Here is a 72089-nt window from a genome sequence, read left to right as displayed (position 1 = left end):
TTTACTTTTTCGAGTTACCGCTTGTCGTGGCAATTTTACTTTGCCGTCATAGAAACTAAAACTTAATTTTAGTGGCAATTTTAAAAAGCCATCGCAAAATATTCTCTTTCAGCGATGATTACTTCACCTATCATCGCAAAAAGTCAATCTTTTTGTTATGGCTTTTAATTTTTGAATCTACAGTAAAGACCAACCCCTTAAACTTAATCAACAAGATCTTGATATGCTTATGAATTTATCAAACCAAATGAGGCTCAAACACAGACTCAAATTCACATTACTCCAAATAGCATTTGAATGGTTTATTACCATACAAAAAAGAAAAAAAACCATTGCCAGTTTATAAATCAAGAACTCTTAGTGAGGAACTCAGAGACAGACCTTCACCACAGCCGAGCTTGACGCTCTTGAATGGAGTCTGAGAACGCAAAAACTGAAGCAGAGTGGTTGACGGGTCAACGCTTGAGAGCTCAAATCTCTCTCCATTCACTGCAAATGCCAAACTCTCTGCTCTTCTTCCTCCGGTCATCTCCTTCATTTCTCAGATATATGATGAACCCAGCAAAAGCTCAAAGATGAACAATAGTCTTCTGCAGAAGATCTTACTAACTTACTTATCCCTATATGAATATGTTTGTTTGTCCTTGTCTCACTCTCTCTCGTTTTTTTTTTTTTTTTTTTTTTTTTTGCTTTTTGGGCCAACGCTCCCTCTCTTTTGTTAGAACACGAAACCTAATAATAGATATGAGACTTGCTGGCACGCATATCATGATATCGCTTTAGAAATTATTTAATATTAAAAAATAATCAAGAAATTCTAAAATATCACGAATTCACAATCATGGAGTTGATTTAAAAATAGTTTTAGATGAAAAAAAAACGATAATATTCTTGCTCATTTTTTTAGTTGACAAATTATCATTAATTACTTAATAAATACTCAATTACATTTAACAATAAATTATTTATTAACAGACAACTTCAAAAATTTGAAAACGCTTATTTATAAGAATAGACACAAGTGTAGATTATAAACAAGTAATCATTTATTGATTAATAATTATACATTCCTTAATTAACAAGTTTATAAAATAAAAAAATAGAAATATGTTAATTTTTTATCTAAAATTATTTTTAATTTAATCTTTTGATCTTATAGCAATTCAATCTTTTTATCTTATAGTAATATTTCAAAAGTTTTTCTTCTTATTTGAAATTAAATTGCCTTTATTGCACCCTCTTTATGTATGTACATGTGTCTTAATCTCTATCGACATATCGCATCTCTATAGTACGCGTGTCCTTATCCCCATCTACATCCGGTACATGTGCGTGATGTGTCCTCATTTCTATATATAGATCGAGGCCTGCCCGCACATGCATATTTGCTTTTTTTAGAATTTTTTATTGGCATAGGTGTTTTTGGGTTAGAGGATAATTTTTTTTATTTAAGACAAATACTAAATATGAATCTCTCTTTTAATAAAAATTTAAATATTTGTTCATTATGTTATCAAACATTGACTCTTTTTATTAGACTCAATACTTATGAATGTTCATCTTATAAAAATAATGCAATGAAGCAATATTAACCAAAACATATGATAAATTTTACTCATATTGACATGTTTAATTATAAGTTTATGTATTAACGATTGAATGTATTAAATAATCATTAATCAAAAAATAATAATAAAATTTTCAATAAAATCAACATTTCCTTCAATAATTGTATATTATATGAAAAATATAATACCTCTCCTATCCTTATTATAAACTAGTAAGGTGCCTTTAACTACTTCGTTGAAACCAATGAGATTGTTTAGTTATTAATTTTATTTAAAAATAAAATAAATTTTTAATTTTATTCCTATTTAAATAATTTTTTTAAATTTACATTACATCCTCTTCATAGTTAATAAATTTAAATAGAGATAATGTTTTAAAAATATAATTAATATTTCATCAAGTATCCTATATTAAGTACTAAAAAATCTTTGAAAAAAATCAAATCCCTTGTCAAGATTTTTATCATTAAGAGATCTCATAAAATATATAAAAGACTTTTAAAGATCAAGTTGTCATTTTCTTTTATTAAGTTATCATTATATGTGATTTGAGACTTCACAACAATTTATATATTTTATGAGAATTTAAAATAATTAAAACTTTTATGTGAGATTTCTCAGTAATTTTTTCAAAATCTTTTTCAAATTACCCTGTAATAATAAGGAGCGTAGGGAGTATATATATTTAAATTTAAACTTATCCTATTATTTTTTTAAAATGACAATTATTATATCAGCAAATTCCAAGGCAGGCCATATATCAAGAGGCACAAGATAAGTCCACTCCTCATTAAAGAGCTACCCACAAAATACGGTAAATTATATTGCTTGTATATTGCCAAAATATTCATGCCCATCAAATTAAGCCTTAGTTTTCACACCTAAAAAAAAAAAACAAGAAGAAGAAGAAGAAAAGAAAAGAAAAATCACTAGATAAGAAAAAATAGCACGGAACGCTGCTACATTCCTGAACCTTCTATTATTTTAAACTGTTGCTATCAATTTTTTTTTTTATTTGAGATTCTCCCCAAAAATGGAAAGAATGAAGGAAAGCTGCTTCCTAAAATGGAAGGAAAATATCAAGCCACGTACGTAACTTCCGATGCAAGGTTGTTAAACTCATTTGACTTTTGTTTTTTGGGGGAGGGGGGAAGGACATTTGCTTTGAATTGTCTGAATCTATTATCTAATACTTTTTTTATTTAAAAATATAAAATATTTTTAAAAAAAATTAAATGTTAAAAAATATAAAATAAATCTTTTGAGGTATAATTTTTTTAAAATATCCTAATTAATAAGGACTCTATATTTATTGTAGGGTATTTAATAGATGTAAATATAAAAATATAGGGTTAATTGAAAAGTATGTAACTATTTTATTGAAGGTGAGATTCAGTTAAAAATGCCTTATATTTTTAAATGAAGAAAATATATATCTACCACTCTTTTCAGATTTTATTATAATACTATCTCACCAAAATAAAAAAATAGTTAAATTATTAACTTTATTTAATAATAAAATAAATTTTTAATTTCAGTTGTAATTAAATTTTTAAATTTACATTATATTCTTTTATAGTTATTCACCAGTTTAAATATAAATAATATCATATTAAATGTTTTATATTAAAAATAAAAAAATCTTTTTAAAAAGCATTCCACAATAAAAACATGTGGAAATATCTACTATGAGTCCATTTAGATTTTAATTGAGTATAATTAATTAATATTCTTAATTTTAATTATAATTGATTATGTTATAACGCAATCTGTTTGAATTTTTTTAAATTAATTTTAATACAATTGAAGATATTTAAAAAATTTAGTCATAATTAATTTTAGCTCTGCAAATTAGTATAAAAGATATTGCTTTTCAAAATTAAGTTATTAATAAAATTGTATCTAATATTATTAAATTTGATAAACTTTATTTAATAAGTAAAATATATTATTTAACTTATATATCTGATTAATTATAGAAATTTAAATTATATTAATATTAACATTTTAATTTACATAAATAAATAACTCAATATATCTAAGTTCAAATAAATTTAATAAAAGAAAAATATATAATTCTTAAATACCAAACATCAATTTTATAATAATTAATGAAAATGATAATATATAAGTGATCTCTAATGACATCACAAATATGAGTTATATTTGATGATAATGTTATGGATAATGATAAGTTAGATAAGCCAGGTAACGAGGGTGAGAGATGAGAAAATTATATGTATAATAACAAGGGGTAATATTCACAGGTAAGAGATTTTAACAAATAATTAATACTTTAATGATAAAATTAAATTTATAAGTAATCTTTTAAAGTTTATTTTAAAACATGATTATGGCTTCAATAATTAATTACCAACATTTTTATTGAAATTGATTATTTGCCCAAATAATCGGTTACTTATTCAATCCAGGCTGTATATCTAAATTATTGATGCCTCTTGCATGGGCTTTAAATGGTTTGGTGAAAAGTGATAATAGCAATAGCTGTTCTCAGCTGGCAAGCAATAGCTGTTACAAATCAAAATTTCACTATATTAATTTTTGCCAATTGTTTGGAAATATTTTCATTTATTTTAAATATTTTTTTTATAGAGAAATAGTATCATTATTCTTTATCACTATTATTTCCCCCATCTTATTTTGTCATTATTTGCCTTTTGAACCAATTTATATATTACATGCCATTAATTATATATGTATATGTATATGTGTGTGTGTATATGCAAACTCACACTCTCATCAATAATTTTCTTGTACAAAAGTTATGAGAGGTCTACTCTTTGCTCTTTCTATTTTTTGAAGGAGACAATTAGCGGAGCCAACTTCTTGTGGGCAAACAAAAAAAAAGAATATCATAATAATTGCTTTTCTCTATTAACTCCTTATTTATAACAGTTGTTGTAATTTTTCAGGTATAATAAATGAAAAATTTACCATTGCCATTCATACAAATCTACTTGTACCTCAACACATTGACTTGTACGATTAAATTTCCTTTTCATATTCTAATGGAACACATATATAATAGTTCTAAAACTTTAATCTATTAAACTCAATTTCTATCATTTTGATTTAGTTGAAATTAATCTTTCAACTTTAACTCAGTACAATTTCTATAATTTTAATTATTTAAAACATTACTCACTTATCTTCAAGAAATTACTTTGGTTTTCATAATTTTATTTTAAAAATGCAAAGTTTACCATTTTAAATCATTAAAATTATAAAAATTGAATTACATCAAATCAAAATTTAAAAACTAAACTTTAATGAATCAAAATTATATAAACTAAGTCGTATCGAAGTATAGGCAGAGTTTTAAGTAAGGAATCAAAATTGTCGAGAGCAAATGATTATTTTGCCCAACAATTTTTTACCAAGAAAGATATTAGTCAAATAATGACCCCTTTTATTTAAATATTCACACGCATTCAATTTGAATGATTACTAGTCAATAGTCCGTATTTCTGGCCAAAACAAAAGAAGTCAACATCTACGCGCGCACATATATATATATATATATATATACCACATGTTCCATCCATCCGATTAAAAATATAAAATATTTTTAAAGGGATAAATGTTAAAAATATAAAGTATTTTTAATCTTTTAAAATATAATTATTATCTTTTTTTAAAAGTATCCTCATTAATAATGACTTTATATTTATTGTAGAGTATTTAATAGGGTTAAATATGAAAAGATAGAGTTAGTTTGAAAGTAGATAATTACTTTATCGGGAGTGAGATTTTTTTAAAAATGTTTTATATTTTTAAACAAAAGAAATATATAAGATTTGATTTATTTTTTTAACCAGCATATACGATCTGAATTTGATATTACTCAAATAATGTCATTTTGGTATTAGTTAAATAACAATAAGATATTAATCAAATAATCAGATCTGAATCCGCACACAAAAACCCAAGATTGGCCATGTTTTTCAGCGTCATCTCTTATACTTTAAAGTTATAAATTATTCCATATGATCACCTTCTTGTTTTTTTTTTTTTTTTGGTAAAGGGTACAATTAGACAAATTGATGGAATTTAAAAGACATAAATGAATGACAAAGCTAACATAATAGCATAGAACTGGAGAAAACTCCTCTAAAACTTCTAAACAATATGGACGCTTTCTTCACATCCTGAAAAATAATATTAGAGGAAATAGGGAGAAAACGAAACATTTTAAACTGTGCTTGAGAAATCGTGATGGCAGTTAGGTCTTCCTTGCATGTTGAAAGGACATCTGAACAATTTAGCCACCAGAGAATATCCCTGAAACACGATAATAAGGCCTCTCTCTTGCTGTCAGTATATTTTTTATTGAATTGTTTGATGAAGCAACTCTTGTACAGGATGCAGATACACAAATGTTTCCGATCACTTCTTGATTCTAATTTATACTGCCACGGGATTTGCCATCCTTGTTTTAACACTTCAGTAATGTCCTGGCGTACACAAATGTGAAACCACTCGAGTTTGTACCCTTCCACCATGCGTCGCTTCATTAAGCACATCCCATATAAGAGAGGAAATGATTAGAACATGTTCAATACTCTTCTGATCCTATCTATAAAACACTTTCAATATATTTCACCATAATTAAGGAAAACCTTAAAAAAGTATTAACTCTGTTTGAAAATTTAATAATTTTTTAATTTTACTTTTATTAAATATACATTCTTTAGCAATGCATTTTCTCTCTTCAAGATTCAATAGAGATCAAATAGAAAAATTTTCAATGAAAATTTAATTAATGAGGTGACTTATAAATATGATAAAAAAAAATTTTCTCCCTTTACCCTATAAATAGGATCAAAGGAGTAGATTCCACTTGAGACACCTCCTTGATGTTAGTTTTAGACAGCAACTGTTTAAGCCGAGTGTTAAAAGGGATGGAGATATCATCAGTTTTAATAGCTAGAAGCCCAAAGAACCAAACCTTCCTAGACCAATGGCAATGTAGGAAGAGGTGATCCATAGTTTCTTCATTATTATTGCCAAAAAAGCAATGAAAGATACAAGGGATATGATGATCAGTAAGAAATTTTCTTCTTGGAATGGTGAGATTGACAATTTCCATATTCTTAGTGAGATCCTATAAGGTAAATCAATCTTCCATAAGACTTTCCAAATGTGTAGCGGTTTATCAAATCATCCTTATTAGCAGCTAATTGGTAATTCTTATTGAATGTGATCTTATTTAAACAAGAGGAGAGTATTTGATCAATTCAACCAGTTAAATTGGCTGAAATGATAAAAATGGTTAAAAAGTACACCAGCTTAAACTGACATAAGGTAAAAACGTGCTTATGATTTTTCGTTTTTTTTAATGTTGTTGTTTGACATTAAAAAATAAGTAATTTTTGAATGTTTTAGATATACAAAGAAATTTATTACATATATATATACACACACACACATTTATAAGTATTTATAAATAACAGGCATTATTTTTTGTTGGTTATAATAATACAAAAATAATTATTTATTAATTATTTTTAATTTCATGACATCTTTCTTGAATTCTGTTTTATAAAAATAATTGATTATTTGATTATTTTAAAATTTACTGATATCTTTCTGTATCCAACATTTTTAAAGCATTATTCTCCCTCATACATCAAATCAAATTAATTTTCAAATGCTCCTTAAAATAGCTTGTTAAAATAATAAAGAATATATTTTTTTCAAATTATGATTATTTTAAAATTTTAAATAAATATTATAAAAATTTTCAAATATATTTTCTTAAAAATAATAATAATTTTTTCATAAAATAGTGAAACAAACGATGCCTTGTCTCTATTTCAATTGGCAAAGACCCAAATAGGCACATTCAGGCGCGCTATGAATATAATATGTCTGTTTGTACAGGCGGCGACAAAACGGCCTTCCATTTTATCTGCACCGCACAAATACTCGCACGCCTTCTTTATTTTATATATATTCTCTTCGTCTAAAAATATAAAATATTTTTAATTAAATTTTATTTTTTATAAAATAATTAATTATTTTTTTAAGATTTTATCTTTTCATATTTATCTCTATTAAATATTTTATAATAAATATAAAATTATTATTAATAGGAATACATTTAAAAAAAATAATTATTACATCTTAAAAAATTAAAAATATTTTATATTTTTTAACATTCAATTCTTTAAAAAGTAGCTCATATTTTGAATGGAGGGAGTGTATATATATATATTAAAATATAAAAAAATTTCTGTTCATCGAAAAGTGAAATGAATACTACTATTGGCCCACCATTTCATTTTTCTTTGAAAAAAATTCAATTATTTTTTTCAATATTTTTTTGTTATGCTTATTTTTTTATTTTGTTAAAAAATAAAAACATGTTTGACTGTACTACTAATATTTAAAAATTTTTTATATTATATTTTTAAGATATAATATCAATATATTTTATAAATTATCTGTTAATATTTTTTATAAGTAATAAGTTTAGAAATAAAAGAAGGTGTCTATGCTTTTAGTATGCACAAAAGTAAGAACAATATTTTAAAAATAATAATTTTTTAATTATTCATGCATAAGTATTTTTATTGAGGTAGTTCTATTTAAAATACAATTAAATATTAATATAGACATTTTTTTAATTGAAATTTAAATATTAATTTACCACATTGTTGACGAGTTAACCCTTTCTACTATACCCAGTTCACATTTATTAAAAAAATTAAAAAATATTATATGTTTATCGTATAGAGAATAAATTTTACTAGTGGCCTTTTTTAAGATCTAATATTTTTTCACATTTTTGTATATTCATGATCTTTTACACTTTGTTTAAAAAAAAATTAAAGCACACCTAATGGTAACTATTAACATTTGATAATTTTTTATATTACATTTTTATAATATCATGTTAATATATTTTTATAAGATCTATTCTATTATTTTTATTCAATTGTTATAATCATATTTTATACAATCTAAGATGCGTGAAATTCACTAAAGAAGAAAGTTAAACAATTATAATATGTTTTGACCTACTAAAAATATACAATACATTAAATACACTATTAGATTCATATTTTATCAAATTAAAACTTTACATAAAGATACATATTCATATGAAATAATTTCCAGAAATAAATTAAAAAAATAAGTAAATTTCTCCCTAATCCCATGTATCGCACAGGCCATTTCTAGCTTATTTTTGCAAAATTTGAATTTTTACTTGTGTTCATGATTCCCACTGAGCTCAAGAGAGTTTGCATTGAAGTGATGGTACTTTGGGTTATATAATTAATACTTCAAGTGTATTCTGTTTGTAGCTTTAAATACACACGTACTAATTTTTATCAGAAAATTAAATATGACTGATAACTTAAAAAATGCAAAAAAAATATTTTAAATCTTATGAAAATGTTTTAACTTTGAAATTTTAAATTAATTATTGTTTAAGATAATTTCTTTGATGTTATTTTTTATTTAATGTTAAGTAAATAAATAAAAAGAATACGTGCATAAGCATTTACAAAAATGTTAGAGTTCAATATTTTGTCCAAATTAGGTTGTGTTGATGCATGGGGCCTATAACTTGTGTAAAGAGATAAAATTGCGGATAAGGGTATGAGTATTTAAAAATGTTATAATCTCTTAATTAAAAAAAAAAATAGTTAGAATCTGATACTGATGCCAACTTTCTAAAACCAAAAGATATTTCTTCTCTATCAACGACGATGGGTCTGATAGAAAAAATTAATCTTTTATAATGTGATAAAATAAGATTTAATTTTTTTTATTTACATTTAATACTTGATCATATCTCAATTAAAATTGTCTCTAATAAGAAAATATTTGTTAGTAATGAGAAATATTTTTTTATTTTTTATCTAGATTAAAGTGTTAACGTGTGAGATCTCATTTTTTTTTGTGTTCAAATTTCATTACTGATATAATAATTTTAATGGAGGACAGCTTGTAAGTATTTTTTAACGATTTTTTGAATCCAAATTGCATCCGTTTTCGTGTGTATCATTTTATCAATTGAGCAGCAATGACATTCTAATTTTTATATGCAAATTTAATTAAATATTAATTAAACACATATATATTTAACTTAATATATTTTATAAATTAAAATTATCAAAATTTTTAAAATTATATTTAAAAAAAATTATGAGTGATGAGTCCCAAAGTCCCAGCTATATTCAATTCTTTATTAGATAGTTTTTTTTTTCTTGGAAAATTCTCAAACCACAAAAAAAGGCCGCACATGTCTTTATTTTAAATTTAGATTAGATGCCTTTTAAATATTTTCTTAATACTTTAATTTTAGTGACTTTATCTTTGTAATTTTTATTTACTGATTTATATTTTATATATTGAGTTTTTTTTAAAAAAGAAAGCACTTGAGTAAGCATTGATTAGGACATGAGATACGAATCAAATTTGCATCATTCACTTGTTGGTTTGGTATTAATAAATTAACGATGACCTGTTTTTCCTTCTTCTTCTTCTTTTTTAAATTTTATCCTTTTCAAATATTTTAAAAAAAAAATCAGATACTCATACTTCCAAATTTGAGGGTAAAGTGTGATTGATTGAGGCTTGGCATGGTGTCGGCAATTGGCAAAAGTGTGGTTGAAACTCGAGATTTTACCCACCGTAACAGCATTTTTTGACCGAAATAATTTGGTTTTAATTTTTGGGTTACCAACCATTCTAAACTTAAATTATTGTGTTAATAACATCATGAATCTTAAATTTTTAAAATATACAAAAACTTTTCTTAACTTTTAAATTTTAAATGTTTAAAACCCTACCACTAAATTAAAAAAAGACAGTTATTTATGTTGTTATGGAACTCGATTAACATTGATGCAACACTTATCTTAACTGTTCAGTCAGCACTAATATTTGATATTGGGGACACACCATCATTATAAACAGCATTGGAATGATAGCTCAAAAGTAATCTTTGCGAGAAAAATTTCTTTATGATGTAGTCAGCCTCAATCAAGTGGATATGAGAGAAATAACATTTAAATTTTAAAAGACTGAATTAATAACTGTAAGGTTTTTGAATTTTTTTAAATAAATTATAAATATTAATTCAAACATTTATAAATAACAATGTTACTTGTAAAACTGAGAGTATATTTAAAACTTTAATATTTCATTGCAATTAATATTCTTGCATTTTTAATTATTTAAATTAATATTTATAATTCATTTTCTCTAGACAAAGTTGTCATTCTCTTTGAATTAGGTGAGTTCTTGCTAGTCTGGAAAGAGTGTAGAACCTAGATGCATATTTTCATCTTCATAATTTTTAAGATTCAACTCATCTAAACTTTTAAAAATGAAAAACCAAGATTTTTTTCTTGTAAAAACTAAATCTGAAGATAGATGTTTGAAAAGTTAGGAGGGTGCTGATTTGAAGTGGATTTGAGGAGGATTTCATTCTGAATTTCTTTTTGGGCTATATTTGTTTTCCTTGTTATAGTCTGCATTCATTTGTTTTTTTTTTTTGTTGTTGTTGCATGTTTTACTTTAGTTGCCCCAGCCCAATTGATGGCGACTTTTTTGGGCTTTTATGCACTTTCAATTTTTTGGGTAACAGCAATTATCCATTAGGGTCTAAATTGTGTGACTCATCTGAAAAAAAAAAAAACATAGGGACAATCACAATATAGGACGTGGAAGAATATTTATTGCAAACACCAAACAATTTTGAAGTTGCTCCACTGGATCATGAGACTTAAATGTAATTAACATTTATTATGAAAAGACATAACCCCACATACACACTTTGACTCTCTCTCTCAATAACAATTCCAGTTTAGGAAAAAAACAAATCATATTTTCATTTTAATAATAATTAATTTTTTCATTAATAATTTCATAAAATCACTATTAGAAAAATAAAATTTAGTGAGGGATAGATTCCTCGTTAAATGCCATTTTCCTTAGCTAATTGTCATTTTCTCTAGCTAAATCATGTTTTAGCAAGGGATAAAATTCCTTGCTAAATTCATAGCTAAAAAAGAGATCGTTAAATTTAGCTAGAGATCATATTTTTCTTGTTAATTATCGAGAAATTTAGTCTCTCACTAAAATTAGCAAGGGATTGAATCCTTAGCTAATCCCTCATTAATACTTTTCAAAATTTAATAATTTAGCTAGGAATTAGTCCCTCGCTAATCCCTTGCTAAATATACTTATATTTAAAAATAGTGATGCCACATCCTTCATCATATGTGGGTCAACTTGTGACATGTCACCAACAACCTTATGCCTTGCCTATCATCTTATGTCCTATCACCTGTCACATACATGATAACTCATGACATGTTATTATCCATCTTGCGCCATGTCACTTGCCCATTATCATATTATATACTCATTATATTTATGTCGAAGCCAAGACTTGAACCTTTGACCTCATACCTTTCAAGTTTTATGCTCTTATTCTTTTCCAGTTGAATTGAAAGGCACCTGCAATCTTTATATAAAAAATTAAATACTCCCTCCATTTAAAAATGTAAGCCATTTTTTAAGGAGTTAGATGTTTAAAAATGTAAGTCATTTTTAGTCTTTCAAGATGTAATCATTGTTTTTTTAAAAGTGCCCCTATTGATAATGAATTTATATTTATTGTAAGGTGTCTAATATGGGTAAATATGAAAAAATAGGGTTAGTTGAAAAGTAGGTAACTACTTTATTAGAGGTGAGATTCAGTTAAAAATGCTTTATATTTTTGAAGAGAGGGAGTATATATTATTTAACTACATAAATATATTAAATAATATATTATAAAAATACACACATATAAACATGTTAAATTTTATTTTCAATTATTAATATGTTAAAAATATTTATATTTCATTTAAACTATTCTTTTTATTATATTTTTAATTTTATTAATGAAAATTAACTTAAAATAAAGAAAATATTAAATATTAAATAATTTAATTATGAATATTTTTGTTAATTTTTAATTTTAATTTTAATTTTTAAATAAAGATAATTAAATATATGATTAAAAGTCATTGTCAAAAGTTAATTTTTTTTAGAAATAATTAGTTAGGGATAGAATCCCTCACTAATTATCTTATTTTAGAGAGGGATTAGCAATCTCTTGTTATTTTTCTCACTAAATGTCTTATTTTATAGAAGGATTAATAATCTTTCGTTTTTTTTTTGCTAATTCTCTTATTTTATAGAGGGATTAGTAGTTCCTCACTATTTTCCTTACTAATTATCTTATTATAGAGAAAGATTAATAGTCCTTTATTATTTTTTCTTGCTAATTCTCTTATTTTAGAGAGGGATTGATAATTTTTCACTATTTTTTTCGCTAATTTAAATCAAGCTATACAATCAACATTCCTCACTAATTTTCTTGCTAATTTACAATTTTTTAGTAGTAAATTAAGTTGGTAATAGAGAGAAACAAGTGTTATAATTTGGTGAACAAGTCGCCATTTAAGAAAAGCAAGTCCCATTTCCATTTCAATAATAATCAATCCCTGCATTAATAATTTCAAAATATTAAGTTGGTGATAGAGAAGAAGTGTTGTAATTTGGTGAATAAGTTTTCATTTAACAAAAAACAAGTTTCATTTCTATTTTAACAATAATTAATTTCTCCATCACAATAAATATGTGTGTGTATCAGGAATAGTTTTATCTTTTCACAATAAATTTAATTACATTTAAGTCTTTTGTCTTGCAGAGCAATTTTAGAATTATTTGGTCATTATTCACAATAAATATTCTTCCCAGATTTTCTAATGTGATTTACCAAAAAAAGAATATATTCCTTCTACTTATAAAAAAATTTACAAGAAATGCAAGGAAAAAAAAACATGGAGCATCAGAATATCTCTAATATAGTGTTAGTAACTTGAGGAACAAAGCTTGAAATACACAGTAAATGTTGACAAACTAATCCATAATTCTTCAGCATCCCAACATGAAATACACAGTAAATTATTTCCAATTTTAAAACTCCTTCACACTTGGCCCATTTTCCATTTCAAGTATGTTTCCACAATGTCAAATCCACAAAGTTCTTTTACAACAGGCATGGTTGCTGGCACATCCAATTGGAATGGTTCATCAATTTCATCTGAGTTTCTCCATGAAAGAAGCTGTTTTCTAGCTTCCTTGATAGCCGCTCTAGTAGCACAGTGAACCACGGCTGCTAGAAGTAGCGGCGGCTCGCCGGAAGCTTCAAAAACAAAATTTGAAGTATCTTTTAACATGAGAATACTTTTATTGCTACAAAAAAAAAAAATCTACAAGAGTGCACTTATCATAGCGCTAGTTTATGAAAAAAAAAAAAAAAAACGCTCCTATAGAGTGAGACAACTTAATGGGATGCTTTCCATTTCAACCCTTGCATGGATTTAGGTTCTCTCCATCTTGACTTGACTTGTCCATATACATATAAAGTAGGTTTACTTTGTGCACTTGAACAAGCAAGGAACTTACAAAAAAAAAAAAAACTAGAGAGAAGTTGACACATACCTTTCCTTTATTTGTTACATGCGTTATTGAAGAGTTTGATTACGAGGTAATCTAATAACATGTAACTATACAATCCTAACAATGAATAAAAGTAAGATAAATAAAACAGTTATAACCAATTCTTTTCATTGTACGTTAGTTTAGGAGAAACACTATACATTAATAACTTCAATTTTAGATTCATAATATTTACTGCCCTCCTAGTACCTACTCATGTAAAATGTCTTAAATAACGGATTTAGAATGTCTATTACGTAGTAGTAATGAACTAATCAGAAGGATGCATACCAAAGGAAGAGACGAGCAAATGGTTAGAAACAATAATTAGAAAACTTTGGAATTAATAATTCTGATAATTAAAAAGCCATACCCTTTGAAGAGAGAACACGATGTTGGTGATGTCCACTGTTGACAATTTCAACATTGAATTGTTTAGGTATGGTGTCTAATGTTGGGATTTTGTAATTCCATGTTCCATCTGCTAACACTAATCCTTCATGATTTGTTTCGTATTCTTCAAGCATGAAAAGCCCTAACCCTTGTACAAATGCTCCTTCAATCTACAACAAGCAAAAATGATTATGTCAAATTAGGCGCATCTTCAACATCTAATGACTTTTGTTAATTTTTGGGTAAAATAGCAATTCGGCTCTTAAATTATAGGTCCAAGAACATTTGTAACCATAAACTTTTTTGTTAGTGCATTTTCACTTGTAAACATTTAAAATTGTGACAATATTTTCTTATTATTAATTTTGGTCGTTAGTTGACTCAAAAATTAAAGAGAATGACCAAAATTTATAGAAAATGTTCCAAAAATTATAAATATTATTTTTTTTGGTCTTTTTTATATAATTTTTTAGTCATCTAATAATTAAAGTTAATTGTAGGAAAGAGATTACCATGATTTTAAATGTTTAAAGCTGAAAATGCACACAAAAAAATGAGTTAAGATCTTACATGCTTTGAAACCTATAATTTAAGGATTAGATTATCATTTTAGCATTATTTCTCTTGAGAACAACTCAAAATCCAACCTATAATATTTGGTTAATTATTTAAGTCTTTTATTTTATTCCCTTTTAAATAGGAAGAATGACAATAAAGTCCTCAACGAGAAAATTAATGGCAATTAGATCTTTGACAAATTTTTTTTAAATGAGTATATTGATACAGACAATTACTAATAAAAACAATTAAAAATTATATTTCATATATATCCTCAATATACAGTAGAGAACCAGACAAATAAAAAACCTGAATATGTGCCACCATTACCAATATACCATAATGCAAGGAAGGAGAGAGAAAGAATTGGGAACACACTATACTTTTGTTAGGGGTGTTCAGTCTGGACCCATCCCAATTGGCCCGATATCATCCTGATCATATCGAGATGGGTCTTGTCCCAGCCCGAAAATAATCGGGACGAGACTTTACGGGTTGAGACAAGAAAGGAGTTCGGGATGGGACGGGACACGGGATTACCATCGGGACGGTTCGAGCTGGGATTTTACGGGATGAGACAAGAAAGGGGTTCGGGACGGGACGAGACACGGAATTACCATTGGGACATCCCGTCTCATCCTGAATATTATATATATTATTTTTATTTTAAATATATTAATTATATTAATATAATTTATACTTATATTAATTATATCAATTATAATTTAATACTTGCAATTCTTATTTAAAACTAAAGTTTTTTTATATTGATAATTTTAATGACATGGAGTAAATACGGTGATATCATTCCTTATAATATATTAATTATATTAATATAATTTATTTTTATATCTATTTATTTAATAATTTTTATTTATAACGTATTTCTTGCTTTACTTTTATAAGAGTAATTAGCTTAGCACATCTTTACTAAAGTAAAAGAATAATGATTTGATGTTGTATTTGACTTGCCTGTTGTTGCTAATCTTGTAGCATAAAGATCACTTGTATTTGTTATTATAATGTGTAGTTGTGATTAATATAATTCAATAATTAATTTTAAATTATTGTCATTTATGTACTTGTGTTATTTTGATTTTAAATTTAATAAATTATAGATTTAAAATTTTAATAAACGTTATTACTCATATCTTTTTTCAATATTATTTCATTTATTGGGATGACAGGATGTTCCGATCTTGTCCCAGTCCCGTCCCAACTTTTAACGGGACGAGACGATTTTCAAAATGGGATGGGACACGGGATCAAAATTCAGTCTCGATCTTTTTTTCGGGACGGGGGTGTCCCAATTCCGTCCTATCATGTGAACACCCCTACTTTTTGTCTCTCTCTCCACCTTCTTTTTTTTTTTTTGAATTACGGTATAGGCACAACAGATTGATCAAGGCCTAAACTAATAATAACTAAAGATATTATAATGTTAATTTGGTCTAGAAATAATTGCTGGACAATTTATCACTAGAATGAACTTAATTAAAAGAAATAAACTAATAATGTTTGTCCCAAAAAAAACAATAATGGGAAGAAAACTGGACTGTAGGTTAAATATATTGCTTGGATAATCTAACATAAAAATTTGGACTCTCTAATTAAAGCACATCCTTAAAGTTACAGTTTACGAAAGAAAGGAAGGAAGATAGACAAAAATACAACTTGAAAGTTTTTTATTCATCAATCCATCACACATGTGAATAACCATCATATCATTCCAAGCTTATTCTTATGGTTCATACAAGGATCATCTTACTTTTAAAAATAATTCTCTCTTTAACATTTTAGTTTTATTTCAAAATAATTGTTATTTTAAAAATCCAAGAAATTCTCAATTTTCCTACAATTTGACCTCTGATTGACTCCGATGTCCTGATTTTATAGGAGAGAGAATAAGTCAAGAGTTGCTAGAGAATTAATATAAATGTATTTTAGACTACCACATAAAAATAAATGGATTTAAAATATTCTACAAATTAAACTATGTAATAATTTTTAATTAGATATGTTTCCTATAAATGACACTAAGTTTAAGGTGAACCACTTTGACCAAAAAAAGTTTAAGGTGAACCACACTATTCAAGACTTATGAATGAAGTAGCTTTCTATAAATTTTAATTTTTATATTATTTTTGACATTACTTTAAATGATAATTATTTTAAAATAGAGAGTAGTAAATGGAAATCTTAGCTAGCTCACCTGTCCCAAATCTACAGCAGGATTGAGACTCTTTCCACAATCATATATAATATCTGTTTGCAGAACTGTGGTTTCTCCTGTCAAAAGATCTATTTCCACCTGTAAGACATTCTTTTAGTTTCACATTATTGATAATCTGACACAACAATACAACTTCTATAGCAATTTCAAAAAACATTTGAACTACATAGCCATTCGCGAGCTTCAGAAATACCACTTTTGAATAAGAAATTGGATAAGACATTATAAACCTACCTCACTCATTGCAACACCATAGTTGAGGTACATGTTGGTTGTGTTGTCAGGGTAATAAAATGAAGTTGCTGATAAGTTCACACCTTGCATGTGTGCCTGCAACAAAGGGACACAGTTGATTACATGGTAGTTAGATATTGTTTCTTAGCAGTTTGTATTCAAAATAAATAGGTAAATAAATAAAAAGAAATCTCTATTCTCTCGCAAAATTTAAGAAAAATTCTTAGTTTTGAAATAGAGGGTAGATATATAATTTGAGTAAAATTCGAGAGAGGTAAATAAATTTGACTTGAAGAATTTATCTATTTTCCTTGAATCATTGTCTTGAATAAAAATTCATCCACATTATCAATATAAAAAAAGGAATTTTTTTTCTTTTTTTTTTTTGGGTTTTCTTGTATATATACCTGAGAAATAAGAGTCTTCCAATTGACAGAACCCATCTCCTTCTGCAACTTTTCCTTGAGAGGCATTAATCTCTCAACCAAGACATTACAGCTAAGCCTAACTGCTTCACAACTTGACTCTGATGTAGTACTACCTCCAGTTAGCCCACCTTGAATCATGCTCAGTGAATCAGTTTGTATGACACGTATTTTATCCAAGAGGTCTTGAGATCCCTCACATTGGATCAAACCAAGAGCATATGCAGCCATTTGCTTCACCTTAGTCCACAGACCTTGACCTATTTCAATGCCACTTACTTCAACAGCAACAGACCCATCCTTTAAAATACTTGTTCTTCCTGGTGCACGTCTCACTCCTACTTCATAAAAGGCAGGCAAACGAGATATACCTCTTTTCTTCCAAATATTGTTCTTGTTAAACTCTTTCACAGTTTCACTCCTTTGGTTATATCTTGCAGAAACAGCTAATTTATCCCATATTGTTGCCAAGGTATAATCAATAGGGTCACCTGCAGAATGTTTGTAGAAAGTGCACAGACTTTTGTATGTGTGGAAATTAATGCTTCTGATAGAATCTACATCTATTGAAAGTGTAGATGCCACATGTTCTATTATAGCTTCAGCAATATATGATCCCTGAACATCCCCAGGAGCTCTCATTGCAGATCTACTAGGAAGATTAGTCTTGCATAATTTTACATCAAAAGATAGAACACCCCAATCATATTTCTTAAGTGCACCTATTAGAGCATGTGGAATTATTATAGATACATCCTCATATATCCCTGCATCTATCAATATCTTAATTTCTAAAGCAGTAATCTTCCCATTGCTCTTAAATCCCACATTATAAGTTATCTTCATAGGATGCCTTCCTCCAGCCATTATCATATCCGTCTTACGATTCATATACATCCTAACAGGGCGTCGTAATTTATGCGCTGCAAGTGCGCATGATGTAGCAACCTGAAAGATTTGATTGTAAGCACATACACTAAACATTCCGAAACACTACATATATATAATGTCCATTTTATTGCTATAGCAGCTGTCAGAAATATCATGTATCTTGCACCTAAATCAATTTCAGGCACAATTACTAGCAGTCTTCAAAAATTCTGTCTTAAAGTAAAGTGGAAAACATGCATGCTATTCCTACAAATTTTTAAGAGTGAGTTATTCTTTTTCAAAAGTATGGTCAGAAATCAGAATGAGCAAAATTCGTACACAGAGGCAATAGTGTAGAAAGAGTATGATGAATTATAATACAAAACGAGATACTCACAGGATGGGCTTGTATGAACTTTCCACCAAAACCACCACCAACCCTTCTTGTGATTGCTCTAACGTTATTCTCAGGTATATTTAAGCATCTTGCTATAGTAGTGTGTGCACACTCTGGCCCTTGACTTGATGTGTAAACCACCATGCAATTGTCTTCGTCAGGTATAGCAAGTGCAGTTTGTGTCTCCATATAGAAGTAGTACTGAGACCCAAGTTTGATCTAGATTTTGCATTAACCAAAGAAATTCACAAAGAAATGTCAAATTATCTAAAATATGGACTTCAAGAATAAATGTGGAAGTTGATGATGATAATGAAGAATAAATGTGAACCGTAGACGATGATGAAGAATATGCTTGACACACATGACTAATTAAACTTTTATTATTCATAATCAAACTTATCAAATCCAGAACAAAAAAAAAATTGTGACAAAATAAAAAGGGGTGATAGTAATAAAGAATATTAAAGGAAAGATATAGATTTTCTCAGGAATAAAGAGAAATTTGGCCCTAAACTATAGGTTAAAGAGTATTTGGGATTTTAAATTTATTTTTTGGTGTAATGTTCCTCTTCAACTTTTGAAAATGATACAATGTTTTTCCTTCTATTTGCAAAAGTTAACTTTGACCATTATTTATAAAAGTATGAAAAAAATTACATCAAAGGACCCAAAAATTAATGACAATGACTCAAAAATTTATGGAAAAGGACTAAGAAAATTTCTTGGTCATTTTCTATAACTTTTGTGGTCTTTTTGGTTAACTAATGATCAAAATTAACTTTCGTTAAAGATAGAGGTGATATTACTTCATTTTTAAAATTTGAAAGGAAACATTACACTAAAAATGAGTTTACAGTCTCATATGCTCCTTAACCTATAATTTAGAGGCCAAATTGTCATTTAACCCAATTTTCTTAAACCATAAATTAGTTCATTTTGTCATCCATGCATTTTTTTTTTCTGGAGTTTGTTACGTTATGTATCATTGCTATAGATGTATAGAACCTCTCATGCAAAGAAATGAAATAATCTCATTCTTCTTAATTCTGTGGCATGTTTGTATTATACAGGAGAGGAAATGATTATACATAGAAGAAATTGATTTATTCCATGCATGTACCTCAGCAGAAAGAATCATGTGATCTGCTTCAGCCATTCCTTTTGTTATATCACCAACTTGTTGTGGATAGTACATAGGAGGAATTTCAAAATAACTAGATCTTTCAACAGCTTCTTCCACAGATAGAATGGGCGGTTCAAGATTCTCACAATCATACTCAACAATGGCAGAGCTTGCCGCTATATCAGCAAGTTTCTGAGTATCTGCAACCTAAACAGATTCATGTAGCAATAATAAGTAAAACAGTTCTAATTTTTGGTGGGCGAACATCAGTTAGTCAAACACTCACCACAAAGGCAACACGGCCACCGATACATCTAGCAACCTCATCTGCAAATAAAGGATCAATACCAAATCCAGAAACTGACCCTACATTTTCTCCACCATCAGGGATGTCTTTACTTGAAATGATTGCCCTCACTCCATCTTGTTGTTGGAGCTTTACACTCTTTACCCTTGCCAAAGGTTTTGTACTATAAATATATGCTCCATATAGGCAATTTGTTGGTGCAGGAATGTCATCCACATACACAGCCTCACCTATGATTGTTTGCAAAATATTAACTTCTTCATAAAAAGAAATTCCAATACATAACACATACAGATAAGAGAAAGCAAAAATAAGAGAACAAACTTAGTTTATTGGGAAAAAAAATCAGTTGAAGCATTGAAAGTGAAATATATGTTTACTTTTTAATCATAGTCAACTTAATGACTTCCATAGACTAGGTAGTAGGCAGTGAGATGAGGAAGCAAGAATGTGCATACAAAGTTGCTTCAAATAGTCCTTCAAATAGTAAGCAATCCTTCAAATAAATGGTAGTTAATGAATGCAGAATGTGGAAATCAATGAATTCATGAATGGTTAAAATTAAGGCATGAAAATAGGATTTAGATGTTCTAATCAGTAGTTTTCCTGCTATGATTCTGATAATCTGTGGTAGAATGCTAAGATTGCATTCTACAAGAATTTTAGGAATGAAAATACATTTTGACCATGATTGAATAGTTAGTGTCGGAGATAAAATGGAAGTTTTTGCAAAACCACATGCCATATTGTTAGTTAAATAATTGGTTTACTAGCCACTTTCAAATTAATGCCAAAAATATGAAACAAAAGAGGCTGTCAAGTTATTTTTTAACTTGAATGTACAAAACAAACCTGAAGCTTGTAATACTGCTCCAGATTTTGTAATTGGCTCGCCAATGGGGCGATACTCATCACCTACTTGAATCTCTTGCTTTCCTGATGATAGCAAAGTAGGAGCTATATCATGATGAACTTGCCCATTATTTTCTTCTAAGTCAACAGTCCTCATGATTGATGAACCAGTATATCCATCTGAGTAATTCATAAGTTTTTCAGTAAGATCAATCAAAGGGCTAAAGAACTTATAGAGAAAACCAGCTGCCAAGCTTGACCGATAAGAGATCTTGGAAGTTCCACCTTCAGGTACAACATTGGCTGTAAGCAGATTGATAGCTTCAAGTACAATTCCAATACTTAACAATTTTCCTTCCAATAGTTCTTCAACTTTTCTGGCTCTAATTGCATGTTTAGTCCCATAAGCACCAAAAGAAAGCCGGCACTTATTGATCACAATTCCTTCAGAATCTTTACCTGGAGAAACCTCAACCAAGAAAGCTGCATTTAAATAAGGTAGCGCATTTCCAAGGGGTCGAGGTGCAGCTCGAAAAGTTTCAAGAGTATTTTACGTTTATGTTTTGGAGGATCATTTTTATTGGATTCCAAGCATGGGATTTTAATGCTTAAAAGAACACTTTCCAATCCTATTGGTGGCCTTTCCAGAAACTCCTGCAATGTAATCCATTCAAAATTTGTGCCCGTCATTATATGAACCATGTATCCACAGCAAGAAGTACGGTGGCTATATCCGAAGGAAAATGATTCTTTTGTGCCATCACCAGATTGCCGCCTACACTGGCTGTGTTCCTTATAAATCCTGAGGCTATTTTGCTCATGTGATCAGCAAGTTTTTCAAGTATCATATCAAAGTCAGAGAGAAACTCACATTTGCTCTTTGGCATTAACGCTTCAATAGCCTTAAATAGAGTCACCGTTGCTCCAATTTCAATCCCTGTCGCATCCCTTTTTATCTTTGAGAGCTCAGGAATTCCCTTCAGATTAATGTACTTGTCATAGGTTTCTGTGTCTTTGTAATAGCCCGTTCCTGTATTACTGACAACAAGCTTTATATTGGTTCCAACATTATTGTTTGGTTCCAGTAAACCTTGGAGCTCATTTAGACTAGTAGGACTAAGCCAACTATGTTTTTCACGAGCCATGTGAAACATCGGCTTTGATCTTCCTTAGAAATTCAGGGAAGTTAGTCTTCTTATGGTGATCATCATACTTAGGCAACCTACTTATCTTTACATCATCGCTTTCTTCCTTTTCTCCAGAAAGAGTTTAACCCCAAATCCTCCATGTCAACGTCAGCACCAAAACTTTTGCAGGCATCAGAAAGTGGTCGATAGCCAGTACAGCGACAAAGATTCCCTGAAATGGCTCTTTCAGCCTCAACAACTGTGGCTTTTGAAAAACCTGAAGGAGGCTCAAGACGATTAGTTTTTTCAGCATTTACAAGAGCTCCAAAAAGAGAGACACACATTCCAGGAGTGCAAAATCCACATTGAGTAGCGTGGAATCCTGCAATTCTTTCATGAATTGGATGGAAGCCATCTTTACTATTTCCAAGGCCTTCACTTGTAGTTATGGAACATCCATGTATGCTGCAAAGCAGTGTGAGACAAGAACTTGCTGTGAAATCCTCAACTTGGTCCAACACATGATTGTATTTGGATATTAAAACTAGACAAGCTCCGCAACCACCTGGGAACCATAGAGATTGAACCATGAATTTAGAAGTTGAAAAATTTTGAGGACAAAAGAGAAAGGGAAAATTGCGTATTAGTCTCAAATAAAGAACTTATTTATAAATAAAAGAAAATTTAAACAACCTGTGTTATAACATGAAGGAGAAAATTAACCATGAAATAAACTAATAACTGAAAACAGTAAAAGGTAGCATACTCTGTTCCCAGCTCTAAATTTTCTTCTATCTCTGTTTCTTAAAATATCCAAACAAAAGAAGCATACTGACGGTAAAACATTTCATAGACAAAAAAAAACGAACAGAGCAGAGATCATTTCCTCTGTTCATATCAATGAACAAAGTCTACACTAAAGCAGAGGGAAATTAATGTTCAAGCAAAGATACAGAGGTTGTTGGGCACCCATGTCTAATAATTTGATACAAATTTATTGAGAAACAAACAAAGATACACTCAGTAAAGCGCCAGATGATCATCGACACAAATAACTCATGAGCTTAGGAGGATTAATTAAAACATCTACAACACATGAGTCACTCATGAAAGCATTATCAGCGACCTTTTAGTCAATCATGGTAAGAACAGAGAGAAAGTCGTATAAACAGAGGAAGAGAGCATTGTCATTTTCTCAGTCTTAAGTGTGAGGCTCTGCATCTGATCAATATAGAATCAGTATATATACATGTTCATCTTCTGCTAACAGTGCTCTGTTATTTTTCATTCCCAGCCCCTAAGGCCCCAAATTATGAACAGCTAGCCGCAGAGCCATAGAAACACTTCAAACAAGCTACTTTTTAACTCGAGAAAAATCTCGGATTGATCTTTCCTTTTGATCACTGGCCACCTATATGTCAAAAATCAAATGTTTCGATGCAATATATTATCAGAAGATACATTGAGTGAAGTTCCAGATGATCTGAACACTAATAACTCATGAAGTTAGAAGGATTCAAACAACATGAGTGACTGATGATGAAAGTATTATCAGTGTCCTTCTGGATCCAACTTTGACCAGACTAACCAGTTTCAAAATCAAGAACTCACTACAAGAATCTAAACACACTATATAGCTAGTGAACATGAATATGATCAGGAAACAGAGCTTCAGAGACAGACCTTCGCCGCAGCCGAGCTTGACGCTCTTGAAGGGAGTGTTAGAACGCAAGAACTGAAGCACGGTGGTTGATGGGTCAACGCTTGAGAGTTCAAATCCCTCTCCATTCACAGCAAAAATCAAACTCTCTGATCTTCCTCCGGCGTTCTCGTTCATTTCTCAGACGAACCCAAAAGCTCAGATGAGCTGTCTTGAGGGATGTGTGTGTGTGTGTGTGTGTGTGTGTGTGTGTGATATTTTTGAATTCTGACTTTCTCTTCAGCTCATGATTCCCATTGCTTATGAGAGCGCCCTTATGAGGTGACGATAAGTTCGATAACTACTGGCAAGCATGCTCCGCGCAAATCCTTCATTTGACTATGGATTTATTCTCTTGGTGGAAGCGACAGCTAAAAAACGAAAAAACCAAAAAATAAAAAATAAATAAAAAAGTTAAATTATTGTTAATATTTTACAAAGCTATGATTTGTTGGTGCTAATGAATGAGTCAGGACTCAGGCCTAACTTTTGGCCGGATTCGAGCAATAAACTAATAAAAGTGTAGCAAATATAAAAATAACAGATTAAATTATATTTTTGATCTTTTAACTTGATATAAAATTTTAATTTAATTCTTTATTTTTATAAAATATTTTTTCAATCCTTTAATTCTAATATCACTAATTTTAAATGATATTTTTTATATTAATAATTATTATTAAAAAATAAAATTAATATGTTCATATTTAATAATATTTTATCAATAATTAAACATTTAATATAGATGAGGCTAATGTTTTAAGGATTAAAGGATTGAAAATATTTTATCAAATTAAGAAACAAAAACAATATATTTTATAAAATTAAAAGACTAATGATATATTTAATCATAATAAAAACAATTTTATCTATTGACAAAAAACAATAATTACACGTCTTTTAATATAAAAATTGAACATTTAATTATTAAACATTTCCTTTGGTTTGATTTATAAGTCAATTTTTGAATGTTTTAATAGGATTAAAAAAACCTTAAATATCATTAACTCTATTTTAAAATTTAATAAGTTTTTACTTTTATCCCTAATAAGGACAACATTTAATTTGGATAGAAAGATAATGATAAAAAATAATAAAATATTTTATAAATATGATTAAAATTAATCCTCTCTATCTTATAAATAATACAAAAGGAGTAGTTTGATTACTGAACACTTCATTTCCCAGTTGTTTAGATCGAAGCAATTTAGTTTATTGAGTTTTAGTTATTTCATTCTTTAATGTCGACATGACTCGATTATACGACGTGCATATTCTTAAGGATTACATGTTTTTTTGGAAGTATATAAACCGTTGGATTAATTAATTGATGGAACATCATATTTAGAAACCTAATAAAGAACTTATTCAAATACAATGCTTAATACAAGATGAATTGTTAAAATAAGAATATTGACTTTTTTTTAAATGAAACTCATTATTAATCTTTATATTTAAATAAATTTTTTATTAAGTCTTTAGATGTGATTCTCCTATTAATTGAAACTTTAAGGATTGAGTTGGACAAGTTGAACTTTAAAAATTGAGTTGTGACTAAATGATTAATATTTTCTAAAAATAGTGTTGAAATTAAAAATAAGATCTGTTAAAGTTACACATGTGCTCAAGAATTATGAAGGTTTTAAAAACTAAACCAACTATTGAACTAGATAAGGCACATGTTCAATGGTATAGTCTCTATTTTTTTTCAAAATTTTAGGATTAAGATTACGTTTTTTTTTTAATTCCCATCCCCATGAGTTATACTGAATTGGACCAAGAGTTAGTTTTTAATTGGATCAGCTAGTCTAATCTAATTTTTACAGCATTACAACAGTATATGCGTAGATCTTTATATTTTTTTTATTTTAAATTAAGTTCCTACAATTTATTTTATTTTAATCAAACTCTTATGGTTTGATCCATTAGATTTTTTTTAATTCTTGCATATTAAAATCCTTAAATTTTTATTTAAATTTAAAACTTTTAGATAGTGTTTTGATCAGTGGATTTAAATTTTGAATTTAAAATTTCACATTTAAAATCTCAAATTTGGGATTTATATATTTGAAATTCTTTTCAAAACCACAAGAGACAATAATACATTCACAAAAGATGAGAGATATCTACGCATTTAAAATAATATAGGTTTAAAAAATATTTCAAATTATGAAAAAATTAAGTTAGATTTTGGATTTAGCCATAAAATTATTAAATGAGAGATTAGGCTCAAATCCAAATTTATATCCAAATATAGTGTTATATTTTTATCCAAAGATTATATAACTTTAGAATTAATTACAAAAATTTTATAACTCAAAATTTATGAAATTAGGTTGTCTCCTAAATAATTTTTATACAAATAAAATTTGTATAAAAAATAATAAAATTATAAACAGTGTATTAAATCAAATTTTTTTAAGTTTTAGCTAAAAGTATAAAATCAAATTTTTTATATATATTCCAAAAATATTTTTGTTTTGAAAATTTAATAATTTATTATTAATGTTAACATTTAGGGGTTAATATATCTAAGGGATGCAACTATAAGAATTTGATGAACACAAAATAAACTATAAATCTAATTTAAATTTGAGAGAAACTATAACATAAGGACTTACAGATTAATTTTCCTCTATTTCTGTATAACATTAAGGCATTATATCAATTTAGGTAGACAAATTGGATTTATGTGTTATAGCAGATATAGAGTAATACATGGAATATACTAAATAGATGATAATTAAAGTCAGAGTTGATGGCCTGTCCTAAAGTGACAGCAGGACAAAATCAAAGCGCCATTTTGACGAATAACATAACCCCCAGCTCGCATCGCATAAGTGTGGTCAAAGTAAAAGAATGACTATCAGCTCTGTGTTTAAGTATATTGACGCACAATATAAACTATCACTGAATAGTCTTATCTTTATCATTAATTTATTATAGATTAAAATGACTATCATAAGTGTGGACTCCCTTGATTACTAGCCACGATTACTTTAATTGATTGGTTAAGAAGTGGGCCATCTGTGACATGGAATGATTATGAAATTACATCCGATCATTTTGATGTTCAAGATAAAATATGATAAAAAGATTAAATACCATTTTCACCCCTAAATTTTTTTTTTAGAAATGCTGGCCTGTATTGAAGGATGAGATAATATCTCTTTAACAATTTTTCAAGAGAAAAATTGTATTTTTGTTTGAAACTTATCATCTTTTTTATTATTTGTTGATATATAATAATTGTTGGTCTATTATCTAACGTTGCCAAAGGAATTGGAACTGGCAGTAGCAAGAACCTGCTTTGATCTTGGCATCTAAAAGTTATTGGAAATTGTACTGAAAGTTTAGTAGGAAAAAATATATATTTAATGATGATTAATTTTGAAGTTTGAATAAGGTACTGAAAATTGTACCAATTATTGGACCACTAAAGGCACTTGTTCAAAGGGTTAATGATCAAATTTATGATTGAATTGTGGTCACCAGTCATGCATAAAATATTTTATCAAATTGTTTAAAACATTGGTTCAATTAGTTGGGTTTGACCCAATCTTTATTATTACGGTCTCACACACACACATATATATTATAAAAAATATAGGGAAATTGCCATAAAAGACTCCACCACCAAATTAATTGCTAAAAAGGAGTTGGAAGAGATTTAGGATTCAAGTCCTTCACTACCAATAATTTTTTAGGCCTAAATGACAAAAATCCCTTGCTAATTAGGGGAAAAGAAAACAAAAGTTGAGTAGGGTCTTTCGTTGTTAATATTTTGCATAAAGCCTTTCACTATCAACATGTCACAAGGTCCTTCATTGTCAATAACTTTATGTCAACACTTGGTATGAGATACTTCAATGTTAATTTGTCAATTTGAAATATTGGAAGTAGGGCTTTTCAATCATATGCATTTATTCTTTTACTATATACATTTGAACTTTAATTATATGCAAGAAAATTTTAATTTATTCAAATAACATATTTTGATATTCTAAAAACTTTTAACTTAGATGGATACCATATGTTGTTATTTGAATATTACAAATGTATATTCTAAAAATTTCTCCTTTTTTAATGCATATGGAGATTTTGAACACTAGAAGCAAGGGACTTCAATTATATATAGTAATTCTTCTACTATATGCAATTGAACTTCAATTATATGTAAGAAAATTTTTATTTATTAGAATAATAACTTTTGATATTATGAAAATTCTTAACTTAGAAGCATTCTGAAATACTAGAAGAAGGAGTCTTCATTCATATACAGCGATTTTTCCATATGCATTTGTACTTCAATTATGTGCAAAAAAATTTTTATTTATTTGGATAACAACTTTTGATATTTTGAAAATTATTAACTTAGAAGCAAGGTATTAAAAATCGGACCGGTCATTGAACCGATTAAGGCACTGGGTCAAGGGTCAATGGTTCAACCGGGGTTGAACCGGGAGTTAAACCAGAATCAAACCGGTCATAATAAAATAAAATAATTTAAAAAAAATCTTAATTCTTGATATATTTAGCCATATCCAAGACTTGATATGTTATATAATATAAAATAATAATTCAAGTGATAATAATATTTGGTAGAAAATATAATAGAAAAACATTTTCTTAAAACTAATAAGAATAAAATTTTAAAAATTAAAATATAAATATAATTAAAAAGAGATATAAATAATCATTTAAAATTTAAAAATAAATATCTAATGTTAAATAATAGAGCGCGTAAAGCCGTTAACATATATAAAGTTTCAGATTATAAAAATAAAATAAAATAGCCATGAGCACCTTTTTGACTTTTTTAGCAATTGAATTTTAACATTGTTTAGAAAGGTGTGAAGTAGACGTGTAGCAGTAAACAATGTCAGCCAAGAAATGACAATACATGTACCATCATTTATTTAAAATGAAAATTAAAAAAAATCTCTTCCTCTCCCACTCCTAGAACGCCAGTCGAAGCCACACCCGCTCGAGTTTTCAAGTTTTACTCTGTGTTTCACTCTTTCTTCTTCTAGCTGTTTGACATTCTATATTTATGTTTTCAAATCTACTGCTTGCTATTTTTCTATCCTTGGTTCGTCTACTTATAGTTGCTTGTCCTTTATATTTGTTCTAGATCTACTCAATATCTTGTTGCTCAGATTTTCTCATCATTTATATCTGGAACAGAGCAGTATATCTCCGCTACTAGCTTCTTCTTCATCATCGCTCTTTTCCAACATCATTTTAGAGCCATTGGAAGGAGAAAAAAGTGACCCGTTCAACCCGCCCAACTCGTGGGGTTGAACGGGTTGCTTCGAGTTTTTCCTGGGTCATTCGAGGTAATTCGGATTAAGTTCTGTCCGATCTATGCAGCAAACCAGACCGGACATGTGGCCGATTCACCGATTCACTGATCCAAATGGCCGGTTTGGTCTGGTTTTTTGAACCATGCTTAGAATGATTTTTAAATATTAGAAGTAGGAGTATTTAGTCATATGCAACGATTCTTCTATTATATGCATTTGAACTTTAATTATATGAAAAAAAAACTCCCATTTATTCAAATAACAACTTTTGATATTATGAAAATTCTTAAAAGCAATTTGCAATACTAGAATGAAGGATTTTTGGTCATATCCTACAATTCTTTCATTATACACATTTGAAGTTCAATTATGTATAAGAAAACTTTCATTTATTTGAATGAATAACATGTTTTTGTGTTCTAAAAATTTTTAATTTAGATGGATAACACATGTTGTTATTTGAATATTACAAAAGCATATTCTAAATTTTTTTTCATGAAAACATTAAAGGATATTTTGAAAATACAAATGGTTATTTTGAAAATGTATATGGATATTATGAAAATGTAGATGGTTATTTTGAAAATGTATATGGATATTCTTAAAGATCAAATGGTTATTCTAAGAACAAGTATAGATATTCTGAAAATACAAATGGTTATTTTGAAATTTTCTTATTTTTCTTGAAAAGACATATGGATATTTTGAAAAATAGACATTCTTAAAAGATTAAGCATGGAAAAATATTGGAGAGGAATACAAACAATAAATTGATGAATAAGTTTATTAATACTGAATTAATACAACCTTTTACATCTCATATGGATTTTGCAATAATTACAATTTATCAATCCTAACTCTCAAAACATCACAACAAAACATAAGTTGCCATATAATACAGGCTTTTACATCTCATGGATATTTTTTCATGTACATCCCTATAAGCTATTACAATTACAAAATAATAAATTATATCTTGTAGAAGTTCTCTTTTGTAACTTGCTTTTGTTCAAGAGGTCCATGCTCAATTAACTTGTGTGATTGAACTTCTCCTCAAAAAACTTGCAATAAACATCTTTCAATATACTTATGACGGTTGTAGGACACGTAGAGACTTTTCATCTATATTCAGCAAGTCTACTATATGTTATATATACAATTATGCAAGACCAACTTGAAAGGACCTTTGATTCTTTTACTTCCTTTGATCCATTTTCTTCCTCCAAAGTCTACACAATGAAGAGATAAAAAAAGGTGGCTTGTAAGGCTATGGTTGAGGCACTTTTCAATGAAATGATCTTCACTTAATCAAGTACAATGATTCATATGCCATCAAAGTATTCTTCCACATTTTTAATAGGACCATGAAATGCAATAAAGCCACTTTTGGCTAGAAATACAATATCATCAAACATTTTAAACAAAGTATAACTATATCACAACAAAGTTAGCATAAATATTAGATTTTGGAAGAGCATATATATTTGATTATCAAAATAAGCCTATTTCCCAGCAGGTCATAAGTGTAGGATAAATGTACATAAGCTATGAAGTTCAGAAAAACCTTAAAGGGAAAAGCAATTGAGTGAATTTAATCACTTTACAATCAAATTAAATGATTTAATGAAATATTTTTGATTTTGAGACAGCTGCCAACAAAATTCATAGCTTCTCATTTATGTATGACAAAGCAGAAGTTTGAACTTAACGTAGCTATGCAAACAACTTTTAACCAATTTTTACATAACTCATTGATAAATAGTAATTTTATATATTTTTATCCTTTTAATTTAAACTTTTAAATATTTATTTAAGGCTAATTAAGTTTAATTAGATATTATTTAATTTTATTAGCCAATATTCAATTTTAAAATTTTAACTGTCTAAATCTTTGATTTTAAAATATAAATGATGTCTTTAATATTTTTGCACAGTTGCTATTTAATTTTATTTTATTTGTGCAGATATTCTAGATCGAATTTGAAGGATATTGATGAATATTATTTTGGATAAGAAGCATATAGGCATGCTTAGAGATCAAATCAAGAATTAAATTTTTAAAATTTTATTTAAATTTATTTTAGGTTTTTTTAGTATAGTTTTCAATTAGGATCAACATTTTGGCACCGTTGCTGGAGAGTCAATGGTGTTGACTTTTTAAGTTTGGTTGTTAATTTTAATTTTTGTCTTTTTTCCTCATTCATTTGAAATTTCTATGTGATTTTTTTGGCTCTTTCAATTTTTTTTTTCAAATTTTAGGTTATTTTTCATTTTTTTCCAGATTTATTTTTTTTATTTTTTCCTTACTTTATTTTAGGGAGTTTCTTTTATTTTTATTTTTTAATTTTAGTGAGGATATGGTCCACCTAAAAAAAATTTATTATTTTGATCATATACTTAAGAGGACTTTGTGTTTCCTCTTACTTTTCTTTAGTTTAAGTGATTTTATTTTGGTTATAGAGATGACTTGGAATGGTTATCACTTTGATATTAATTTTTCTCCATCCATGCTTTATCATGATACTCATAATTTTGAAAGAAAAATTGATGAGTTGACCTATATTACTAAACAAATGCTTGTTGAATAAGCAATGGCACAACTACTTGACTTGGCTTCTTACCATCCTCACTATTATCCCATTGAGAGTTCCCCAACATATAATGAGCAATGATCACACTACTATCTGTACCATCACTTCCACACCTATTCATATGAGAGTACCTCAGCTTTTGTCTAATAATACCCTCATATACAAGTTAATGATTTGCTTAAGACTACACAGCCTTTACAACCTGTAAGCTAACCCATCCCAACACTTGAGGAGTCTAGTGACGGGAGTAGTTTTGAAGTTTTGAAGAAGTAGATATTGGAGAATAACATGCAATTTCAGAATCCTCAACAAAGCAATCAACAATTTCAACATCAATGTCTTGAGACTTAGAAAATAGTAGATTAAATATGTTCCCAAATAGAAAAAGTGCAGGAATGTTGAGCCATGCATTGATTGTGTTAATATTGATGAATGTTTACATTATTCTTCCTTTGACTTATCTGCTTCTATATTGAGCCTACATCTATTAGTAGAATTGAATTTTCTAATTTTTTAGGAGATGATAAGATAGCGAAATTACCTATAATTGAGAACAAATGTAAGGGTGACTGTGAGATTAAAATGAATATAGGTGGTAAGAGTTTTAAGAGGATGTTATGCTTAAAGAGCACATGTTATCTTGCATTAATGATGATCTTAGTAAGGAAACTGAGTATGATTGTCTTTCATTCATGAACGAGCAACGTAATGAGACCTGGGATGATTTAATTACTGAGTCGTCTAATGTGGTAAATTATGAAAACATTATGTATTGTAAATCTGATAGCTTACATAATTGTGCTGCCTATGTTGAAATAGATGAACTTATAAACTTTGATGATTTGTTGGATCCTCTTGTTTGCATTAACTCTATTGAGTGTGATGAACCACTTGAATATATTGATTCTACTAAGGCTATTAGTTTATCTATCTGTGTTAAGCCTTCTGATTATGATAATGCTTATGAGATTGTGCATTTAGTTGGTCACCTAAATAATTGATTTTGTGATCCCTATGGCCTTTTGTGATGGTATTGATAATACCAAGAGTCATGGGATTATTAATTATGTTATGCATTCTGATTCTAATGGTCTTTGTGTGGAGGATTTTGCTGTTTCTATTGAGTTTCATGAGCAAGTACCTGTGATTAAGAAAATTCTTTCTACTACAATGAGGTCATCTTCAATGGAGATATTATCATGCAACCTTCAACCAGATAAAGGAAAGCTATCGCTTAAAGGAGCTTTTGATGAGCTTAGAGAGAAAAATGTTTTGAACAAGCATCTATTCTCCATCAGATATGAGAATTTTAACTTTAAGAGCTTACAAAGATTTAAATTATCTAGTTGACTCTTCTCCTTTTACTTTTACCTTGCATCTTATATTTTATTTTTGGATTAACTGGATTATTTTAAATTGAATTACATAGAGGACAATGCAAGATTTAAGTATAGGGGAAGGGATTTTTTTTTATTTTGAAATGTTTATTTAAAAAAATTGGTGTTTTCTTGCTTTTTTTTCTTTTTGTGTGAAGTTATGAGTTTAAGGAATTTTAGTTTGAATGCATTTGAGCATGATAAGTAATTGATTTTATATTTAGATTTTAAGTTAAGTGGTAATGAATTTGGTTTCAATAGATTAATGTGATAGTCTTTAGCTTGTGAGTATTTGGGCCTAATAGTATTCTCTTCTCGTGTGTATTCTCCTATCACTACTCCCATTTTAGAACTTGTTTTGATTCTTGATTAAGACTATAATTACATATGCTTTGCATAAAGATGATTTAGGCATTCTTTTCTTTTAGCCTACTTAGCCAAATAGCTATTCCATATAATTTATCCCTTGTTAGCCCTTTTGAGCCTAGACATTTTCTTTAAAATTTTAGCCAATTGAAAACATAACCCATAAAAATCTTTTTCCTTCATTTTTTTCTCACCTCACTGTAGGTAATGAAAAGTGTATCATAATATTTGTTGAAATGAAAGAATATGCTTGAAGAGAGATTTGAGTTATTTTTGAGAGAGAGAGAGAGAGAGAGAGAGAGAGAGAGCCAAAAAGCAAAGAAAGAAAAAAAAAGAAAATAAAGAGCAAAAAAGGCAAAAAGCAACAAGGAAAAAAATATAAAAAATAAAAAGGTGCATAAAATAAAGGAAATGAAAACAAAACAAAGAGAGAAAAATAAACCCAATTCAATTTATTTTGTTTCTTTCATTCTATATGTTTCATTTCAAATATGCTTTTTTATTTTTCTAGAATTTATTAGCCTTCATTTTCCTATACTATACTTCTATCTAAGCCCTATTACAACCTAAAATAAAGTCCTATTAATTCTTGCATTGCATATGACATAGATAATGGAGACCAGATGATAAACAAGCATATGGTAGTGAAATTTTGATAGTGAAACTTGAGTGAAACACTTACCTATACATAATTGAGAGTTGAGTGCTAAACACTTGACCTTTGTGAGGGGCTATTGCTTGATTTATTTTTACAAAATGAAATTACCATGATACTTATTATTTTGGATATAAGAGATATTGATTAGAGTGTTAAAATGTTAAAGAGCTACAATTATTTTTATTCTTTATTGCTTTCACATTTCTTTTCTTGAATCTTGAGATTTAAGTTTTGCCTAGGAGTGTAAAAGTTTAAGTGTGGGGGAATTGATAAATGATAATTTTATATATTTTTTTCTTTTAATTTAGACTTTTAAATATTTATTTGAGGCTAATTAAGTTTAATTAGATATTATTTAATTTTATTAGCCAATATTCAATTTTAGAATTTTAACTATCTAAATCTTTAATTTTAAAATATAAACGATGTCTTTAATATTTTTTACACAATTTCTATTTAATTTTATTTTATTTGTGCATATATTCTAGACCAAATTTGAAGGATATTGATGAATATTATTTGGATAAGAAAAATATGAACATGCTTGGAGATCAAATTAAGAATTAAATCTTTAAACTTTTGTTTACTCATGCTAAATCAAATTTCACAAACATAAAGATAGTATGTGAAAACATTGCATTTGAAGTATTTCAAGTCAAACCAAAAGAATATAACTAGTAATCTTTTACCAGTTGAAAATATACCTTCTAAATCTCACTACTTTTTTAGACTTGATATTACACATGAATATAGATGTAATATATATATATATATATATACACCTTCCTACATAATGCATCTTGAACAACAATAATGTTCTAGTGATGATAGTCATAGGCTATTTAACCCCCATACCTAAACTGAAAAGGGGGAAGGAGATGAAAGAATGCCCAAGTTGACACAACGTCATGACAAGGTTTAATGACACAAAGAATACGCTCTCTTGTGAAGACTGTATAGTAGAAGCCACGAGTCCACGGCCAGTGAAGACAATGAAGGATGATGACTGGAGTAGAGGGGATGTTAGGGTTCAAAGAATTCAGAATAGGCTGTGCAATATTGAGATAAAAGTTAGAGAAAGGAGGTGGGTGAAAGTCACCTCTCGCTACCGATCTCACCTTACTTGCCATCATTGCCATTGCCATCGGAATTATGGCCAGCCAGAATGATATACAAGAAATCATACGGGATGGAAGCAAGAAAGGAGGGAGAGGGAGAAAAATTGGCATGGGTAATTTAGTCATTTGTAGCTCTCATTTAATACCAGCGAAGGACCTAATATCTCAAGTCTCTTTTAGCAAATGAAACGTGGTAAAGTCTTGTTAGACAATTTTTCCAAAATTATATTCATAACAAATAATTAAGTATCGACGACAATGGCATGAAATACATACACAATGAAGTTAGCTACTTATCTTGTTTCTTTGGTAGAAATGATGAATAACTATGAAATCACTATGTAATTAATTACCTTCTTCAAAAGGAAAAATATTTGCACACTTATTGATCTGTACTTTTAAAAATTAATTAATATCATGATCTTAATTGTAATATGATTTATTGAGAATATATAATACTCCTCAAATAAGGTAGAGATAAAAAATTAATTTTTATTATATTTATATGACACTACACTATTTTAATATTCATCTTTACCTTTCTATTTTTATTAAATATTAAAAAATTATTAAAAATAATCATTTTAATCTTTAGTAGGACTAGGAGGTAAAGATGAAAACTTATTAAATTTTAATATAAAGTTAATAAAATTTAAAAAAATTAATTGTCGTGAAACATGCTTCCAGTGATATAGAAATAAAACTGGAGTATATCTTTCGTTGTTTCATAAGAACTCATTTATGGCGCACTTTGCTCACAAAAACGATAATGCTGTTGGCTCTATCCAACCATTTGTAATTTTCAATTCCTCTCTTTTGCTCACTCTCTCGGTAATTTCTCTCTTTTGCTCACTCTCTCGGTAATTCTGCGCGCCCGCGCGCCCCCACAAAACCAGATTTGGATATCGGAGCAATTAAAATCTAAATTAATACTTCTTTCATTTTATTTATAAGAAAAAAATTATATTACATAATTTAAAAAAATTAATTAAATATATTAATTGTATCTGTATATAAAAGAATTAAACTACAATACACTTCATTAATTATGTTAATCAAGCATTCATTAATTGTCTCTTATAACTATGAATAATAAAATTATGAGAGGCAATTTAGAAAGTTTACAATAAATGTTTATTGAAAAATGTGATTTTGCTTATATAAAAAAATAAGCTAAAAACATTAGTTTTTACTATAAATAAAAATAGAGATAGTGGTTTTGAATTTATATTCCACTTAATATTAATAAATAAGTAAATTTATCTAAATCATTAATATAAATTTTAATGACTTAGGTGAAACAAGTACTCAATGCCTATACTAAGAATAGGCACCGAATCCAGATCCTACAAAATCACACACACACACACATGGAGAGAGAGAAAAAAAGGGTTAAAATCTTAATTTTTTTTAAAAAAAATTCTCATCTTTTCAACCATGCCTTTAAATGTAATAAATATAATAATATTTAATTTATTTAAAATACTTTCATTAGTTATTCAATAAAGTAAGGTGTAATTGAAAAAATATATAACATTTAATCAATATTCCATATTTTAGATTTTCAAAAGCTTCTAAAAAACTATTTATATTATAATTCTGAAGGAGTAGGTGACAATGATAAGTTGGATGAGTGACAAGCATATGACACACTTTGTGATACCTAAGGACCCGTTTGGTATTGTGAAATTAAGGGGTAAAAATGGATATGAAAATATAATTGAAAATTTATCTTATTTGATTGGCTAAAATTAGATTGAATTATGTTTTCACATGGAGTTCATTTCCATCAAAATTGATGGAATTGATTTCCATAAAAAAAAAAAACTTAGTTTTCAGATTCCATCTTTACTGATTTCATTTTTTACCCTTCCCCTATCTCGTCAATTTCCTATGGTTAAATGACGGTGCCTCTTATCAACAACCTCCAGTGACCTGAACGACAGCAACCTCTTGTCCGCTTCCGAAAACTTTCTTAGCTGTGATGTATGGTTGCTTCCTCTTTATCAACAACGACGATCTCGTCCATTCTTCACCGCATCAATCTCCTTCGATCTCATACCACCTTCCTTAGATCTGCAAATGACGATGATGAATCAAGGTGTCTTCTGTTCTGACAACAAGTAAACACGTGTATGCCACCTAAAACGAATAAATTTGGGTCTTCATTTCAAGCTTTTTGGCTTTCATTGGTGAAATGTCTCTCCTTTGTGATTTTAAAAAATACAGCATATAACATCCCGAAATTTAATCCAAGATTAATTAAGTTAATCAAGAGAAAATGAATAATTTTAGAGAAATATTTAAATATAAATAATTTTAGTTAGGAGATTATTGTTGGATTTAATTTAGTATAAATCCAAATTTTAAGTTATGATTTTTTAGAAAATAGAATTATTATTATTATTATTAAAGAGAAAAGGGATATATAAAATAAAAAAAGAAGAAGAATAAGGGAACAGTAACGCAGACGTTGGTGTGTGTGTGTTTAATGTGTATATATATAGAATAAAAGAAAAGAAAGAAGGAAAGTGAATTTAAAAAAAAATCAAGAAAAGGTTGGGGCGGGAACCATTTGTGTGTATAATGTATTAACAAAAGACAAAAGAAAAGATGAGGAGCAAAAGCCGTGAGACCCACATGATTTTTTTTAAAAGCCAACAAAGTTTTTTTGGCTTTTTATTTTCTTCTTCTTCCTTTTCATTCTACGTCCGTGTACAGAGAGCGAGCGACGCTGTGACGGTAGGAACTAATTTAGAAGGTTAAACCCTATAATAAGATACTTCAAATGAGATTTTAAGTATTTTATGACTAGGTAAGTGTTCTAAATATTTTTTCTTAGTTATTTTTTCCTTTGAACTGCAGATTTTAATATTTTGAAAAACTTAGGGTTTGAAAGAGGAATGAATTTTTGATTAGTAAATCTGATTGTTGAAGTTATTAGTAGTGTAATAAATATTTTAGAGTATTATTTTATTGATAGAATTAAAATTTGAGACATTTGAGTTTATCCCTACATCCCTACAGGTAGATTTTTGATTAAATCTAAAAATATAAATTAATTTGTTGATATTTAGATAATTGTTTGATATGAGAAATAAATTATTATGGCTATAGAATAATGATTCTAGGCTTGAAATCAAGTGTTCAATTTTTGAGTATTTTTATGTGCGAATTTTTAAAATAAAAAGAGAAATTTTGATATTAGAAAATTATTGAACAATGTTTTGTAGCCAAACTTTAATAAAATTATTGTGAAGGAGATTATTGAACTAAGTAGATATGTTCAAATACATGAAATTAAATTTTAAAACTCAAGAGGCTAAGACTAAGGTCTTATAAAAATAAAATAAAATAAAATAAATACTTAGGTGTTAGAGTATGAGTGAAAATTGTGTTAATAATATTATTGACATATTGGGATATAATCAATTACAGATTAATTTTCTTTTAACACCATTCAAGCTTTGGAAAGCTTTGGAAGTGTTGTAACTTGAGGGGTAACCTTTGACCTCTCAAAGGTTAAGGTAACCAGGAAAAATCTATTTTATGAATCTGTATGTTAATTAATTAATTATGTTGGTGAAACAAAACAACATATATATATATATATATATATCTAAATTTTAAAATGGTTGTTTGTAATGCATGTGGCTTTGTTGGGACTCTATGATTTGTGACTAGGTTAATTGTAACTTGATGTGAATAATGAGATTGATGGTTGATGTGATGTATACATCCTTGATTATAAATTATGAATTATGCATAGTGATGAATTGTATATGAGCATGTTGAGTTTTATATGATGCTAATGTGGTTTTATGTGATAATATAAAAATTAATGCAAGAGGCATGATTGAAATATGATGATTCTTGGTGTTTGTGAGCAAGAAAGTTGATGAGTATGTGGGATAATTGTGAATTATATATATGACTTTTTGAAATACATTTTCTTATGAGTATGATCATATGGCGAGAGTTCACCTTAGTGAAGAAGTTAGCTGTTATGCAAAATTCATATAGTACTTGGCTATTAACCAATAATCTTAGGGGTTATAGCCACTTGTCAGGTATTATAGCATTGTTCCTATCAAGGGACATGACCCTACTGGCCTACTTGGAGTTTTGGGTAGAGCCAGTTTTGGGTATGACAACTCATAGCGTGTGATTTAGGGGAAACCGTGTTCATAAATGAGTAAGGTAACCCTGACTCAGTAGCCTTTCATGATATGTAAGGTAACCCTAACTCAGTAGCCCCTCATGATATGATTAAGGCCTTGAGTAGTCTCACCACATGGACGATCCCTATTGGTTATTAGCCCACGAATTTCATGTCAGAGAAAATAAGGGGGGATATAAGGGAGAGATTGATCATGCATATTATTATTATCATGCCATTTGAGTGATAGATAGCTATGTTAAGAATATAATTTTAATTGTAGAAATGAGAACATGTAGTAATTATGCAAATAATGTATATGTGGCCATTTATGCAAATTTTGTACTTGACTTTATTCTTGAGATTATTCACATGAGTTAGATGTTAATGTGATTAACATGTTATTAATGTGATTGTTTACATGGTCACCTTGATAAATTTATTAGCCACTTGCATTTATGATTTATTATCATACATTTGTATAACTTAGATATATCTTGGTTACTAAGTGGTTATACTCACCTCTCTCTTTTAATATATTATAGGAGCTAGCTCATCTCAAAAGAACAAAGGAAAGGAGCATTAGGCCAAGTGATAGTAATCACTTCTGTAAGTCTTTCTCTTTTTATTTTGATATGTGTATATAGTTTATGATATTGCCAACTAGGATAATATGTTCTTAATCCACTTGCATTATGGGTTTTATGTTGGGTGGAAATGTATTTTAGGCCCTGGGGAATGTGGTTTTATGTTTATGCTATATTAACGGGCTAAAATATTTGTGCAAGTGAAAATAGTTAATATTTGCTTAATTTAAGCACTTGAATGTTGTTATGGTTTCTCTTTGTGTTTTTGATGTCCAAGGATGAACAGTTGATATTAATTATATGTGAATGAAAAGAGAAATTCATGCATATGATAGGCTATTGATGAATAGATGATATATAGAGTATGATGATTAGGTAATTGTCATTGTGATAAATGTGATTGAGATCTTGGCCCCCTGCTGCCGGTTATGGAAGGGTTTGAGTGGCCAAGTGTTATGTTGTAAATATGTATACATGTATTGTGGAGTAAGGAATAGAGAGAAAATAAAAGAGAAAGTTTTTCTCTCATGTTAATGTATTTCCTTTATCATGCTTTCGCATATGTCTAATTGAACGATAGGAGTTCTTGAAATATTTTAAATACTTGGGATCCCTTTGTGTTGAATCGTTTGTGAAAATACATGTTAAGAATTTATTTAGGTTAATTTTTTATAGGATAATCCTTTTAGGTTAGTCCTTAATTTAGGTTAATTTTTTATAGGATAATCCTTTTAGGTTAGTCCTTAATTTATTATAGTTAGTCTGATGATTAAGTTTTAATTTAGGACACCCTTTACACACGACCTTCATATCTGATACAGCCTTCGACCTCCATTATCGTTAGCAATGACAAGATTGATGAATCCTTAAAGGCACGAGTGTTGGTTCGATCTTCTCTCTCCTCCATCTTTTGGATCTTCAATATTTTGCCTGATTTGGTTAAATTAATGTTGGTGTTCTAATCTTAGTTTTTAGTTATTAGATTTGAATATTCAATGTACACTTTGATTTATGGGAGCATTCTTAGAACAGGTAATCTGCCAAAGAATAGAAAAGAAAAGTTGCATCCTAATTCGCTCTTAGGGGAATATGTTCATGAAAGAAATTATCACTAGTGCTTTTCAAGCTTGAAGTTCCGATAATGAGATTGACTTTCCTAGTTTTGCGAGGGCACAGTCTTTGGGTTTGATGAAAGTTGATTCCCATATAATATATTTTTTTCTTGTGAAATCTGCTTCTTAGTGGATGAGTTCTTTGTGGCAATCAGATGTCCTACTAGATCTTTAATGAATGGTTTTGCCACTGGGGATGTTGTCTCTAGTGGTGGGGGTGGAGAATAGTTTTGTCAGTTTGAAGTTTTTTAGTAAGGGTATTTTAGTCTTTTAATATAATGAATATATATTGTTGAAAAAAATTATATCAGGATTTCATAAACATACCAAACATATTTTTAAATTCTATTTCCACTTCCATATCCATATTCATTTTCATCAAAATTATTTTCATCATACCAAACGAGGCACAACCTTTTCTCTCAGAGGAAGCGAGAGTGGTGCAAAATGAAAAAATATAAAAATATATTTTTACTACTCAACCTCTTGATTATATTTTCATCAAAATGGATTTGTGCAATACACTACATCAAATCAATTACACATATATCACATTTTTACTACTCAACCTCTTGATTATAAAAATATAAGGGAGAGCCAAATTGTTGTAAATCATCATACCCATTCATTTACATGCTTTTTCTACTTGCACTAGTATTTTGAACCTATATGAAACTTTACAATGACATCACATGCAACTCAAGGCACAAAATACATATTCACATTGATTTCACAATTAATGCAAGTAGTAAAAAAAACATGTTAACCTAGTTGGCAAATATCAATCAAAATGCACATAACTAGATCTATGATGCCTACTATTAGGATTTTATTAGAATCTTAAGCCTCTGATTATTTCTCCCAATTCTAATTCAATGAGCTAGTCCCTTTAATATTGAAGAGAGCGATGAGTATAACTACTCAATAATCAAGATCAATCTAGGCTACACAAATGCATGACAATTAATTATATATGCAAATGACAATTACAAATCTTTCACAATTCATTTTCTTTTCAAAAGGCTATGACGACCATAATACTGCTAAGTATGTGGCCAGGCACAATCACATGTAAAAACTTATATCGATAATCCACATCAAACATATATGGGGTCACAGTACTAACAATCATATGCCCCTATCAAATTATGCTAATCCATAATAATATCAATCATATGGCTGGGTGATATGTATGATTAGTGCCATCTTTTTTGTCCTCCTAATACCTCCGATATGAAACTAGTGGCTGTTTAATGGCTATATCTATGAACTTGAACTAACCAAGTCTTCCACACATAAGGAGTTTCCTGGCCAAGGCTAGTACACTTATATGTGAGTCATGGTTTCTCCTAATACTAAAGACCATATGGTGTCGTACACCTAAGGTAGCCTCCTTATGAATCGATGGAGATTGATTATGTTCGAGTCCTTCACAAAACAAGTTGGACGATCCCTCAACAACTCTAGGATAATAGCTACATCTTGATTCCAACAATTGGCAGCCTGGCTAACTTCCAACTCTAATGGTAAGCCACCAATATTGGGTAGATTTATCACTACTCTTCTTAGGTGAATTCTCGCTAAAATTATCATGCTATGCACATAACCTTAACATGTAGGATGCAATTCTTTTGACATCAATCTTATCACATTGTACTTAACATTAACACACACGTAATCATGCTTAACACATCTAAATTCAACATTTCTTTTTCATATATACTCATATATGCATTCACTTTTGCTCAAGATAATAATTACAATTATACAAATCAATATATGTTTACACATGCCAAACTCACCAATATCGCCATATCACATAAATCATTCATATTGCCATAATTTGCATCAAAAATAGATGTACAACCCATTTAGTTTTTAAACAATTTTTTTCAACATATAATTAATTACATGTAAATCCACAAACCAAAATTCTCCTAATTACCTTAAACCTTTAAAATGTGACATGTTTATCTCTCAATAACCAACACTTTCAAAGCTCCAATTAGCTTAAATGGTGCCCAAAATGATTATACTTACAATTAATCACCTCATTCATCAACAATATCCTTCTTGGGAATTTCAACACTTTAACTCAATACTCCCAATTAACAAATTCACAACCCCTCACTTTCCATACCTATTAGGTTTATTAGTTTCTTTTAACTCACAATGGCCTCAATACACCATTAAACCACCATTAATGACATTTCAAACACCTTTACCAACCCTCATTAATGTCAATTTTTAGATATTTATGTCACTTATCAACCAAAAACTTGTAAAATCATTTAAATAATCTAAACAACTTTCAGTAACTCCATTTAAGCTAACAGGTTCGGACACATATATACCTGTTAAGGACTGAAAATCATCTTGCTAACAAAACCTTAACCCAAATCCTCACAAAAATGGAAGAGGGAGGGAGGAAAAGAGTTTAGAAATCTTACCTTTGATGTTTGATGGATTAGAATTGCTCTTATATCTCCAAATTAGGAAACCATAATAGAGAAATGGCATGTTCTTCATTTTCTATCTTTCTTCCTTCTAGTTTCACAAATTGACGCCGATTTACTTAAGTTAAAATTTGACCATGCGTCGTGGTGCATAGCACAGAAAGATCCCTCCTTCACTGATTGTCATATAATGAAGATGCAAAATTGAAAAATAAATTTGTAAATTTTTAAAATTTAACACTTGAAATATAATTTAAATTAATTAATTTTTTTGAGACTTATATGCCATTTTCTCATGAAATATTCATTTCATGAAAAGATCGAGGGACACTCCTCATTTGAATTGGTTGACTGAAAAAATGGGGTATGTGACACGAAATGATTATGACATTACATCTGATCATTTTGAATTCGGATAAAATCTTTAAATATAAACATGAAACCGCATTATTACATTTAATGAATGATTGGGAAGTTCCACATACCTTTATTATAAACAAAATTATATTCGTAACAAATAATTAAGCATCGACAACGGCAAGACATGCGCAATGAACTTAGCAACGTTAATTATCTTGTTTGTTTGTTTTTAATTGATTGGCTAAGAAATGGGGCATATGACATGGAATGACTATTACATTAGATCCCACCATTTTGCTGGTAAGAAAAAGATCTGCTCATTTTAAATTCAGATAAAACTATGAAATATAGACATGAAATCGGAGAATATATTTTGAAATATAAAAAAGTTGCATCTATTGAATGATTGGCATTCGGATCCACGAACATTTATCATAGACTAAAATATAAATATACTTTTTCCGTCTTAAATTATAAAATATTTTTAAATGAAATTTTATATATTAATAAATTTTATTAAATATACTTAACACCTTATCTTTTCAAAATAAAAATATAAACTTTTAAAAATATCCATAATTTAATATATTAAAAAAAGATGAAAATTAATTATAGAGAGAGAAGGGGGTAATATTAAAATCAATGCATTTAATAAAATTTTAATATAATCAAAGTGTCTTATATTTTGAGACGTAAAAACTTTTTTAAAAATGTCCTATAATTTGATACGGAGGAAGTACTATTTTTGACAATTTCACTCCATATTCTTTAATTCTATTTATAAGTCACTTGTAGTATATTTTACTAATACCAAATAAAACTTTAAAACTTATTAACTTTATCTAAAATTTAATAAGTTTTTAATTTTATTTTTATTATATATTATATTTTAACAACATATTTTTTTCCAACATTTAATAGAGGATAAAAGGGCAAATTTATGATAAAAATTTAATAATGTGACTTATAAATGAGACAAAAAAAATAATTCTTCTTTCTCTCGGAGGAAGTATGATTTTAGTTTGGTCCTTTAATTTTATAAAATATTTTTATCTTTTAATCACAACATTATTAGTTTAAAATAATTTTTTGTTCTAATTAGTGTTATTTAAAAAAATTAAACTTAATACATTAATATTTGTAATGTTTTGTCAATAATTAAAAGTTCAATTTAAGAAATTTTTGTTGATAAAACTAACAATATTGAGGTTAAATGACTGAAAAACATTTTTATAAAATTAAGATATTAAAATAAAATATTATATTTAAAGACAAAGGACTGAAAAAACAACTTATTTAGTATATTATAAACAAATTTATATTAGTAGCAAATAGTAGCAAATAATTAAGCATTGAAATACGCAATGAACTTGGCAACATTATCTTGTTTTAAATTCAGATGAAATCATGAAATCAGATTATATATTTTGAAAATATGAAAACGTTACATTTAATGAATGGCATTGGGATCGACATACATTTAGTATAAAAATTGAAGCATAGTTTTAATTTTTTTTTAATTTTATATAAAGTTTATTTTAGTTTCTTAATTGGGTTAAGTGTTATTTTTATACTTCAACTGAATTAAAAATATTACTAATAATTATAAATTCAATTAAGGGTCCTTTATATTCTTTTACTCTCAAAAATTTTGATTTTCATCACTTTATTGTTTTCTCCATCTATTTTTTCTGTTAGTAGGACCCACAATTCATTTTTTAATGTTTTTTCACCTCCCTCCCTCGTCCATCTCCTTCTTTTCTCCCCCAATCTCTGTGTGTTAACATTACCTGTGTGTTAAATTTGATTGTTGTTGAAATTTACCCATATTTGATGATGAACCCATAACTTTCATCTTTAATTATCCCTCACATGTATTAATTTAATTTTAAATTTTTATTCATTTCAATGCCGCAGAAAGTCAGGTAGCACATAATGTAGATATTATATTATCTGTTACATGTATGTATGAGATAGTTCAGGTTGAAAGTATTGAAAGACTAGACGAAATATTTGGTTTTATTATTTTTGTTTAAATTCTTGCATTTAATTAATTCCTTAAAGTATTATTTTGATTAATTTTATTCTTTAGATTTTTGATAATACAAAGCACTATAATGAAGAAAATTAATGTTGTTCGAGATATTTTAGCTTAACAACTTTTTTTTAAGAGCACTTTTCAAAGTGAAGAGATTGAAAAGAAATTTTAATTTTTTCAATAGTTAAACAAATATATATACAGATAAATATTATATCACTTCAATTTAAAAATATATATTTAGTATAGTTGTAACTTACTGTATAATCATTGATTTTGCTGGTTGGCTCTTTATATTTGTTGCACATGCTATCCAATCTACACGTTCAAGTCTTGGATAAATACAAAAATGAACAACTTTTTTTAAAAAAATTAAACTTCTAACAACGGTTTTATAGACGATCAATGTTAAAAAACTTTTAACATTATTTTTTTTAATAATCATTGTAAAAAGTGAGCTTTTCACAATTGTTCATTTAATAACCTACGTGAAAAGTTTTTTGCTTAAATTTTTTTTTTGCTTTTCCTTAATAATCGACCTAAAAAGTTAAAAATAATTGTTGTTAATTTTTTTTGCAATAGTGTTCAAAACCATTTTGTTTTATTTTATCCCAACTTAAAAAAAAAATGTCATATTAGTTCGCATAGAAAACGTGGCATGATAGTGGAGCTTCAACTTGTTTACAAAGAATGGAAGACTAAAATTGGGAGAGCCTCAATTTGTAGAGTGTCCAACTTTGAGAGCAAAATTGGAAGAGCTTTTGCTGATGAGCCTTGAGTGTTTTCACAGTCCAGAAAAATTAAAAGTGAAAACGGTGCGATGAGGGTGGAAGAGGAAGTTTTTTAGAATAATATTGTTATTTCATTAAAAAAGTTAATTTTAGAGAAGGCCAAAGAGATTTTAGAGTCATTAAACCATTTCATTGGCCTTATTTGGGATACGAATATTTCAATGGTATTTAGGCATAAAACTAACAGTTTAAGGATTAAGAGATTGTAAAAACACTTTACAATTTAAAGATCAAAATCAAATCTTATATAAAAATTAAAAGATTAAAATTGCACCCTAGTCTATTATAAACAAATTTATATTAGTAGAAAATACTAATTAAGTATCATCTACAGCATGAAATACACAATGAACTTAGCAATATTATCTTATGGGAGAATTATATTCAAGAACTATTTGAGCATATCATTCACAAACAATGACCCCTATGGAATGGATTGTTATTAATGAAAATGTGGATTTGTTTTTTCTAAATAAAATTTATTATTAGCCCTTATCTGCAATTAATTTATTTGAATAATCTTTGAATATTATTCTCCATTATCTTATTTGCTTAGAAGCAATAATGAATAACTTAGCATTGACTTTTTTTTCCCTTATTTTTATTCTCTTCAAATACCTGCCCTTCAAAAATATAAGACACTTTTTTGAAATTAGGATGTTAAAAAATAGAGAAATTCTTGATTACACCATGTCATTCATGTTCCATTTAATAAAACTGCATCAATTCAATCTAATAAAATTTTATGTGTCATTATTTTTAATAATTTTATTTTTAGAATATAATGCTTCTTTAATTTCTTGCCTTTCTCCTTCTATTATTATTAATGATAGAATCAATTTATATTTACAGCAACTGGAACAACATGTTCTTATTGAATAGAGCATGAATGTAGTATATCATATTCAAGCAATAATTTCTTTTAAAAATATAAGACATTTTATATCTTTCAAAGTGTAATTAATATTATTTTTGCAAAAATAATTTTAATTAAAATGTGTAATATTTAATAAGATTTTGTTAAAAAAAAAGACTTTTAACCTCACTTTGGAGGACCTCTTGCTCTCATGTCACCATGGGAGAGACATAAATTCAAGAGAATTTGAAAGTTGACTTGTGTCTAAAAGTGAGACGTTACTCTTTCTCCAAAAATGACATGAAAGTGGAGAAGTTGTAGCAATTGCGAGATTGAGATGAAGATTGTATCGACTATTGAGTATGGTAATTGATCAAGCAGTCATTCAAGCTATTAAAACTGTTGATGAAATGATTTTGGCGGCGGATTCTGGATTATATGAATGCGAGGAAATTCAGAGGAGGGTAACACTTACAAAAAAAAAAAAAAAAAAAACTTAACAAAAGCGGCCTAAATTAGTTTAGTCCTAACAATCCAGTGTTTGAATTTTTTTGTTTTGATTTTCCATCCAGTATTCTAGAGAATGTGAATATTTTAGGTTTATTGCTCACCCACCCTACTCTAAATTAATTCGAATCTCTACATAAGTTGTGCCCTTAATGTGGTAGTTTTGTGGGAACCACCAGTAACACACATTTTTGTGTGTTCAACTAAGCGTCTGTATACCCTGAAACTCAAATATGAAATTTTAAATTAAGTTGTCTAAGCTTCTAACCACTCAAGCAAGCGTCTGTTGGTTACTGTTTGAAATTGAACGTGAAGTGAAAGTTATACCGAAGTCATGTGTCAAGATGGTTGGAGTTGAAGAACATAAAAAAAATGTGGACTGGAAAAGTAGTAATGGGCCAGCTATCTTGCATGAGGCCCAGCATAAAATAAAAAAGAGCCTGAAAGATTAAGGGAGGTTGTGGCTTTCTAAGCCCAAGAGAAGCAGTAAAGTGTGATTTATTGACCACTTGTGTCACGCAGTGATGGCCAGATAGAAGTGACTCGGGAGTGTGCTGTGGAAATTGCTACTAGTAGCTGGGGCCAGTTTAACAAGCCTGAAAAAAAAAAAAAGATCAGATTTAACAAAATAATATATTTTTAATGTTCTAGTTTATTTGGGCTAGCTTGGATAAGCCCAAAAAAATCAGGCAAGCCGAATCAAGTTTAGGCTTGGCTCAAATACCAGAATAACATTTTAATTTTTTTTAAAAAATGTTAAATATTAAGTGATTATGACATAAAAATAGTTAGAAATTACAAAGAGCACTATTGCGGGGTGGATGAAATTACAAAGAGTATGACCGAAGGTGGATGAAAAATTTAAAATGCGTGGTGGCTACAAAATTAACCTTAAATTAAAAGAATTAAAATAAAAGAGCCAAGAGATTTGGGCTAGTGGGCTTTTAGGTTTTTAGGATGCAAAAATTATATAAGAAACTTCAAGGAGTGTCATTTAGATAATCCAATTTCACTTGTAAGAAGGTGGAGGAGTCCGGAGAAGTTTTCCTTCTTTCTCTTTGGATTTAATTTATGTCTTTTATTGGATGTTTTGTAATGACTTTATGAGTCTTTTTTAAACTTCCAAAGTAGCCCGGCTCGGAGGTCATACCCTCCAACTTGTTGAACTTCTCATTGATGTTGGAGGATCTTCAAGCCAAAAACTTGATCGCTCCCATAAGTGTACAAATTGATGTAGTGATAATTTCTCAAAGTATTCTAGGAATTGAACCAAAGAAAAATAGTTAACTTTGTCATTTATTAAAAACAAATAATAGTTTTAAAAAGAGATTTAATATTTAATGAAATAACAGAAAATAAGAGCAACGATAAAAATTGATGAACCAAATCAATCAAACAAGCACCAAGGATCAAGATTCACCTATTGAGATGACTTACTCTAATTTAGTTATTTATTTCTCATATAGTTATTACAAAACATCCCAATAAAAGACATAAACTAAATCCATAAAATAGAAAAGAGAGAAAGCTCTCATCTCATAAGAATTCCTCCAGACTTTGTGATATACCTCCAAGCTTTTACATGTGAAATCGGTTGATCTAAATGAAGTCCTTCAAGGTTTCTTACATAATTTTGGCACTCTAAAAACCTAAAAGCTTATTAACTCAAGTCTCTTGGCCTGCTATTTTAATTCTTTTAATTTAGGATTAGCTTTGCAACTGTGATGTGTCTCTAATTTTTCATCTGCTTGTAGTCATACTATTTGTGATTTCATTTGCCCACAGTCTGTGCTTTTTGTAATTTCTAACTATTATTATGTTATAACTACTCCCTTTGTTAAAAAATGTAAGACATTTTTGAGGAGTTGAATATTAAAAAATGTAAGGCATTTTTAGTCTTTCGAGATGTAATCATTATCTTTTTATCAAAAATGTCTCTATTGATAATAACTTTATAATTATTTTAAGGTATTTAATAGGAGTAAATATGAAAAGATTGGATTAGTTTGAAAGTAGATAACTACTTTATTGAGGGGCAAGATTTAATTAAAAATGTCTCATATTTTTTGAATGGAGGGAGTATTTCAATGATTATTTTAAATGCCAAGTAAATCTTTGACCATTCTTTAAAAGTGTCAATGAATTCTTAGGCATAAATTTAATCAAGAATCGTCTAGCCCTTTAATCCAAAAAGCAAAAAAAAAAAAAAAAAAAACGAGGAGAAGAATCGTAAAGGGAAAGGAAAAATCCTACCAAGCTTCAAACACATGCCCATTTAATTTTGTAATACACGCATTTTGGGTTTCAAAGCACCTTAAATTGCAGTGCACGATTTGAACACTAAATGTAAGAAATTAACATCAAGCTGTATATGCTGCAAACTGGCTGGCATAGTATTGTTAATATTTATATGAAGTTCTATTTGATATGACCAAAATTCTAGATGGAGTCGTAAAATGTAATGCCAGGTAGCAGATGCTCCTAAGAAAAAGAGCCATGAAATGAAGGAGTCTCACAACTAATGCTAAAAATGCGACTCTTATTAATAACGCTAACAACTTTTAATCACAATTCTATATTGCATTGTCCTCTTCCTCCTCGCATTCTTCCTCCTTCTGATCCTTTTCCTCCTCTTCCTCCTCTTCCATTTCTATGAGCTCTTCCCGATCAGATTAGTTTTATTTAAGCCCAACTCACCATTAGATCAAGTATATGAAAAAAGAACAATTCAATTTATATAACATATATTTTTTAAAAAGCAAGGATTTAAACACTTATTTAATCATCAAGGATTTAAAAAGCAACTTCAAACACTTATAACATTAACTTTATGTTTGAAAATATATGTTTTAAAATGGAGCTAGCTCCAATCATAACCCTTGTTTTGCTGAGTTGAGTTGAGTTCTTTTCTTTCTTCTGAATGTTGACTTTATTAAAGAAAAATGAGTGAACAGTTTAATTTTCTCCTCGCTATATCAATTTCTCTCATTTAATTTATTAAATGCCTCAATAAATTGTGAGGGCATAAATTTCGTTAGGGAATCTTGTAGCCCTCTTTTCAGGGGCTACAAAGAGAACGAAAGTAATCTTGTCAAGCTTCAAACACAGACCGATTGACACTGAGTTTCAAAGGACCACACACAGGCTCATAATCCTATGATCCTAACTAGGAGGAGGCAACAATAACAGCAGAATGAATTTGCTTTGCGTCTTTTACAAGACAAAAAAATTGAAACTATATGTGAAGCCATTGTGTCCTTGTAAATATTTATAAATCATTTTATGGGCAGAATATTGATTTTTAAAAAGGAGGATGACAATTAAGTCTTTGAAAAATAAATTAATGATAATTAGATTTTTGATAAAAAATTTTACAAAATGAATTGTAAATTTCAATTTAAACCGTTACAAATAAAAATTATTATTACAATCTAAAAGTTATATTTAATGTTTAAATATTTATTTATAATTAAAATTCTTGAATTTCTAACTATTTAAATTGACATTTTTAACTTATTTTTTTATTTTATTGAGGATTTAACTATTATTAATTCAGTCTTTTGGATCTAAATTGTCATTCTCTCTTTTTCAAAAGACCTTCGAAACTACACATTGGTGTTATTTGTCAGTCGGTAATATTATACATATATGTGTGTGTATGAAGCCACTCAGTCAATAGTGGCATCTTCAAAACATTTTTGTCCCCCTCGACAAACAACGTGTTTGTCCTTATTTAAAAAAAAATATTTTGAGGTGCGCACACCAAATATAATATTAAAGGGATAAAGCGTGCATATGACACATTATTATTAAATTTTGTATAATCAAATATTCACACTTGTTTATTATTTATTTAAATTTTCTTGCAGCGCTCATATGCCTACTTTTTCCAATGGTTTGAAAATGAGACTACTCCATACTGGTCATCATATTTGTGTATGCTTGGATTTTTGTTTTAAGAATGAAATAAAATGGAATGGGAAGGTTATTAAGGGTTAGATTATGTTATTGTTTAAATCCTCTTTTTCTCTGTTCCTACCAATTGGTGTGTTAAGGATGAAAAATTAAATGACTAGCGCGCTAATACTATTATAATGACAAAATTCATCATAATGATCTTTTTAAATGCAATCCACAAAAATTATCATACCATTTTTTTAAAAAAAATTGTCAGTATAACATTAGACTCTCATCGCATTTTTCCATTGCACCTAGCTGTGGTCTTGGGCCGGTTTGTTTTGACTTATTTTATGAAAAAGTCACTTGTTTTTTTAAAAAAATTTATTATGTAAGTTTTTATAATATTCGTTTAAACTTTTAAAAATAATCAAAATAAAAAAGTATATTTCTGATTACTTTAAGGCAGAAGTTACTTGAAGTAGTTTCTGAAAATAATCTAATTTGATAGATGAGAAAGAATATTTTAAAGAGGCAGGATAGACGAAAATAATATAAAAATTTTAAAATAATATAATAATAAATTATTTTTATTAAACAAAGGTAAGGAAGATATCATTAAATTTAAAAATAACAAATTAATAATCATATTTTATTATTATAACCAAACATAAAATAATATCTAATTTTTATAAAATCTCTACAAAATAAATCTCTTTTATAAAATCTTTAAACTACGTAGAAATTACTTATTTTTTTAATCTTAAACAAATAGGTTCCTTGTCCACTATACAATGTCAAGGTATGTGTCTGATGTATATTGTTCAAATAATCACCACTCTTCTAAGAAGTTTGATTTTTCTTTCGGTTAAGTTGTATGCAGGTTTTTATAACTTTATTGTAGGTTGCACTTTAGGTGTTCGTTTTGCTTCTTGACTTTAGGTGTTTGTTTTGTTTCAATTTAATCTCTAACAAAGATTATTGTTTTTCTTTATCTTCTACTTCTGAAATACTTTGAGATTTTTATTACTTTGATCTTTTACATTGTGAGACCATTCAAAATGAATATTAAGTCATTCACTAGATTTAAATCACAAAATTTCCTTTTAGACACACAAAAAGAGTAAAAATTAAGAGAAATATATAACCGAGTGTTCAGTTGCCTAGACCCCAATAACTAAAAGAAATCAAATTAGAAACATATTCAATGGTTTCATTATACATCTAAAAAACGTAAAATATCATCTTAGTTAATCATAAATTCAATATAATCATTAAATGAACATTTTATATTCAAATTTGGCAAATAAATCATTAAAAAGAAGGAAGGAGAAAAAAAAGTTTTCCCTACTAATTTGGGACCAGAACAAGGTTTGTTTTGAAAGCTAACATATACCGAAATCCATTGAAATAGTTCCAACATTGATTGGAAATTATTAGTCATAATTTAAACCATAGAAGCACAAGCATTCCATAAGAATTTTTTTAATGTAATTATTAAAATAAGATCGTTATTAAAATACTAACTTAACAAGATTATTATTTTTAAAAGTAATCATTATTGATCTTATATATACTTTATTTCTCATTCGATATATAAAATAAAAAAGTTAATTCCATAAATATCATTTGAATGATTTATTTAATTTTAAAATAATTCATAAGTAATATTTTCTAATAATAATTTTATAAATTATTTGATATAATTTAAATTTATGTAATTTTTTTAAGAAAATAATTTTGGAGGCAACAAATTTTTCTGCTAAAAATAATTATGTAAATTAATTTTTATAAAAATACTTTAAATTTTTTAATTATTTTTTTATAAAAATACTTTTGGTAACGACAAACTATCATCACAAAAAGTAATTATATAACTCATTTTTAATTTTTTAATTATTTTTTATAAAAATACTTGTCACCACTAAAAGTAATTACATAAATTATTCTTAATTTTTAAACTATTTTTTATAAAAATATTTTTGGTGGTGATAATAATTACATAAATGATTTTTTTATAAAAAATACTATGTCACTGTTAAAGGTAACTATATAAATTATTTTTAATTTTTTAAAATAGTTTCAATGACGACAAGTCACCTCAAAAAATAATTACATAAATTATTTTTAATTTTTTAATTATTTTTTATAAAAATACTTTTGGCTATTACATAAATTTTTTTAATTTTTAATTATTTTTATAAAAAAACTTTAGTAGCGGCATTTAAAAGTAGCCGCTAAAAGGATCCTTCAACAATGATATTTAAAAATTGAGTTTTGACATCGGCTTTTAGTGGCTACACAATGTCACTGTCAAAGACTTACTTTTGACGGCAACTTCTAATTGTTGCAATTTTTGGTGGCAATTTTTTTTTTATTGCAACTAAAAGTCACAGTCAAAAATTCATTTTTTTTAGTGATAACAATTTTACAGCTAATCAAGGACTCAAGAGAGCTTCAAGCACTTCTATCAATAACTTTATGTTTTAAAATGGAGCTCCAAAAAAAAAATCCTTATTTTGCTTAGTTGAATTAAGTTCTTTTCTTTCTCCTGAATTTTGACATTCTTAAAAAAAATATGTGAGCAGCTGAATTTTCTCCTCTATATCGATTTCTCTCATTTAATTTATTGAATGCTTCAATAAATTCTGAAGGCATAAATTTGATCGAGGAATCATGTAACCCTCTTTTCAGGGACTACAAAGAGGCCGAACATCTTGTCAAGCTTCAAAAACAAACCCATTTGATTTTGAAACACACCATTTTGGGTTTCAAAGGACCCTAAATTGCAGTGCACAATTTGAACGCTAAATAATAAAATTAACATCAAGTTGTATATGCTACAAACTGGTTTGATATATATAGTCAATATTAATTTGATATTCTGCATGATATAACCGAAACAATATTATGCACATCCAAACCTTTTAAAGATCAATTAAATTTAAGTTGAAAAATGCACGACTTTTTTATTAGCAACGACTCCAGAATTGATCAGCAATTTCATCAGCATTCAAGTTTGGTCATCTCTAAAATGAAGTGGTAGACTTAAATCCAGATAACAGAGTGCAATGAAGGCAAAAACACAGCAATTGCAAAGCCAAATTTCATGTCTGACAAAAAATTAATTAAAAATATTTAAAATTAAAATAAAGAAAATAAAAAATTGACAGTAGTAATGTTCATATATGTACTCTGCAAATAAATGATAAAATGACATCCAGATAATGACAGTAGTCAAGTATAGGGAAAATAACAGTTAAGTCTCAAAAAGTTGAATTAATGACAGTTAGATTTTTGACAAAATTTTTTAAAAAATAAATTATAAATGTCAATTCAAACAATTACCAATCAAAATTCCTATTACAATCTAAGGGTTGCATTTAATACTTAAAAAACTTATTTGCAATTGAAACTCTCAAATTTGTAATTTTTTGGATCAATATTTTTAACTTATTTTTCAAAAAAAAAAGTTAAAAACCCAACTGTCATTAATTTAGGAATATGGGACCTAAATGTTATTCTCCCTAAAGTATATATATTAAATTGTTGGCCAAAAAATGAAAATATACTAAATTTGTCATTTTTCCAATCTCTTTTCCGAGACACAAGATGAGAGCCAGCTTCAACTTCTTAAATGCTGATATTAGATACTTAGTACTTTTATTAAACAAACGAGTACTAAGTATGAAATTCTGAAGCCAAATAAAGTGTATACATGAACTCCAGCACCATGATATATATGTTTTCATTGTGATAATACGATATCCATATAATCTGGAAATGCAGCTCACAACTATGGTACTCCAAAAAGAATACTTGGCAAGCAAAAATGTTATTTTAACTCTAATAATTACATCAATGGTAATCCAGTTGAGGCTGCTAACCTTATCTTTCTGTTTTTTTTCCCCTCCAAAAGACTTGACATTTTCCAAATTCCAGAGAAGCTGATCAATCCTATCCTTGTCATCAAGTACTCATGAATTTTTTTTCCAGAATTTCGTCATTCAAACCCAGTTCTTGGGGGAAAAAAGATATAAAGTCAGAGTCAGAGGCCAGTCCTGAACTAGCAATTGAACCAGAGTACATATAATCACTAACCAATTCACATTAAGAACCTTCAGATGATTATATTTTAAAAGGAAATATTGGTTCAAACTTGCTTAATGCAACAAATTTCCTATTAAAATTAGCAAGAGGCAGTTGAACTAGAGTGGAATCACTAACAGATTCTGAAATTATTACTTGCAAAATATTCACAATCAACCTTTAAAAATTTTCAAATATATATCATACATTTTTTGGTCTATGTATAATAAAACAAAAACATTAATGGGTCTTTTGGGATTCACAACTCAATTATATACTAAATTTTTCATGCTACTACGTATAAAATTTCATATTAAGAGGAATTTCCTATTAAAATATCTTCTCAGCTAATTATAAATTCAATGCAATCCAATAATGAAAATTTTATATTCAAACAAAGACCCAACATTATTCTTTGGAAGATGAGTCTAGAAAGTGCGCGCGCGCACACATATTTCCTCTAATCTTATTTATAATTCACTTTCAACGTGTTTCATCGAAATAATGGAAAACATCAAACCTCATTAACTTTGTTTTAAAATTTAATAAATTTTCATTTCTACCTTAATAAAGACAAAAATAATATTTTTTTAATAATTTTTCCTAGCATTTAATAAGGGCAAAAAGGTAAAGATGTTGCAGTGAAATGTTTTATAAATAGAACAAAAATTAATTTTCTCTCTCTACTCTATAAATAAGGCTAAAGGAAAATATAGCATATCCATCTCATTTTCTAATGCATCAATGCATTCTCAGGGTATAAATTTAATCAAGGAATCATCTAGTAGCCCTCTTTTGAGAAAAACTTCAAAGAATAAATTAAATATTTTGCCAAGCTTCAAACACATACCCATTTGATTTTGTCACACGCATTTTGGGTTTTAAAAGACCCAAAATTGCAAGGCACGAATTGAACTCTAAAGAACAAATTAACATCAACCTGTCTATGCTACAAATTGGCTAGGTATAGTTAACATTTATTTGAAATGCTACTTGATATAATCAAAATAACATGTATGTACTCTCAAACTTTCAAAAGATCGATTAAATTGAAGTTGAAAAAGGCACGACTTTTTTTATTGGCAATGACTTCAAAATTGATCAGCATTCAAGTTTGGTCAACTCTAAAATGAAATGCTAGACTTAAATCCAAAGAATAGAATGAAGCAAAGGAAAAAACAGAGCAATTGTAAGCAGAAATTTAATGTTTCATATAAATTAATGACAAATATTTAAAATTCAAATAAAGAAAAATAACACAAACACCAATAATGTTCATATATGTACCCTGTAAATAAATGATATCTTATATAATTGCATTTCCTTGTAGTTTCTCACAATTTGAGGCGTAAAATTTGTTGAGAGGACAGAGCATGGATGCTCTGAATACAGAATTTAATTCTGGTGGATCATGCAAGTACACAGATATCAGTTTGGAGAGAGTGGGAGTATGTTAAAAAAAATTGTTTTATAATATAGTTTTTAAAATTATTTTTGAAAACAAAACAGAATGAAAATCTATTTGGTTATATTAATTTAAAAACAGTTTTATCATTAAAAATAGAATGATAATGATGATTATAGGCTATTAATAGTGGTGATTTATAATAGAAATTAGACAAAATAACTATAATTTTTAATAATAAAATGTAATGTATTTTATAAATAAGAAAAATAAAATGAAAATAATTTCTATTCTTTTGTTTAAAAAACAAAAGACAAAAACAATTTTGAAAATGATTAAATCGAAAAAACAACTTATCTACATAAGTTTTTTAATTTTTTTGTCTTGAAAAACAAAAAATAATTTATAAAAATTGAAAACAAACAGCCCCATACATCTTGAAAATGCATTTGGTCTTCAGTCTAGAAATAACACTTTGTAAAGATCTTTCTAGCACTTGTTCTAAAATATGTACATGTTCTATCAGGTGCGTGAGTTGTGCGACATAAAATATCAATTCTTCAACGCAATTTACAAATCATTAATATATATGGCCATTAGAATTGTCCCACCATGTTAAGCACGAAAGTACTATATCAAGTAAAATTTTATTATCAAGAAAGTATATTGAATTTGTCATTTTTTGCCTCTCTTTTTTTTTTTTCAATGAACAAGGGAGTCATCATGATATTACTTAGTACTTTCATTAGACAATTGAGCACTGGGTATGAAATTCTGACGCAAAATAAAGTTGATGCATGAACTCCAACACCAGGATATATATGTTTTCATTGACATAATATGATATCCACACAATCTTGAAATGCAGCTTACAACAATGGTAGTCCAAAGAGAATACTTGGAAAGCAAAAAATGTTATTTTAACTTTTTAATAATAGAAAGTCGACTTTTAGGAGGAAATGTGGACATTCTCTATCAAATCAACTGTAATTTGGTTGAGGCTGCTAACCAGAACAAAAAATAAAAATAAGGTTAAAGGAATGATTCAATCCAAAAAAAAATAGAAAATAGAGAGAACAAAAAAAGAGGTGGACGAGCAAACAAACAGTGACAAAGTGGCACCCATAAAATAAAAGAAAGTTGAGTTTTGGATGAGACATGCACCTCATTTTTCCAACCGTATCCATTGTCTGTCTTCTCCATCTGTAGCGCATTTCCTTTTGCAATCTCTATCAGAGGTTGGCTAATTAGTTTCTCACAATAGATGGCTTTAAAATATTTGAGAGAAGGACAGAGCATGGTTCCTCTGAATACGGACTTTAATTTTTGAAGTTGGTCCAAGACCGCAAGTCTCAGTTTGGGGAGGGTGATGGTGGAACGGGGAACAATGTCACCGCTACAATCGTCTCCAACTATTTCTTCCATTGAATCACAACCGCTTACATGAATGGCCTCAAGGTTTTGGAGCTGTTCTAATGATCCCCAGGTCATCAGAATCCTCATGCTGCCGCAATCAAAAATTTTGAGCTCTCTGAGGTGAGAAAATGGGCAAGTAATGCCGCTATTTGTTTCAAGTCTTTCAGGCATGTAATGCTCAGTGCTTGAACAAATGGGACACTGCGGCAAAACGAGCAATCTTCAGAGAGACAACACAAATTCTCAAGCTTATCACATTCATGTATCCTCAAATGTTTAATTTCGACTTCCTCAGCGAATGATAAAGTCTGAGATAGGCATGTTGTTATTGTCCAATGGTGACATACATGTGTAATCATCAACTCCTTTATGTCTTCTGGAAGATATAACTCTGCTCGGTTTTCCAAATCAATACCACCAAAGACAACCCTTTTTAAGCAATGGACCTCATGTTCAGGATGAAATAAAAAATAACCATCATATGATGTAGCTAAACTTAAATAATAACCTTTGAGGGCGCGATCTTTGACCTGTAAACTCTGAACATAGGAATTAAACTCCTTCAATGTCATAAAAGTTGGCTGTAATATATTCTAACTTTCCCAAACATTGTAGAACATGTGCACTCCCATCCATTATTTTGGGATACAGTTCAACGTAAGAGACTGCAGCTCGGTCATATTGGTTATCACTGATGATGACATTTTCAACTGTACTGTACCTGCTAGATTAAGATATCTAAGATTGACCAACAATTCCAAGCCATGAGGTGCCTCAATAATGACAGTATATGAAAGGTCCAACCACATTAACCGTTGCAATTTTCCTAATGAAGGCACGTCACTCAATTCCCCACATCCCCAAAGTAATAATGTGATGAGGCATTCCAAGTTAGAGACAGATTCAGGCAAACGCTTAATGCCAGTCTTAGACAAATCGAGTACTTTAAGAGCAGGCATGTTGTCAAAAAAATTATCTGGGATCAATTCGAGAGAATCATTATTATTTAAAAGCAATGTGGAAAGTTTAGAGCATTTAGGTGATGTGCCATCTACAATTTTTCGTATTCCAGTTCCACTCAGAAAACCTTTTTGTAGATTTTCATGCCATTCGCCATTTCCGGTATTTCTATCAAATTCATATCAGATTTTGCCATAATTTCCTCAGTTGCCTTCGCAATATTAATAGCCATGCCCCTTAGCAAAGGATGGATTGTCCATCGAATTTCCATTTTAATAACCAAACTGTTATTCTTTAATTTGTCCAACAGGGTGTAACCTTCATTATATTGCATCTCCAAGCTCTTTGTCTCATCTGTGGATCCCTCAATGAAAAATCTTTTGATCAAACACCAAATATCATTATCATAATAATATTCAGCACTTAATGCAGCATACAGAAAAAAACTTTGCAACAATTTATTATTTAAGCAAGCACAACTAGATTTCAACACCGGAAATATCCACTTCTCCATATCATCTTGCCCATTGCGCAAGTTTTGAAGGCATTCCAACATATGATTCCATTCTCTATATTGTTTTTTTCCCTTCATGCTTCTCGCAATCGTAACAATAGCAAGGGGCAAACCCCCACATTGTTCTACCACGGTCGTTGCTATAGACTTCACTCCACTAGGTTGTATTTGATGGATTCCAAGAGTCTTTTCAAACAATTTCCAACCTTCTCCACATTTACCATCTAGAGGTTGTACTTCTATTATGTTCTCCATACAATTCATACTCTGGCACACCTCCCATGAACGAGTTGTCAAAATCAATTTAATCCTATCATTTGAAACAGGAAATCCAACTTCTCCTAAAAGAATAGGATCCCGAACATTGTCTAAAATAAGGACACATCTATTTATATGCTTGGATGCTTGCAACAATTTCCCAGATATCCTTTTCACATCACACTCATCAGATATGTCCAAATTAATTGATCTTGCAATGGCCTTTTGTAACTCATAAATGTTACCATATTGTGATGCAGTAACCCAAATAACATGGTCAAAGTCATCCCCGGCTTCTTCTAAAAGCTTGTTATGCATATGAGTTGCTAGAAATCTTTTCCCTACCCCTCCCATTCCCCATATCCCAATTGTTGACACCTCATTTCCCATTATCCATTTCCATATTCGTTCAATATAACCTTGAAACTTCTCTCCCACCAACTCGGTTGTCGGCAATACATTACCTTTAACACATCCTAGCAATAAAAATAGGAATAATCGATTAACATGAAGTGACAATAGGAATTATTTCTTTTAAATACAGGAAGTGCTAAGGATAAAATATAAAAATATAGTACGATATGAGGATAATTATTACTTACTTTAAAAGAAGTTAGAAAAAATATATATAAATTAAACTGTTCTATAAATGACTGCAAAAAAAAGGTTGTATATAATTTAAGTTGAAGTTTCTGTTTAAAAAAAATAATTTAAGTTGAAGTATATACCTTTCTTCGAGCTAACATTTTTTCTGTTGACTCTCATTGGAATCATCCAATTCCATAAATGGCCCTCTTCGAATATCTTCAAATATTGGTTTGCACGCATCAATCCGCTTTCTTTTAATTCCACTTGAATCTAGATCTTCTTCAGTTTGGCCTTGCTTGTATCTTCTTGCTACTTCATCATATAGTTTTTGTTTTTCTTGGTTGAAGTCACTCTTGAGCAACTCTAAAGCCAAATCCAATCTTTCTTTATTACTGTCAAACTACACTTTTTGTCCATATCATTTATATGTATGTGTGAATGAATATGTATAGAGCATTTAACAAAAACTAGCTAGCTGGCAAGTGACCATATCTGAAATGAAGGATTTTGCCTCACATAATTATCTGATTGTTGCATATATTTAATAACAAATATACCACAATCATATCTACATATTGAAGAAATATGATATGGTCAGGATGCATACTTGCTTTAATAAAGCTTATAATTTAGAAGAAAAAAAAGTCATAAACTCACCCATTAGTTTGTGATAGGATATTGCTTGCCATTCCCCAAGAAAATTCTGTGAACTTAACATTCCCGAAGATGTTCTCCATGGCAAACAACTATATATTCGAGATATTAATTCTACAGAATTAAAATATCGATATCAATCTCTTAATTATATGAATATTATGGTTATTTAACACTTACGAGTTTTGTTGTTTGTTCACGTGTACTTTTATCCATAAATTGAGGGCAAAGAGAATCCCATATTTCAACAACTTGATTCTTCACATCAATAATGTATAAATAAAAATGTCCACATGAATTTTTTTCAACACGAACAGGAATAAATATCTGTAATGTGTGATCAAACAAATCAGATTGATATATAGTCAAAAAGAGCAATCATAATGGTAAGTGAAACATATCAACCACAAGAAGACAATAATATAATACCTTCTCACAATTATTTATGAAATCAGACATGTAGTTCTCTTTCATTTTTTGTCGTTCAACAAAGTCAACGAAGGAACTTACATCACCACTACTGAGTGCTACATTCTACATCAAACGAACCATTAAGCATATGCTTGTCAATAATTTTTTCTTTTTTAGATTCAAGAACTAACATTATCATCCAATTAAAAAGGGAATAAGATATCACCGAAAACGTCACCGGAAGGTACCAATTCAAATGTTTACTTTTCTTCCTTTCAATGTAAGTCAAGATATCAGCAAAAGTATCTATTACCTAAGAAAATAGGAAAATTGAACACTTTAACATAATCAAGGCCTTCCTCAATGATAACAAGACAGAATAGAAGTATAAGTAAATACTCACCGACGAGTCCAAATAAGCACGCGGTCCAAGTGAGGTAAATTGAGATTGATTCAAAAATGAACGTGATGAAGAAAAAACTATACATATCTTGCTGAAGAAAATAGAAGATAAGTGATTTAAGGTTTTCAAAAAACAAGCACACAGAAACACCAAATAATAATAAAGTTTGAACTATATGAATCTAACCTTGCATGTTCGAAAACATACTCTATCAACTGTGAGTCACGATCATTCACCATATTGGAAACATAAAAAGGGCCGACTTTAATCCTCTCTTGATTCATAGCTTTAGTGTGGCATTGAACTTGTTGGAAAGCCTTTATCCCTTCCCACATTGTTTTGGGGGACACGTAACAATCAAGCATTAATGTTTCATTGGGTTTGTTGTAATCTCTTGTTCGATCCAATGTTGATAAACCTGCATGTTTTATGTATAATGCAATAATGATGGGTACATTAATTTGTTGCAGAACCAAAATATATACTTTCGAATCCCAACTGTCAATCAATGAAATCTTGATGATGTTGAGATCTGACCAGTCACAGTGAATAAAAGAGAGGCTAAATGCTGTTAAACATGAATTAATATAATTTTACGAATATTTGATCACACGATGTTTAAAAACATATTATTTAGAATTCCACAGAACCAAAAGCGTTGTCAAACAATATATGTCTGTAATTTGTCCATATTTGAGCAGCAACAACGTGAAAATAAAATGTAAGTGATTCAACACAATTCTTATGGGCCACCAAATTAAAGGAGAACGTGACATGTTTTTGTGCTAATACTGAGAAGGACTGGAAAAAGTGCTAAAAAGAAAAGACATTAACGAGTCCACCACTTCTATATAGGTAAGAAAACCAGACATAATTGGCAGAACAGGATGAAATTAAAATTTCAAGGAATTCAATCAGTGTTAAAACAGACAAAATAATATTCATTTTTTTTATTGTCAAAACTTATATTATTTATATTATGCACGTCTCTCATTTTTCTTATAATATTAATATCATTTATATTAATCACATTCTTACATTAAGAAATCTAAATATCTTTCTCCCTTCATATATTGTTTAAATTAAAATAATGTTATTCCGTACCTTGGGAATCCAGGAGGTCCTCTTTCTCGTTCAAGTCGGCGGTGACTTTGTTGGAACCAGTATTATTAAGCCCAGAGAAACCAGTACACAGTCGAATTGCCTTTTTATGTCCCTTTTTTGGGCCAAAAATATGAGATTCAATCCGACTAGAACCTGCTGTTTTAAATTGAAGTCCACAATATCTGCATTCCACTAGTGTTTGATTCTTTTCTTCTGTCAATTTCGTGACGTGTTCCCACCTGTTATCTGCCTTTTGCCTTCCACCACCACTTAGTCTCTCCATCATTCCTTTTCCTGCATCCAACATTTTCTACTTCTCCTCACAAAACTGAATCAACAAATCGAGATTGAACATCGCTTCTTTGAGTTCTTTACCCCAAATTAACAATCATAAACTGAAATTAGGATGAGTGATAGGATCCCTCTTTCTAATTTAAAATAAGACTCGTTGTTCAAGGGTTTAATCCTAAATCTCTATATATGTATGGTGCAAACTTATATACAAGGTAAGTATATAAATTTTTTCCTGTCGGATAATTGAAACAAAAGTAAGAGAAGGAAAAGTAAATAGAAGAAAGAAACCCATTTCAAAGAATCATATTGAAAGTCTGAACGGATAATAAATGAAGAGGGAAATTAAAATTACATACTCAAGTGTTACTTAAGGATTGGAAAATGATCGGGGCGAGACGATAGCGATGATTTGATACCTGAAAAGAAGGAAGATGGAAGATCTGATGTAGAAACATAGCAGTGTTCTGTTTGGATAATTTAGACAAAAACCATACGTTTTTAGGGGAAAACTTTGAAACTATAAAGCCATTCATATAAAGTCAAAAGCGTGCATTGGTATTATTTGTAGTTGTTGGTGATATACATATATTAATTATAGTATGAAAATTCGAGCCAACTTGTCCGGTTAAACCAGTTAACCATTAAACTAATATCTTAATTAGTTTAATAATATTTTGTTTATGACCAGTCTCATCACGTACAGTTTGACTATGATTTTGATCATTGACCCTTAGACCATTAATTTGATTAATTTAATGACCAGTTTGGTTTTCAGTACATTAATATATATTTGTTTGTATGTAACTATGGCTTTATGTATATATATATATATATATATATGTATATTATATAGCCACTTAGACACGGTCAATAGTGGCAACTTTCTTTTATATGCATTCTCACGGAAGGTGATCGACGACAGAATATTTGTTGTCGGCAGTGTATATGACATTTAGCATTCAGACAAGGATAGGTAGGTTGGTTATTACTTCAATTTTATTTCTTATGCCCACTAGCCCGTCCATGAGTAAGTTGTAATTTGTTACTCCTTTTATTATATGTGCTAATACTGGGAAGAGTTGGAGCCTGGAGAAAGTGCTAAAAAGAAAAACATGGGAGAATTACTCCAGACTCCCACTTAATACAATTAATTATTTTCAGATCTATTAACAATTGATTGCAACGTTAATCTTCTAAGCTCATTTATCAATGAATCTAGAAATAATTAATTATATTAAGTAAGATTTATATATAATTCTCCCAAAAAACATTAACGGACACCCTCATGTTCGCCAACTAGGATTTCCCCTCATGTTTGTTCCATGCCCACTTGCTAAGACGCCTTGTTCCTCTACTTAACCATGGTATGGTTTCAGGGATTACTTAGCTTTTATCAACACTGATTTATTAGTTACAGTATGGTATAATTTCAATGAAATTTATTGTTCTGTTGAAAAAGTCAATATTCTTTAATAATTTAAACTTTCAAGGACTAATATATTTAATCGATTAAATTATAAGAACTTTATTAAAACAAATTAAGCTACAAAAACTTAATTTAAAATTGAAAAAAACTAGAAGGAACTGCAGATTAATTTACCGTTTGTTTTTACTGTATATTTACTTAAATCATTTAAATTAAATTTTAATAATGCATATTAATTTATATTTTTTTAAGATTATTTAATCTAAATAGTTAAAGGGAGAATTACATATTTTCATTCTCCTAAGCTCAATTATCAATAGACTTGAGTGTAATTAATCATTTTGAGTAAGACTTGAATGTAATTCTCTCTTTAATTCAACCGCTCAGATTTACAGCATTTTCTCGGCTACAGAAAGCGTTAGGCTGATAGTTATACAATTGCTTTTTATTATTTACATTTTTTATAATGAGTTAATTATATTTGAAATTATATATTTTTTATATTTACATTTATTCTATTTAATAAACTCAACTAAAAAATAATTAACATCACTTCTGAGGACATATTCTTAAAAATAAAGGAAAAATTATTATTTGATTTTATAGTTTTGATTCAGTTGTAGTTCAATCCCTAAATTTTAACTTACAGTTACTCAATCATTATAATTTTAACTCAATTGTAACATAATTTTTAAACTTTGACTCAATGCAACTCAATTTCTATAATTTTATATAAAATATTGTTTCTTATATCTTGAAAATAAAATTTTAAAAATTAAAATTATGTTCACATTTAAGAATTAATATTTTAAATTACTAATATCTTTTGTTCTTATGGGTCTCATATGCCTAGGTTTCGTAGGCTTGGGTCTCTGGTGCTGGTGTCAAGTTTGTACTTCCTACCAGAGGTACTGGTCTTAGTTTCTGGTTTTCTTTTGTTTTTTTTTTTTGAAAAAACAAAATTGACGTTTCAGAATTGAACATTATCATCCTCTCGGTAAATTTTCCTTAAAAATAATAATATAAATATATACACACACATAATTGAGAATCATTTTATGGCGATAATTTTTGTTAATGAATTGCAGGTGTTAGATTTGATTTCACAGCTTGCATGCGAGTATATTTATAAGAACCAATAAATTTATTGTTTAAAATAAAGCAAACGGGAGTAAGTTGATTGCTTTAAATAATAAAATATTTTATTTTATAATTTATTGTTTAAATTTGTATGTTATATATAATGAATTATGTTTATATATATATATATATACAAAATACAAGTAATAAATTATAAGTCTCCTACATTTAAAAAAAATATTATTATTTCAATCAATTCGCACAGTTTAAAAATTTAGTTAATCCTAATAATTATGTTTGAAATTGAAAGGTTTAGATTAAGATGTATTTGTGCTGAATAATACTTGAATTTGAATTATTTAAATAACCCTATCAAAAAAATTCTTATAACATTTTCCATATACACAAGGATAAGAAATTCTTAAATAAGTATGAAAAGATGTTTATACCTTTTTAACTGGAATATGTTATTTAAATTTTAATTTATATGGGGATCAAATATAAAAGGATGTTTATATTGTATGCACATGATATCATATTTTAAAATAATATGTGTAAGAATAAAATAAATTATTATCTATTTTTTTATTACTCATAAATATTCTCCTATTAGAGAAACAATTCAATTCAAAGAGAAACCTTTAACTTCTATTAATTTTTCTCATTTTTTTGGATCAAAGAAAATGGTTACAAGGTAGGATTTTGCCTCATAAAATTATCTGATTGTTACATATATTTAATAGCAAATATACCACAGTCATCTACATATTCAAGAAATACGATATGGTCAGGATGCATACTTGTCTTAATAAAGCTTATAATTTAGAATAAATAATCATAAACTCACTCATTAGGCTGTAATGGGATATTGCTTGCCATTCCCCGGGGAAATTCTGTGAACTTAACATTCCTGAAGATGTTCTCCATGGCAAACAGCTATATATATGCGAGATGTTAATTCTATAGAATTAAAACATCGATATCAATCTATTAATCATATAAATATTACCGTTCTTCAACACTTACCAGTTTTGTTGTTTGTTCACGTGTAGTTTTATCCACAAATTGAGCAAAAAGAGAATCTCATATTTCAATAACTTCATTCTTCACACGAATAATGTATAAATAAAAATGTCCACATGATTTTTTTTTTTAAACATGGACAGGAATAAATATCTGTAATATGTGATCAAACGAATCAGATTGATATATTGATACACAGTCATAATGGTAAGTGAAGCATCAACTACAAGAAGACAATAACATAATACCTTCTCACAATATTTCAAGTTAGACATGTAGTTCTCTTTCATTTTATGTCGTTCAACAAAGTCAACGAAGGAACTTACATCACCACTACTGAGTGCTACGTCCTACAACAAAAGAACCTTTAAACATTTACTTGTCAATGATAACTTTTTCAGACTCAAGAACTAGCATATATCGTCCAATTAAAAGGGGAATAATTTATCACCGAAAGCATCACCGAAAGATACCAATTCAATGGTTCATCACTTTTCTTTTTCTTCCTTTCAGTGTCAGTCAAGATATCAGCAAAACTATCTATTACCTAGGGAAACAGGAAATTGAACACTTTAAGGTAACCAAGGTCTTGCACAAAAAATAACAAAATAGAATAAAAGTATATGTACTTACTCACCAACGAATCCAAATAAGCCTTCGGTTTAAGTGTGGTAAAATCAGGTTGTGTCAAAATAAACGTATGGATGAAGAAGAGAAAATTGTATCCCTAAAGAAAATATAAGATGGTTAATTTAAGCTTAAAAAAGAAAGCACGCACACAAAAAGCACCGAATAATAATAAAGTTCAAATCAATGAATCTTACCTTGAACTTGAATGTTCAAAAACATGCTGTATCAACTGGAAGTCACGTTGATTCACCATATGCGAAACATTAAAAGGGCCGACTTTAATCCTCTCTTGTTGGAGAGCCTTTATGCCTTCCCACATTGTTTTGGGGGACATGTAACAATCAAGCATTAATGATATCTTATTTAGAATTAATATAAAAATCATATAATCACAATCCACAATACAAAAACGTGTTCTGATATTTAGGCAGAGGAATATTACAAATTAACAAAATGTATTGATTAAATGCACTAGTTATGTTTATTTTCATTATATCCATGGAGAAGTAAAAAACCTTTCTGATCATATTATGTCAATCAATGAAAGCTTGATATGTTGAAATACTCTTATAGTTATCAAGGAGAAAAAGAAGGCCTGTTTATTTAAGTTATAAAAGAAAGTGATTTTCAGATAGCAATGATTGATTAACTCAACTCGAAATCTTAAAAAAAATGTTAAATTTTCAAAAGGTAATTTAAGTTAATTATCAAAATATGCTTAAAACAGTTTTTTTCTGCAAGTGATTATTTTAAAAACTTAATCCAAATAACACTTCGATCATATTCTATCATGTTTAGTTTAATTAAAATCACTTTAAACTTCAATAAACGGACCCTAAACTAACTTTAAAACCTATATTATTTGTTCTGATACGTCTCATCTGCCTAGGTTCTAAGACCTAGCTAAGTCTCTGGTGCTGCTAGTATCTAATTAGTATTTTAGGAGATTGGCCTTGGTCTCTGGTTTTCTCAGTTTTTTTTCTGAAAGTAAACTTAGCGTTTGCGAGTTTTGAGTATATTCATTCTCTATAAATGAAAAGGAATTTTAAGCTTGACACTTATAAGCTAGTTAAAAAATGGGCTTGAGCTAACTTGCTCAGGCCCATTATTTTTCTCTCTCTCTTTTTTTTCTAGATAAGCATGAGGGTGAAAAATGTTTAATTGAAATTATTGATGTTGAAAAATAACATGATTGAAATTATTTAGTTTATTTTATGCTTTAATCAACATATGAAACTAACACAATTTATTGAATTGTGTATTAACATAATTGAAATTTTAAATTAAAAGATATGCAGCCTTCCGAGCCAAGCACTAGTCCTTATGAATGCCAGCCTTTGAATTAAATCCTTATTAATTGCACCAAATTTTTTGTTTGAAAATTCTTGTAATAAAATTATTACTTAATTACAATTCGTTTTTGGTCGATAATCCTTACTAATTACATTTTGTTTCCCTACTTCAAACTCCAAACAAAAAATTGTTATTATAGTATACTATTTACTACAAGCATATTAATTATGTAAATGGTTATAATATTAATAATACTCTAAAAGAAATAAAACTCTAACAAGATACCCAAATATCATTCTCCCATTTAAAGTAAAAGGCTAAAGTATACTTTTAATCTTTTAATTTTATATAATATTTCATTTTAGTTCTTTAATTTTATAAAATGTATGTATTTCCAATCCTTTAATTTCATTACAAAAATTTTTTAAATTAAATTTTTAAATATTGATAAAATATTTTTAAATATTTACTTATTACATTTAATTTATTTCAAATAAAAATTATTTTTATAAAAAATAATAATTTGAAACTAACAATATTATGGTTAAAAGACTAAAAATACACTTTTTAAAAATTAAACAATTAAATTAAAATCTTATATAAAGTTAGAGTACTAAAATTATACATTAGCCAAAGTAAAATAATACTAATATATACTATTCCATATGTACCCAAAAAAAAAAATACTCCCTCTAATCCAAAATAAAAAATATTTACAGCAATAAAATGTTTATTCTCATAAAAGTATATATTATTTTTATTTTTTATTTTTAATGCACGATGTGAGAGATAACTTTATACAAGGATCTCAGTTAATAAATACAATAGATAAAATGGAGAAAAAAAGTAATGGATGGAGTGATATTATTCCATACTTTGCGAATGACTGAGATCTTTCTCTTTCAAATTGCTGGAACCAGTATTGCTAAGCTGAGAAAGACCAGTACAAGGTCGAATTGCCTTACCCCGGTTGCCCTCAATATGATCTTTGATGCGGGTAGCACCCCCTGCTAATTTAAATCCACAATGTTTGCGCTGTAGTACCCTTAATACCTTGACGTGTTCCCAGATGTCAAGTGCCTTTGGCCTTCTACCACCAGTTCGTGGTTTCTCTATCACATATTATTCTGGCATTCAATTACTCCGAACAAAGTAAAGAGAAGTGAGAAAAATCCATATCAGAGAGAACACAGTGCAAGGAATCTGAAACGAACAAGTTAAGCAAAGAAAGAGAGAAAGTTGGCTTTCTTACTTTAAGTTTCACTTCAGGTTCGGAAGATGAGTATGGGTATCGCGAGAAGAAAGATGATTTATTAGGCTTTGGAAAAGAAGGAAGAAGATGAGATAAGTCAGATAACAATGGCAGTGTCTTCTTCAAATTTATTAGTCAAACTCACTCTTTTAATTTGGTTTTTTGTTTTGGGTCAAAGCACGCGTCTTTGAAACACCTGCCTTCTCCCCCAAGGTGCTAACGCTGGAAGTGGTAACAAATACCAGATCAAATATATATATATATATATATACCAGATCAAGTTTTACTATTAATTTCTGCATTTTTTTAATATTTTATATCCCTACATTTTTATTTTTCAATATTTTAAGTCCTTTAATGAGTGGTGTTGTAAGAATCTAGAATATTGACAAAAAAAGTATATGAATTTACAAAAACTTAAAGTCATATTTTTTTTTAGTAGAAACGACATCTTTGATGTCATTAAAAAAAAAAGTCCTCCTGAAATTTAGGGTCAGATCACGCATCTTTGATATGGCAGAATTTTTAAAGGGAGAATTACAACAAAATCTCATGCAGAAAAATTAATTATTATATCGATTAATATAGTTTAATTCAATTGTCAATGTATTTTACAGTAATTAATTTTTTTTATATGAGACTTCAATATAATTCTCTCTTTTTTAAACATTGAAGTCATTGTTGTCCCTTCTTTCTGCTTTACCGGAGAAGTTGATAAATATAGAGTAGTCAACTAGTCATTACCATCCTTTCTTTTGTTTTTGTTTTTTGTTTTTTGTTTTACTTTG

General features: G+C 28.5%; 3 protein-coding genes and 1 pseudogene across 7 annotated transcripts in view; all 4 read right to left on the bottom strand.

The window, feature by feature from the left end:
• Positions 1-664, bottom strand: part of LOC129317136 (indole-3-acetaldehyde oxidase-like) — an 11390-nt gene extending 10726 nt beyond the window's left edge. Inside the window, exon 1 of the mRNA XM_054961490.1 lies at positions 382-664. The gene's annotated coding sequence lies outside the window, so the exon portion shown is untranslated. The remainder of the gene's footprint in view (positions 1-381) is intronic.
• A 12767-nt stretch (positions 665-13431) lies between these two features.
• LOC129317114 (indole-3-acetaldehyde oxidase-like) lies at positions 13432-24616 on the bottom strand (annotated as a pseudogene).
• Positions 24617-56122: 31506 nt separating this feature from the next.
• Positions 56123-61611, bottom strand: LOC129318065 (probable disease resistance protein At5g47250). Its single transcript, XM_054962584.1, has 2 exons — positions 59160-61611; positions 56123-56520 (listed from the first exon to the last, which is right to left on the bottom strand). Exon 1 carries the CDS (start codon positions 61531-61533, stop codon positions 60490-60492), a length of 1044 nt encoding a protein of 347 aa, XP_054818559.1. The 5' UTR covers positions 61534-61611; the 3' UTR covers positions 56123-56520; positions 59160-60489.
• LOC129318064 (uncharacterized) lies at positions 60741-71407 on the bottom strand. Of its 5 annotated transcripts, XM_054962580.1 has the most exons (17): positions 71302-71407; positions 71015-71176; positions 68951-69065; positions 68764-68853; positions 68578-68673; positions 67951-68491; positions 64954-65013; positions 64304-64597; positions 63386-63617; positions 63200-63290; positions 63023-63109; positions 62815-62919; positions 62566-62712; positions 62389-62477; positions 62226-62299; positions 61872-62133; positions 60741-61619 (listed from the first exon to the last, which is right to left on the bottom strand). In XM_054962580.1, the coding sequence occupies exons 8-16, from the start codon at positions 64587-64589 to the stop codon at positions 61883-61885; spliced, it is 1362 nt and encodes a 453-aa protein (XP_054818555.1). In that variant the 5' UTR covers positions 64590-64597; positions 64954-65013; positions 67951-68491; positions 68578-68673; positions 68764-68853; positions 68951-69065; positions 71015-71176; positions 71302-71407; the 3' UTR covers positions 60741-61619; positions 61872-61882. The 5 variants fall into 5 exon arrangements, with proteins under 5 accessions (XP_054818555.1, XP_054818554.1, XP_054818556.1 ...); XM_054962579.1 differs by having other exon boundaries at positions 67951-68673; positions 71015-71190; positions 71302-71393; XM_054962583.1 differs by lacking the exons at positions 60741-61619; positions 62226-62299 and having other exon boundaries at positions 61936-62094; positions 67951-68673.
• Between the last annotated feature and the right edge of the window lie 682 nt (positions 71408-72089).

This window comes from Prosopis cineraria, unplaced genomic scaffold, assembly GCF_029017545.1.
Source record: "Prosopis cineraria cultivar Desert tree isolate PC_DT_omini unplaced genomic scaffold, ASM2901754v1 PC8, whole genome shotgun sequence".
NCBI classification, from domain to species: Eukaryota; Viridiplantae; Streptophyta; class Magnoliopsida; order Fabales; family Fabaceae; genus Prosopis; species Prosopis cineraria.
The sequence above is the reverse complement of the archived record's forward strand: the minus strand, read 5'-3'. Positions and strand labels throughout refer to the sequence as shown.

Coding starts and splice junctions, on each gene's coding strand:
- LOC129318065 (XM_054962584.1), bottom strand. CDS start 61,533: ATGGGAAATGAGGTGTCAACAATTGGGATATGGGGAATGGGAGGGGTA.
- LOC129318064 (XM_054962580.1), bottom strand. CDS start 64,589: ATGATGGAGAGACTAAGTGGTGGTGGAAGGCAAAAGGCAGATAACAGG. Junction 62,713..62,814: donor TCATAAATAATTGTGAGAAG/GTATTATATTAT, acceptor CACACATTACAG/ATATTTATTCCTGTTCGTGT. Junction 62,134..62,225: donor GAGGCAAAATCCTTCATTTC/AGATATGGTCAC, acceptor GACAAAAAGTGT/AGTTTGACAGTAATAAAGAA.